This window comes from Mytilus californianus, unplaced genomic scaffold (assembly GCF_021869535.1).
Source record: "Mytilus californianus isolate M0D057914Y unplaced genomic scaffold, xbMytCali1.0.p SCAF_11, whole genome shotgun sequence".
NCBI lineage: Eukaryota > Metazoa > Mollusca > Bivalvia > Mytilida > Mytilidae > Mytilus > Mytilus californianus.
In genome coordinates this window covers 41,231,661-41,303,749 of record NW_026262593.1, presented here as the reverse complement: position 1 = coordinate 41,303,749, position 72,089 = coordinate 41,231,661, and the positions used below count along the sequence as shown (strand labels likewise).

The following is a 72,089-nucleotide window of genomic DNA, read 5'->3' as shown; positions in this document are numbered from 1 at the left end:
GTTTGGATAACTATAGTATGCGTTCATCTGCATCAGCCACGAGGAGGACTTAACTCACAAAAGTTTATTTCATAATGGACATGATGTTGCTTCTGGTGCATGGTCAACGAACACTGAACATAATGGCTTAGGGTTGTATTATTAATTCGTTATGTATTCCATATTTGAACTGTTTTCTTTTGTATTATATATATCATAAATGTGTAATGTGCTTATCATTGTAGTGATTTGCCTATTATGGGTCCTGTATTGGAAATAAAATTTATCTTATCTCTTTTATATAATGTGCGAAACTGGGAAATAAAATTTATCTTATTTTATCTCTTATATATTGTGCGTAACTGGTCAGTCTTTTGGTTTTTGTGAGACAGCTACCAAAGAGCACCTAAATATTTTATCTATAGAGTTCAGCAAAATGCCTTTTTCAATTTATTTTTACTGTATGTTATAATGTTTTGCTGTTACAAAATTGTGCAAGGTTATGGGGTTAGAACACTCACACACGTTAACCCCCCGTGATAATGTCACACTTTTTATGTGCCTGTCCTAAGCCAAGATCATGTTTTCCTGTGATAGTCGATGGTTGTCGTCTGTAACAATTGTTAAAAGTTTAATGTGATAAACCACATTTTCTCATCCTTGTGCCTTGTATTGCTTACTACATGTTATAAAGTTTGATCATTGCTGGCCTTTGCTTTTTATACATCCTTGCTATTTGGTCTTTGGTGGCTAATTGTTTCACGGACAATCACACCACTTATTTTTTTTTGGCCGGGTTGCATGAAGGGCAAAATTGGCTTACATAGTATAGTAATGTCGGTAAGGGTGGAAAAGTGGGGAACCTATTTTGTGTATTCAACTCTTCCTACAGTTTTCAGGCCAGATCTATGAAACGTCTGAGAGAGATAAAACATATATATGGAGGTTGTGCTCCTGCTGGAATTGAATTGTATGAGGATATCTTTCCTATGTTTCCAGACTTTTACATGTAAACTTGTCATTTTTCAGTACAAGAGACGGTACCTACCATTGTTGTGTTATGCTTAACATTAACCTTATTCGTTAAAATTTATAAAAGACAGTACCAATTTTGTGTAATCTACAACAGTAATCTATCAGATTCTTCAAACTTCTCAGAAAGATTGCACGCATATTAAAGTTGTGTACATAATATTAAAGAATTGTTTGAGAATTTTCCAGACTTGGGAGCTAAGTCATTCAGTATTTCTGGTCCATTTTAAAATTGAATAATAGACTAGTAAGTGTCTTTACGACATGCCAAGCCAATAAAATTGTAAAGGAATTTATCAAAAAACAACCAATGATTTATCACCTATTCAAAATTCATAATTTAAATGAACAACAACATTAAGATTTCGACAACAACTGGACTGACTAAGTTCCTAGCCTAGGATATCACCAGATGCGGATCTAGGATTTTGAAAAAAGGGGGCGGGGTCCCCAAACTAGACAACGTTTGGAGTGGAATAGGTAAAAAGTCTGCATTAATCATAAATGTAGCTCCATAAGGGGGTCCTGGCACACTGTCGCCCTAAATCCGCCTCTATGATCTCATTTATATGCGGGAGACCAAGTCAATTTTAACCTTCAATCAATAGATAAAATATGTGCACAATAAACGCAAGTGCAGAAAAAAGCAACATAACACAATACTAGCAGGTACTCTAGACGACCAAAGTACACAACAGTCTAAGTGATACGACACTAAGGAATTCTGTCAGTTACTGGAAATTGCCCCAAAGTACTGAACTACAAACCTATTTATTCTCTAATATTGACCACTGCTATTCCAGGAACATTTTATGCATTGAACCATGCATGTTACAAAGAGTGCAGAAAAATTCGACCTCACGAAATGCCAAAAGTTATCTAGTGTACATAAATTCAGCGTAGAAGAGAAAACCAGAAAAAAATATACATGCTAACTTGTTTTTATATTTATTTCCTTCTTCTTTAAGGAGGGGGAGGGGGTCCTACTTGTATTGCCAAATTGTGTAAATCTAGAGTCGTCTGATAAGGAAGCAATTGGTTTATGCTCACATGCACTTCTCTCTGAAATAAATTTACCTTTATACCTTAATATTAAGGTACATGTATACAGGTAAAAAATAATCCGAGACAAGTGTCTGTGTCTATGCTATAGTAAAACTCACAGATTGAAGGATCACTTTAACTCAAGAGACCTCTTTACCTTCAGTATGACATAAAAGGTCGTCACAGTTATAACATGTACAAGTATTGTCTCCTGAGCGTTTATGCACGGCTTGCACAATTTAAAAAAATTAATAATCAGCAAAATCGGGTATAACCGGCGTCTTTGTTCTCTACGAGATACGCATGAGGGTCTGGATTGGGGATCCTTCATTTCTGTTTTCTGTATTCTTTATTTTTCTCTATCATTTATTTTATTGGCCATTTATTCTGCGAATTTCATCCTTTATTCTCTAATCTATAAACCCCAACCACACCCTCACACTTTCAAGAGTTATATACCCCGTATGTAGATGTAAACTTTGCTAGGGAGATTCCCAACAAAAAGCATATATATATATATATATATATATATAGATCGGGGAAATAAAATACTGTACTAGGAAGTAAACGATGTCATTAAGTACGCTCTGCAAGTTTCGTTGAAATATTGTGTTATTAATGTATTATTTGTTTTTGTTTTCATACCTTCAACATGTTCAATGCGTTATTAATGTGTTTTCAACTAATTTCTAGCGTGTCCCCTGCTTCAGAGACCCGCGACCGCCTATCAAAATTTCATCCCGAGGTAGAAGGCAGAAAAAAAATCCCCTGCTTCAGAGATCCGCGACCGTCCGTTGAATTTACTTAAAATTACAGAAATACTGAAATGTAAGGACTGGCGACAAGACTTCCATTTGAACCCCCTTTACCTGTGTAGTTTGCTAATTTCGTCAACCAAAGGGGGTTAAAATGAATTCCGAAGTCTTTCCAGTACTAGTATGTACTTTTTAAAAAATCTACGTGTTCTAATTCCTCTTGCAAAGTACAAATATACGCGTGAGCAATAATACGATTACTAGTCTAGTATATAATATATAGAGATTATATATCAACACATTATCACTTGGTATTGAATTTGTTAAGAACAACCCGACCCTAACAAATAAAAGATTGCAACACAATTAGTTATTCTTTCTTAACGTCCAGTCACGGTCAAATATATCATACATATTCAAGTACTGTATGTCGATCAAGATCATTGTAATCACTAGAAAAGATGACATGTTGATTTAAGACAGTGATTCAATCTAATTTAAATAGGTCTCTGATTTCGCTATGTTCACAATAGGTTCGAATTTAGCCCAAATCAGATGAACTTAAAAAGTCTGTATGAACACATTTATAATTTAATCACTAAAATAAGCGTGAGAAGGGGTTCCAGGAACAATGAAACAATGGACATGTATACAGAGCTACTTCTGTGTCACTGGCTAAAGGGGGAATGCAATCATACAGGTGCATACAATGGTGAGATATGCTAGAAATCTTCAGACAAACGATATTAATATTTATACAGTACTTCGAGCGACTTTTTGTCTTAATTGTCATTGTATCTAATGTGTATGTATGTGGGTAGGGTGATATAATACGTGTGAACAATCTGGGACTATTATACTAGTCCCAGGAACAATAATGAAGCTCTAAATACAAAATTATAAAAAGATTTACTAATTTAATCTTAAAATATACATTGGTTAATATTTTCTAATTCCCAAAATCAATTTATAATAAGTGTCTAGATCCATACAGGGATTTCATGAGAACTATGAATGAGGTGACGACGTGACTGAAACTTGAATGACAATGATACCTTTTAAATAAAACAAAATGAAAGGTAAGTAACATTAGGAATCATAACATGAAATAATAAACCCTATATGGACCTAATGTGGTAAAATAAAAGTTTTTTCAAGTCGAAATAACATGGTTATACAATGTATCTTAGTGTTATGTCAATTATTTGTCAAACATAGGTTATTAGACGAACATGTTGTACCTTGTACATGTAAAAAGCTGGAGGCCACGACCCTTTGTTAAATTGTGATGGTTACGACACTTTTCTTATTGCTAATCATACACGTATAATTTGTCATCAAAAACTAACTTAGGTCATCCGAATGTTTTACAGATCATGCCCTTCCGCTTTCACATTAGACACATAATTGTTTTTTTTTCTTAATCACATTTTTTGTTCAATCTTGAGTTTGTTGTTCATCTTGACCTTCGTCGTCCATTTCAGATGACCATAGTGTAAGATTGTCTCTTAGCAATTGCATGATCAACATACTGTCTTTCATTGTATCGTCTCCTGAGCTCGTTTCGATTTCTCCTATAGCTTCATCAAACGCTGATTTAGCTAGTTCACAGGCTTTTTGGGGTTCATTCCTGATTTCATAATAAAATACAGAATAGTTTAATGCAAGTCCAAGTCTAATTGGATTTGTTGGACCCATGGATTCCTTGGCTTTTTGGAAGGCCTTTTCATATGCATCACGAGATTTGTCAGCTAAGTCGGACCTGTTTGCTTGTGCGGCAACTTCTACCTTATATCTATAGTAATCACCTTTCATTTTCTCATAAAATACCTTAGATTCATCAGATTCGGCTTTTTCTATGAGGTTAGTATCCAATAAACTGATCACTTCATCGCAAATATCATTCAATTCGGTCTCAATTTTCTCACGGTATTTTGTCGATAACTTCAGTTTTTTCTCCTCTTCTTTCTTGTCAATAGCTTTCTGCTCCAACGATGCGACCACTCTCCATGCTGAACGACGAGTTCCGACGACATTCTTGTAAGCAACCGACAGCAAGTTTCGTTCCTCGTCTGTTAGTGGTTTATCACCGGTTTCAACAATAGATTTCATTTCCTTAGACATGTCGTCGTAGCGCTCAATTTGTTCGGCAATTTTCGCCTGTAGCAACCTTTCCTCTCTAGAACTCATCGTCGCTCCTATTCAGTTTTGCGTAGAAACTCCAATAAAGCTTAAAAAGTTCAAGTTTGTTTGAAAACTATTCCAAAATGGCCGCAATCCTCAAGGAAATTTTTCTATAGTGAGTTCACACACACAAAAGGAACAATATTAGTCCTCTTTACACTATGTATGTAATCAAGCAGATCCAAGTCTATACAATCACTGGGACGAATTTCAACCGGTTTGTTAGGGTAGTTCAAAGCATAACAAGATTGGTCACCCTGGATGAACCGCTGAGAGTTGACAGGCGGAGTCTTGTCTATAGTTTTACTATGGTCCGCTGGGAGGTGTTGTAAATATTTGCGGAATGTTAAATACAGGTAAAAGAGGAACGTCACAGGTTTACCTGTCGTTTTTAAACGAACACCGATATCCTACATTTATATTGATTTCTCATATTTTATTACTAACAGTCTAAAATAACAATATCCTGAAATCATTTCTATCATTGTAACATGACACATATATACATTGACTTATTGACAGTTTGTCATAGGATAGGAATTATCATGTAGTATGATTAGTATTAGTCTCAGAATGTCAACGTATATGTGTTCCGCCTAACAGAAGTTCCACTGGAAACTTTGTTATAAACAATGCCATAATATCTGTTCCTGTTGGAACAAATATTCTATACGGCCTTCAACACGGAGCATTGGCTCACACCGAACAGCAAGCTATTAAGGGCCCCAAAAAAATACTAGTGTCTATACCATATATTCCGTTTGGAACATATACTGTAATATTTATTCCAGTGGAAATAATATTCCAGAATATTTTTTTCCATTTGGAACTAATATTATGAAGGAACTTCTATTTCGTGACAAGAAAACATGGAAAAGTCCGCTTACGCTCTGGTCAGTGAGTAGAGTTTTTGGGTTGTGGACGACAACGAAAACACTATGATGCTAAATCGATAAAAAAAAACCCAAATTGAAACGAGACATGCATATTGATCATAAGCATGTTATGACATCATGTTCTTTTTTGCACGTTTACCATGTTCAAATACTTTTGTATAGTATCATTTCTAGGCATAAAGCATCTAAAAAACCATTGTCTCGCTACGATCACCCGGTTACGCTCCGTTTCTTTAATTCTACTGTGTGAAGTGCTGCACTGAAATTTTTAAAAACAAATCAACGAAAACAGTCCGGAAGATAAAAGTGCGACTTGATGATCAAATTTGATCGTACATATTTTTATAAGAACTGAAGTATACTGATTCTTTTTCATATTTAGAACCAAACTTTTTATTGGTCATTGAGGTTTAACACCTGACTAATAAGGCCTATTTCTGTTCATACAATAAAAATTGATCCCGACAATGAACAGTGGTACCGTGTAACATGTTGGCAATAAAAAAAGTATTTACACTTTTATTTTTCCAGACAAAATACCTCTGAATCAATACGACTGTAATAATGATGTGTTATTTCTTTTTAGGAATATATCTTAGTCTATTTTAACGACGCGGTTTGTTTTAAGGAAGCGTGACGCAACCCAAATGACCAAAACGGTGAATAAATGGATTAGATATATTTTAACCCAGGTTGATTCCCTCAAATATTCATTATCTTTCGGGATGTTCAACTATACGGTACAATTTTGTCAAAAAGTGGTCTGGGACCAGCCTTTTGTCAACCACATTCAGAATGAGAACAAGGCTGACACGCCATGTCATCCTGCTTATCATAGTAATTTCTTCTACCACATTTTTTTCCAAATACCGAACTGGACCCAGACTTTTTTTCCCATGCATGTTCAGAACCACTTCATTGTCAAGCTAGCATTATACCATAAGAGTTGTCGTTTAAAGCTGCCTTCTAACTGTTTTCTTTTACTGCAAATGACAATCAAATTACAAACTACTGCAAGATAAAAATTTCCTAAATGGGTTAGTATTCCCCAACAATTGGTACTCATAGTATGTATAGTCCCAAAGAAATGCATTGAATTACCGCCTGGGTTGACAGACCTGATCATCGAACATCAAAACATTGCAATGACTGAAATACGAAGGTTTCAAAGCAGGATTTTTAGAGAGAAAAAAATGTTTAAAATTGATAATATATTGACATTATCAAACTAAACAAACCCTCGTTCTGAATATGCATGAAATATTTGCCACTTGACGTTAAACATCGGCCAAACAAAACCAATAAAACACAACCCTTTAGTAAAAGAGCCAGTATGTAAGCTAAAACATATATAGATTCAAATAAATATTTGTTAAATGATTGCGATATAGTGTTGTCATAGAATACCGAACCGGTGAAACAAGGAATCGGCTTGCCACTAAACGTGTTAAAAGCGACGTGTTTTCAAAACGATCACACTTGTATTCATTTCCCTTTGATTTTCTCTGACATATATTTGTGTGTGAAACAATACGGAAGAAGGAAGTCGTTTATAAGAGTCTTGATGGGGTCCTTCAATTCTGTATTCTTTAATTTTTTCAGCCATTTTTCTCCATTCTTTATAAAATTTGCCAATTATTCTCTAATCTTTATATCTTAGCACACAATTTTTTCTATTCTTTATTTTTTGGTCTATTTTTTTCTATTCTTTAATTTTTCGACCTTTATTTTTCACACGCTTTTATTATTCTCTATTCTGCAAACCTCATTCAGACTTTAGTTTATGTTTGACAGTTTAACTATTATTATCCTTTACGATTCCCCTTTATCGTTACTATACTTCAACGTTTCGCTTGAGTAAGAAACATGTTCAAACGAGGCTAATAATTATCTGGTTTCATTCATATACCCGAGGGTCTGGCGGGCTCTCAGGCGAAACATTATCTACGTTTTTGTTTACATGTTTACTGTTGTGAACTCATTTTGATATCCTTATAGAAATTCATATACTATCGACTCAACAGCAGTGTTAGTATATTACAAACGTGATTTCCTATAGAAATTCAAGGTGTGGGCTAGATACAAATTAAATGTCGCTTAACTTTAATCTTTACAATCACTTTGGACGAAATTTGAATCTGGATAAAGGTCTGATTAAAATGTGCATATTGAAACAGTCACGTTGATAAATATATGACTCTCGTTTTAGCTGGGACAATTTACTAGAACATTTTTTAAACAATACAAACAAAGCGTTTAAAGAAATGATCAGATGAAGATGAGGAAAAGCTATCATTAACTTGTTTTAAAAATCTACATGTAATATATATACAATTCCTTGGTAATAGTTATATAATCAAAAATTCACGATTGAAAAAAAAAACCATTATCAGTATCTATTTATATGGACTAATATGTGAATTAGAACCAGTCATTGGTTACCAGTCAATGGTTCATCAGGGTCATTGTTACTGATGTACAATTGTCACAAGCTTTTTATCTAACCCATGTATATATATATATATATATATAAGTACGTCTGAACCAGTGACAACTCTACAACAGATTTATCCATCGGCTCACCAGCAGTGATGGTGATGCATGACTGTATACATTCTGTATATACAACTCGTCTAAACATCAGCCCAACAATGTTAGATCTGTAAATTTGCTTTCGCAATTTTTTTGTTATATATGTATACGGCGCGGCACGGATTTTGCTCATTCTTTTAGTTTTACATCTTTATCTTTTGGTCTTTTGTGCCTGGTATTGTAGTTGTCTAATTAATTTGACAATCATGCTACATCTCCGTATTTTTTAATTTGAGTTTCACAGTTATATATACCGTTACATTTGTTCTTTGGGTTTGCGACAAAAAGAATATTATTTATTCTTATAAAAAGCCCCAAAGAGCAATATTGATAAATAGATCTTGACAATTTCAGATGGTAAGTATGAAGGACATCAAAAGCATTTGCGGATTCGATCCGCAAATGATCATCCAGGGGGAGTTCCGGGGGTTGAAACCCCCCTTTTCCCATGATTTTTTTTTATTATGTGAAAGTTTCATGGTGTTCCGGGGTTTTTCACCCCTTCCAAAATGGCTGGATCCGCGCCTGAAATGACTGCCAATGCATTGTTATAAAAAATTTCAAAATAATAAGAGCTAAATATTTAATTTTCAATATTTAATCACAACTGTCATCACTGGTAAAAGAGGACGGAAGATACCGCGGCAAAGGGATATTCACACTCGTATGTCGAAGACAAACTGACAACGCCCCATGGAAAAACTAAAAATTGAACGACCACTAGACAAACAACAGTATACAAAACACAACATAGAAAACCATAAAACGCGGGATGATCTCAGGTGCTCCGTACGAGTAAGTACCGGTCGTGTTGTTCATGCATCAGTTTGAGGGAGCTACCATTTGATTTTATTGGGGGGGGTGGGGGGTGGGGGGGGGGGGGGGGTATAAAAAAAAAAGGCAGGATGCGCAACTTGGCAAAAATATAAAAAGGCAGGACCGAATAGAGTGAAAAATAAGGAGGCAGAGATTACAACTAAAAAAAAAAATGCAAGGACAAAATTTTTCATCCTATAGCCCCCCCCCCCCCCCCCCCCCCATAAAAATCAAATGGAAGCTCCTTAAGTACAATTTCGGTGATAGGTGTCAAATTAGAGGAAAAGTGAACGGGATTGGGGAACATATCCATTGTAATTTGTGAAACCGATATTCCATAAAGGTCAGCCAACTCGTTATGGTGACGGTAACATTTTCGAAAGGATGACTTCAACCTCACCACTTGGAACCCTGCTTAAATAGCTGACTTGTAAGCAGCAATCCTCTATCATAATAGGAAACACAAGCTCTGGAATATCGTATATCGAGTGTCATAGGAGACATAAACTTCATATCCAGGCGCTGCTGGAAACTTGCTACATAGAAATGGAGCGTTAACAATTGGGAGCTGAAATCAGGTGCGGGACTGCGTAACATTTCGGTATCAAATACTTCAAAAAAAAGTAAAAAAAAGCCCCTCAAGTATATTATTTGAACTAATTAACATTCAAATTGTACCTTATTTTATCCACTTTTCGATTTTCCTCCTCGTGTGAAACAACTACAAATGAACCATGCCTCTACCTAATTACAACCATTTTACAGACAATTCAAGCGTGAAATGAAGGTCACGGTCATTTGAAAGTTGATCAGCAATTTTCTACTATGAAAACATTTTTTTTATCGAATAACCATGAAACAAACCTTATGGCAAATATGATAAAAAAAAAAGCTGTATTACTATGTAATATAAGATACGGAACTGGGGTCATGGATCAATATATACCACACATAAAGCGATTTCATGATTTCAGCACACAAATCAATTGATTAGTAAAAATAAACTCATCAATGATAGCTAAATTGTGAACAAAATCTATAACTTTCCAAGGATTATTAGACCCTGGATCAATTCCGTGATCAGCTAAAACATTTTTTTTATCAGAAACTACTTCGAAGATCTGAGTTCATTTTCCAAGACCTGATTGCACTAGTCACGGGTCTAAAGTATGTTTCAGTCATATATAATTCATTCAGTGATTAAAATTTTTATTCTCATACAAAATATTAATAAATTCATTCAGTGATTAAATTTTTTATTTCATACAAAATATTAATAAATTAATCCAGTATAATGAAATAATTCTACCAAAAAAAAAACGATTGGCTTTCCACGGAACGAATAGATATGAAGTTTTTTTTAGTTTAGGTCAAACCACCGGCTCATGGGGGCATGGACACCCCTTTTTGTTCTAGAATAGAGGGCAAGTTGATGTGACAACTAGGTACCTTGACCAAAAACTTTAACCTAATAATGTATTTATGTCACGCTATCACATTATTATGTTGTGATGGATGGATGGTAAACGTCTGGTGGCAAATAAAATGCATATTCAGGACAAGAACATGAGAATGTGATATAAATATAGTCTCTGCTTTGTATTAGACTGACAAGCTGAGCCAGAATTTTAATGTGCTAGTTAACAAGGTAAGTCCACAGGAAAAAATGTCACCCTCCTGGGCACATATTTCTGACTCCGAGCAAACCAGTTTTTGGTCTTACTCCTAATTGTGTGCTTAGCGGAGAATTCTGCGAATACAACTTTTTAAGTCTTTGGTTTGACCAGACTGCCAATTAGACCCACAACCTTGCACTTGAAGTGGGAACGCTACCAATAGACTACCGAGGCCGTTCATGTTCAGTGAATATGGGTAAAACGATGATAAGGTGTACAATTTAATAAACTGATGACACAGACATGTTTTGCCTTTTTTGTAATTTTGATAATATAATGCAAATCTAAATGGCAAAATTTAAGCATGTAAACTATGCAAAAGTCAATGAACCATGACTGAAGGTGAAGGGCTAAATTAAAGAACCTTTATGAACATGCTCACATACCATACTGCCCCACATTGTCACTGAGGAAACACAATCCCAAGAGATTTCGCAAGTTCAAAGACTTCAGGACTCCTACAAAAATCTTGTGGATATGCACATCTATATATTATGTCCTTATCTATAAAGTTGCATGAAATTATGTTGTGCTGTTTCAGAGAAGTGTTGCCATGACAAACTGTTGCAGTAGTACATTTTCGCCAAAATTCCAAGTTCAAAGGGGCTGAAATCTCTCTCAAAAAAAGGGATAATAATTTCCAGTCGATATTAACATCTACATAATTTGTCCCAACTATCTACTAAGTTTCGTAAAATTCTGTTGTGTATTTCAAGAGGAGTTGCAATGACAAACTGTTGCAGTAGTGTATTTAGGACAAAATTCTTAGTTATAAGAGGCATAACGCCTTGATAACAAATCGAATCATAATTTGCTGCCAATCATGCACATATACACAGAATGTCCTTATTAACTTACTATTTTCATGAAATTCTGCTGTGTGGTTTCACAGGAGTTGCGATGTCAAGAATAGTATGGACGGGTCAAAAACATTATATCCTTCAGATCCAATTCGTAAACAATGTAAGTTTCAAAGTCAATGAACCATGGATGAGGGGGAAAAAGGGGGTGGGGTGTCATATTATATCATCTCCATGTAAATGAAACTTGCAGATACTAATACAACTTCATACCAAATATCATTGACTTTACACCAGTGGTTTATCTGAAACTGATCTAAACCCAAACTTGAACATGTAAACTGTGCAAAAGATACAAAGTCAGTAGATCAAGACTGAGGTTGGAGTACCAAATAATCTCTGTGGAAATGAGATGTAATACAACTACATACAAAATATTGACCTACCACTTGTTGTTCCCTCATTGTTGAAGGCCATACAGTTGCCACTTCATTTGAACTGTGGTGGATAGTTATCCAATTGGCAGTCATACCACATCTCCTTATTTTTCTACTTATTGCAAACTACTACTTTTTGACACCACTGCAAATAGGCATGCATTAGTCCCGCTGTTTTTCTTCTTTGAGGGAGACAAAAAGTTCACTTCATAATGAACAAGTATTTTAAGTTTCGAGTTGTTGTGTAGGTGACCACAACTTCATTGTAAACTATTCTCCCAAAAAACATAAACCTTGAACCAAGTATAAAGCCAAAAACGACACTTACCCCAAACTAATGCAGACAGGCATAAAAGTAAATAATCAGCTGTTTTTTTTAAATAGAAATGAGACCATAGTTTTCATGATAAAGTCAAAAGTATGTTTCTGGATCATAAGTGACTCACTCGTTCTTGAGTGGAAGATTTTATAATAGACATACATTACGCACTTATTGTAACCCTAAAGCCAAGAAAGCCTCCAGATGTCTGTGGTAGCTCCTACTCCACTATCACCTTAATTTTTTGTAAGCATGTATATGCAGTGGAGGGAGGGCATGCAATCTCCTGAAGGTGACCAGCAAAACATAAACTGTTGACACAGAGATATGTCTTTTGTTTTGTAATTTTGATAGCATTATGCAAATGTTGAAATAAAAATGGCAACATTTTAACTATGCAAATCATTCAAAGAAACACGACTGAAGGTGCAAAGCCAAATAACTTCCATGAGAATTTGTAGGTGGTAAATTAAAAAATGTCTGCTGTCTACTGTATACTGTTGTTTAAAGGAAAGCATCCAAAAAGGAGGGCTAGTCTTTGTCTGCTTAGGAGATGTGTAAATGTCGATCCTAGTTTTCAAACCGATTAAGGCATTTCTGAACCGGCACTATTCAAGTCAGTATATATACATGTGTGTGCACTTGAATTCAGAGAATGCTAGAATTTTATGACACAATTTTTGCAGTAAATAAGGCAAGTTTTTTTTTATTTGTTGGTTTACAGATCAGCTGACCTAAATTTTTGGATTAAAGAAAAAATTCACATTTTTTTTAATTCCCGCCTACTAAACCAAATTCCTTCAAAATTTTACATTTTGTACATTATGGTATCATATTTAAGCATACATGTAAACAGTAAGGCAATGTCCGTTGTGTTAAAAAAAAGATGTGTTTGTGTTTTTAATATTAAACACAAAAAAAAAAGACATTCACTCAGATCTGGAAATGTTTACACAAATAATTTTACAGAATGAAAACCTACGTTTATAGCCCTTTACAAAAAGGTTTGTTTTCCATTTTTTCCGGAAGATTTTATTTTGAACCCATTTTGGGTTCATCCTCATATATGAAATTGACCCCTCCATTTGGGAAAGATGTAAAATTAAATTTTTAATAAACAGCTGCACACTAAGCGCATGATACGCTGTCGCATTTTCAATGAATAAAGTTCAATCACTTCTCAATGTCAATATGAAAATCGAAAGGGAGCTTTTGTCAATAGATTTTAACAATTCACCAAAGTTTCATGAGAACTGCTGAAAGCATTTTTGAGGTATTGTCCTAAAACTGGAAAATCCCCCCTTTTTTAATAAAACACTGCAACTCGGAAACGTAAAATTAAAAATTTTTAAAATTCAAAAGGGAGCTTACATCAATAGATATAAACAATTCACCAAAGTTTCATGAGAACTGCTAAAGGCATTTTGGAGTTATTGTCCGGAAACTGTAAACTGCCCCTTTTTTTAATCAATAAAACCCCATTACTCAGAAACATAAAAAAATCTAAAATTTATGAAAATGGAAAGGGAGCTTGTGTCAACAGATATAAACAATTCATCATATTTCTTGCAAATTGTTGAAAGCATTTTGGAGTTATTGTCCGAAAACTTGAAAGTCCCCTTTTTTTTAATGAATAAAACCTCATAACTTGAAAATCCCCCTTTTTTAATGAATAAAACCTCATAACTCAGAAACGTACAATCTGAAATTTATAAAAAACGAAAGGGAGCTCACGTCAATAGATATAAACAATTCACCAAAGTTTTATGCAAATTGGTTAAAGCGTTTTTGAGTTATTGTCCGACATGTTGATAACGGACGGACAGACAACAGTATACCACAATACGTCCCGTAAACAGGCGTATAAAAAGTAACCACAAACAACTTGGAATCTTCCTGTCTCATAAGTCGAAATTTTTTGTCTATTTGGATATAAAAAGCAGGGTTACACGGCATATAAAGGATGAAACAAACATCCTTGTCTTTCACAAGGGATGGGTCTTCTTTGTAGGTAGTAAACTGACCATTGATAGAGAGCAACAGTTTTTTTTTTACTTTTCTTTCATTATGAAATGAGCATTCATGTCCTGTTTGAAAATGCACATGCCCCTCCCCTTTTTTAAGAATTTATACAACTATATGATGATGATATGCAGCTGAGCATAAATGTTTTGACCATAAGTTAAGGAATGATTATAAAAAGGAGAATACAAATATTGTAATTATTAAATAAAGCTGAAGTACACAGTTACTGTAAACATATTTATGTCCTGTAAAAAAAATCCCCCCCCCCCTCCAGACCAACACGAATCTTTCATATAAAAAATCTGTAAGCCAACAAATTAAAATAACCCTCGCCTTACTAAATGTAAATTTCTGAAGCATATAAGAAATGAAAGTACTTTTTTTGGCAGGGTTTGTTACTCATAAAGTGCTTCTGACACACCAAATAAAGGCAAAAAAAAAATGTGTTTCCTGTCTCCAACCATTTTAAAATAGTGTCAGTCAGTTGGTCAGGATTTTATTCTATTTTATGCATTTAAACAAAATCAAGAAAAGTTTCATGTTTTCTCGAAGTTCAGTCCCGCTTTACACTTATGAATCCGGTAATTTTCGCATGGGTGACAATATGTTAATGATTTTCTATGCCTCGACAAGTTCTACACTGGATATGCATCGATCTTGTTACAAATTTGACTGAATAATCTAACGCAAATTGGATTTGTAGTCAAATAAGGCTATTAACCTAAATTCTTGAAATATTTTTTGGCTATCAACTTAGGGTCGGTCGGGAGGCAGGAAACAAGCATATACTTTTGGGGCCTAATAAAGTGATATTTTCTTTTCGCTGACTGGCATCATAAAAAAAGATGACCTATATTTTGTATTATCATCATAATAATAATTAAATTAAACTAATCTGACGAAATTAACTGTTCATATTCAATGGCAGGTACAAATTTATTACAGTATAACAAGAAAATATGTTTCTGACTGATCAAAGCTAATAATAACTATAAGTTACATAAAAGGCGTAAATAAGAATCATCACCTAACAATACAAAATAAAACGCCATAAAATATTAAACATACAAATTCTTTAACTTTCCAGAAGACACGTGAACAGTTTTTGTGGATATGTGTTTACGAATAAAAGAAAGAGTAATGATGACTATGAAATAACTGGATTTGAACAGAAAGGCATAACTGCTGCATGTCAATGTCTCTGATCACACTAAGTGGCAGTATCTCTACAGAGCACTTCATTACAATTAGCTAGTATATAAATTATGTTTTTAGGATATGCAACTTAACAGATACACTATTCTAGGTAAAAGAACCGTCTTCATATTGCTTTCACTCACGAACTAAGTCCAAATTTTAATCAGTTGAGCAGCATTGTAAACTTAAATGTAGCCTTAGTTTTTTTAAACGTTAGTTGTCTCCTTCTGTTTCTTGCTGGGCATCGGATGTCCATAGTGTAAGGTTGTCACGTAAAAGCTGCATTATAAGTGTACTGTCTTTGTAAGACTCCTGATCCAAATTGTCTAATTCAGCAATAGCAGCATCAAATGCCTCTTTCGCTAGATGGCAAGCTCTTTCTGGGGTATTCAAAATTTCGTAATAGAATACAGAGAAATTTAAGGCGAGACCTAATCTGCTAGGATGTGTTGGTGGCATTTTCTCTTTAGCACAATCCATCGCATCCATATAAGCCTTCTGAGAATTTTCTACAATTCCTGGCCGTGCCTCTTCTGATGAATATTCAGCCATATATCTATAATAATCGCCCTTCATTTTCAAATAAAACACTCTGCTTTCATCTGAAGTAACATTTGCAAGAAGTTGCTTATCTAAAAGATCAAGAACCTCCTGACAGATTTTATTAAGTTCATCTTCAAGTTTAACCCGAAATTGTTGTGCTAATTTATGTCTTGGTTGAGTGCTCTCTGCTTTATTTTCTATCAGTGATACCATTCGCCAAGATGATCTTCGGGCACCTACTACATTCTTATATGCAACTGATAATAGATTCCTTTCTTCCACTGACAATTCCTTCTTTTCATCGTTCTCTAAATTCTCTGTTACCTTTTTCATGGCTTCTGCCATATCATCGAATCTCTCAGCCTGTTCGGCAATTTTGGCCCAATGCACTTGTTCTTCCCGAATATTTCCTGCCATACTCAACTTTTGGGATTCTTCACTTTTCAACAAAATTGCCACGGCAGCAAGCCGTTGTAGGTAAAATCTAGAGTAAAAATGGCGGCTATAAATTCAAGATGGCGAAAGGTTAAGGTAAGTCACGTGACTTCATATGTTACCTTTCCATAAACGGACGAAAACGGTTACTTTCCGATATCATGCGTGCATGCCTATCTGAGTGGGTTTGACCTGTCAACCGCATGGTTACATTAGTTTTATATCACACTTTCAAAATATAACAAGGTAATCGACAACTTTCTGGATGTCCATTGGCTAGCGACTTAAAATATATCATTTTCTATCTTCTTCGATGATCGATCTATTGAAATACAAAATCCTTGGCTATAGCTCAGGACTATAGCAAAATTTTAAAACTATATACGAACCCCCCCCCCCCCCCCCCCCCCCCCCCACCCCACTTTCAATCATTTATTATTGGCCTAGAAATTTAGGTGAAACACATATTTTTCACTATTCTATTTTCTAGCAATAAATGACTGAAAATAGGTGGACAAATATAGTATATAATATATATTATAGGTGCTATGTGATACGTTTTTCAATAATTTATTGCAAGAAATTGCAGGGGTGCACTGCCAAATATTTCTGTGCTCAGAGGCTGAGTTTTTTTTTGGGGGGGGGGGGGGGGGGGGGGTAGTGTGCCGGGGCCCCCCATTTGTGGGAAAAATTTGGTTGATTATTAAGGGGCCACTGAAGCACAACTGGAGCGGGGTTCCTCTTATGGCAGTCAGTGGGCCCCCTTATGAACATTTCTGGATCCGCCACCGGTACTTTCATGTATACAGATACATATGTACCAGTCACCATGTTAAAATTTCAACATCTGCTCTACTTTATTATTTCATACAAATTTTCAAATAATTATAAATACTAATCTTTATTGCAAAATTACACCCATAAGGGTCAAGCAATACGAACAAACAATTACACATTTTAAATACAATGCAATACAATGTAATACAATACAATATATTATAAGTAACTTTGTCATCTATCCTACCGTAACCATAAATTGACTACATAACGCATTTTCACCAAATAGTGTGTTTATAAGGAAGCCTATAATTAGCGAATCCGATCATTTTTAGTTAGACATCAAAGACAAACAAACTACTAGTCTAGTTTCTTCTTTTTTCAATTTCTTTTACTCACTCTACATTTATTATGTCGTGTAGTTTTTAACAGACAGGATACATTTTAATAGAAACTGCAGTTAGTCATGAAAGCTTCACACTTTTAATGAGATCTATAGTTAAGATTCCAGCTAATGGCGAGGTGTGTTCGACTGATTATCCTATACCCGGCGAAGGTCTTTGATTTTCGTACTGTAGCTTTACACAACAACAAAAAACTGCCTGGTTGTATAGCAAAAAGCGGCGTGTGGCGTTAAACACCAACAAATAAACCACACAATATTTCGTATATTTTCCCGCCAAAAATAAAATATTTATATAAGGAATGTACTGCTTTCAAAACATGAAAAATATCTTTACCAAGGCCAACTATATTCGGCGAAAACCTCACGATGACACACAAATGAGAACACACAAGCAATCTATGAAAAGCTAAACAATCTCCAGTGTCGGTTTGCCATGAAACATTTCGCTGTGAAGAAGTAAGTTAAAAAGGTTCTGACAAAAGGTGCCATTTTACACGACACAAATTTACAATAGAATATGATAGAATAGAATATTTTTATTTCCCAAATTACAGGACACATAAAGGGCATAAAATCAGTTACAGTTGACTGACATAATTGATAATTACAACAATAAGCATCACAGTGTACATGTAAGAGGGGGTAAACAGCTTTTGAGGGAGGTGGGAGGTGTGTGTGTGTGTGTGTGTGGGGGGGGGGGGGGGGGGGGGAGGTGGAAGGAAGGAGCGGGAGGTGGGAGACAAAAAACAGGTGGGAGAGAAAAAAAGATTCTAAAATTGGGAGGTGGGAGATAGGGGGCGGGAGGTGGGAGAAGGGTACCCCCTGTCCACCCCTTCATGTAAATGTATATTTAGTATATTAATTAGCATTGGTCAGAATCAGAGCCAACAACAATATATGTATCATGTGTATTGTGAATAAAAGAATAAAATTACATTATATGCATTCATTCTCAAATTATCTACTAGACTTAGTGTCAATAACTATACCACTTATCTACCAGAATCTCATTTCAAATAATCGTATAGCAAATTGAAAGTAGAGGTTCTATATTCATGTATACAGAAATTACTCAGAAATGAGTCATCAACAAATACTTTGAACTCATGTCTGATTCATTTCAAACCGGTTTTCTTATAAATTTTATATATCAATCTTGGCCCTAACTTAGTTTGATAATGTAAACACGTACGTGTTGCTTTGGAGTTCTAATTTACTGCCTTATATTATAATAAAAGACACCAACAAATAGTAGGAGTTATCAAAGGGGCAAACACAAAAAACTGTTGAAGAAAAATAGAAAACACCAAAGACAAATGGCATGGGAGTAGACTGAAAATGTGTCATGTGTGCGGTTCGGGGGGTGGAGGCAAATTTTTGAAAGTTACAGACAAAAAAAACACCTTCTATAGACTTATAGTCTAGTTGCTAGTTATTGCCCTCTCATCTTCGTTAGCCAAGTGTTACGATCCGGTCGATCCCCTCCCCTTTTTTATGGCAAAATAGGGGGTCCATGAACAGTCGCAGTTTTCTTAATTTTAGAGTACAAATAATCCCTTTTTCTGAAAATGACCCATGCAATGTTGAGAATAACATTAAATTATTTTCAAATACCGTAATAAGAGTGCGGTAAAATTTATTTTCGTACAACTAGTTCACATTTTTTATGCTTTTTCCATTTTTGTTTTACGTGTTGTCATAATGTACGATGTTTTGAACATGTTTTGAATACGTTGAATACTCTGGGACTAGCCGAGTTTGATTTACACATTGTTTTGTTCGCAAATAACCACCCTTTTCAATTTTATATTTTCGAAACGATGAAAGAGCGATAACTCTAATTTAAATTGAAACTAATATTTGGACAAAAATGTGCCAAATAAGTATTAATCTTCAATGTTTTCTCAGTTTAGCACTCGGTTATCATTCGCTCCATTATTTTTTGTCAATGTCATTTCTTTAATGAACCTTTTTCCTTATAGTTAAGCACTACATCAACACATTAGTCATAATGTGTAGGACACTAAATGTCACCATGCCTCGTGTGATTTAATTTTTATATACAAGCAGAGACATACTAGTAAAACAATATATGTCTCTAATACAACAAAATATATAGATTAATCATAGGAACTTGGGGACAGGAATTTTTTTTAGCCTTCCCCCTTTTTTCGTCTTCTTTTAATTTCAACTATTTTCGCGTTTTTCTGTGTTATAGCAATAATATAGTTTACTATCCGCAGCGGTCACTGACTGATAATAATATCACTGACCGCTGCGGATAGTTATACTAGGAATTGATAGTAAATACATGCTATTTCTAGTTTATTCATGTTAATATGACACAGCAACACGCGAAAATAGTTGAAATTAAAAGAAAAAATATCAATAACGGATTTGGGAAAAAAGGGGAGGGTTAAAACAATTAATTCTGTCCTGTCCCAAAGTACCTATGCTCTTGGAAACTACCACTAGTACAATTAGCACGAAGATTTATGTTTTTAAATCCATTTTTTTTCAATACACGGACGAGAACAGTAACGTGACTGTCCGTTTAAAATAAATACATAAATCCTACCTAAAAAAACTCGGAAATTGTATTCAGTATTTAATGAAAATAATGAAATAATCGGAACAGTTCCTTAATAGTTCTGACCTTTTATCGCAGTCAAAATTAAGTATCATTGCGCACAGTTTAAATGTATTCTTACTTTAATGCACTCCAATAATGCATGACTCGAAAAAATTATATATCTTAACTCTGGAAAGTTCTTCTTACATATTTCAACATGTGCAGCAGGACAACATGCCGCGTGATACATTGACTTATTCAATTAGAATGGTTTTTTCTCCGACAGTCTGACGATTTTAATAATAACTAGCCACACATCATTTCTGCCGATTTCAATTAAATGGGAGTGTTGTATATGATTTTACGTTTTCTTGAGTGGCATTTATAAAGAAGATGTGGATTGCCAATGAGACAACTCTCCACCAGAAACCAAATGCCGTACAAGTTAGCAACTATATAGGTCACATTAAGGCCTTCCGGCAACAGTGAGGAAAACCCATACCACAGAAAAAGCTATAAAAGGCCCCGAAATGACAAATGTTAAACCATTCAAAACAGAAAACTATATATCGGCCTGATTTATGTACAAAACAATAAACGAAAAACAAATATGATATACAGCAAGTGCATACAAACGACAACCACTGTTTCTACTTAAGCTATAACTTCCAAGCTGCTGACGCAAGCACAATCATGTTGACTCTAGCCATATTTCTGAGATATTGGTATGTTAAATTGATCAACCATCACCCCCCAAACAAAAACAAACTTAACAAAAACAAAAACAAAACCCAAACAACAAAAACCTTAGCGAATTTCTTAAAAACTGTATTTTTCCAACATTCAAATCAACTTACTAGGCAGATTTACTTCCTTGATACTGTTCTTATATTTTAAAAGAGTATACAAAAATATCGAACTCCAAGGCAAATTCAAAAAGGGGAAGTTCATAAAAACTGACAAAATCAAACGCTATTAATCAACGGAAAAAGTGAAAAACAACTGTCATATTCCTGACTTGGTACAGGCATTTCCCGAAGAAAATGTGGGTTAAACCTGGTTTTATAGCTAGCTAAACCTCCCACTTGTATGACAGTTGTTTATAGTTCCGTTATATTGACAAAATTGGGTGAGCAACATGACAGAAATAACGGATCTTCACATTAAAAAACCGAACAATATCTTTTTCCAAAAATGTGGATTTTATAAACATTGATTGATCCATAGATATCTTAGCTTTCAGCCAAGCATTCAAAATCAATAAAGTATTGTCGACAGATAATTCACAAAATTAACAAAACTGTGACAAATACGTATTTACTTCCAACTGTTAGAGTGTACAAGAAGACCAGCATATACAGCATTTAAATAAACGGAAATGATACGAGCGCGGAGAACTTCCGCGATACATAGACAAGTTACGCATATGAGCCAAGAGACCACCTATATTGTACTTGCCTATCGCCCCTGATTTCAATAAAGTGTCTTCCATGCATTTTCCAAGGGAAGGATCCTAATTTTGAAAAAAAAAAATATTTTCTTCATCCCAAATCATAACATTTAAAAACCAAATCTTTCCCTATATACCATATCAGACTGGTATATTTGAAACTTCGTATGCTGCATTTACGGATACCACGACTATTATCAGGAGAGATAAGTTACATTTGGATCCACTAACTAAATACGTACTTCTAGATATAAATAAAGAATGAGAAAGTTAGAGAAAATATAATCATGTGGCATTAAAGAGCATGTAATTTTGACAAATAAACGTTGCAAAATTAGCTGTACAATTCAAAAGTAGGAGTTTAACTTCTGAAAGTGACAAGAAAAAAACCCACATATGCAGTATAATAGTCTCCGACTCGTTTTTTATATTGATTAGACCGTTGGTTTTCCTGTTTGAATTGTTTTACACTAGTCTATTTTAGGGCCCTTTATATAGCTTGATGTTCGGTGTGAGTCAAGGCTCCGTGTTGAAGACCGTACTTTGACTTATAATTGTTTACTTTTTACACATTGTGACTTGGATGAATAGTTGTCTCATTGGCACTCATACCACATCTTCTTATTATATATAGAAGTAAATCAATGTCTTTTTTCATTTTCATTTTTTATTTTTCAATAATTTAACCAAAGAGCTGGAGTGCAAAAAACATAGTTTAGATTTCCCCCCCACTAAAAAGGGAGGAGGATTTATCCCTTTGTCCCCTCCCACGGCTCATAGGCCCTTGTTTTGCTTTCATTGGTCTTAGATAGGCATTTGAAACAGTTTGTAGAAATAGAATTCATTGTTCATTCTATTGGAACAAAAATTTCTATGTGAATTTTGTTCAAAATAATTCACTCCATGTCTGAAGGCACTAGACGTAAAATAAAATTCCCATCACGTGGCGTAAAGCAATCAATTTTATCCTATATTATTTAATCTATACATTAATGACCTAGTTATGAGCCACCAGGATGCTTATCCTGAGATCTTATTGTAATTGGTGACCGACAATAATTCCCTCTTATTTGCACATGATTTTGTTCACTAAGAGAAGAAGCCGGGGACAAAACTATGTTTTAGTCCCCCACCACACACACTTTTTGGCCAAAAAATGATAAATCATAAAATGATAGAGGACACTCACTAACTACTATAGTACATTTTTTGTTTTTGTTTTTTTGCTTTTTGATGCTTATCACTTTCAGAAGCCCCCCCTTTTCAGTCCACCCCTAAATAACGCAACTGTTGTTCTTTTATCAAACTCAGAGAAGGTCTACAAAATCTATAAATGTTTTTAATAGGTGACGTTTGTTCCTCTTGGAAACTAAAAGTAATTTTTAATAAAGTCTCAACATTATAATTTTAACTCATGCAAATGGTAAAACCTGTAAGAAATTTTTCAAATATTATGATGAGAATCTTGATTTTATTAAATCATACAGTTATTTTGGTTCGACAGTGCACTGATACTTGAAATGATCAATCGTAACACTGATGTGCAGCTTGTCACTTACTCGATGAAAAGGGCAGAAATCTTGTGACAGCAACGCATTTACATTCAACTGCTAGATGTTACAAGAACAACAACATATATAGCTTTGTAAAAGTGAAAGGGTTAGAACGTGACTGAGAACCGTGTTCCAGCAAAAGCTCTTGAGGGAATGGACCCCCCTTTTTTTATAATTATGCAAGTTTTTTTTTCTTTTTTTAGTAGATATTACCTTACGTTTAAACTTATTCAATTATCTAATGTTTTCTTGCTCTTTTGGATCTTATCTGAGACTATTATACACTGTTAGTATATTAGTCCCAGATCTTATAGGAATGGAGGGGGTCATATATATCAGACATATATACACATATATATGTCTGCAGTGGCGGATCCGGGGGGGGGTTCCGGGGGTTGGAGCCCCCCCCTTTTTTTTGACGATCAATGCATTTGAATGGGGATATATAGTTGGAACCCCCCCCCTTTTATCCTGGGTTAGGAACACCCCCTTTTATAAATGACTGGATCCGCCCCCGTGTCTCTGTATAAATACTGTTATTGGAAAAATCGTATGGATACAGCAAATACACATTAAATGAGGAAAAATAAGTTTGAATATTGAGGAATGCCGATCCCTATTTGTATTCCACTTGAAACTATATCACGCCACACGATGATAATCATTCAGATGTGTGGACATCTACTTTGAAAATTTCCCGCTTAAAAATTGTAAGTTCGGTTGTTCTCTGGACGATATTAGTACTACTTTCAAAGAAGCGTTTTTGTTTGTTAGTTTTATGTCCATGGAAAAAATTATGCATGAGTCTTCAAAGGTAAAGTATTTTCGAAATTGAAATCAGATTCGATTTTTATCAGAAAATGTTATAAAGCAAGCCGATAAAATCCGAGGAAATCCGAAGCTATTTAAAAATGGAGTCATTTAAAACACAATATTGTCATGCATGATCGCACCTTAAATCTGATTGGTTGACAATCATTATAAATACCTAAGACTACAATTTGCATTCTCTTCTAGTCTAAACGTTCGTGGTGGATGCATGAAGGAATAATTGACAAAATTTGATGACAGAAGGGTTTATTGTCGAGGTAATTTTATAAATCGAACAACAGAAAGACCTGTAACAGTTTCCAAAAATTAACTTGAGTTTTAATTTAACAATAGCATCAGTTAAATATTATTTTATTGTTGTTTTTCCATCAGCCACAGTATCCGTTTTGGTTTGTTTTCAAACGGAAAATTGTAATTTTGCAATTAGAGGCGGCGTTGTTTATAATTCGTCACCGTGTAACTAATAACACTTGCGGTCTTCTGTAAAATGCATGTTTTATTTAGTTTCTAAACTATATAAAAATTAAATGTTAAACATAAATATACGTTGGATTCAAGTCGCCGGCATCAAATCAATACAGGGAATTCGAGAAACAGGATGTTATTGAAATGAATTATATAATGTAAAAAAAAAATGTTTATATTTATGCTTATTTGTAGAAAATATTTTGATAATGTTTTTTTTTTGGTTACCAAGGATTTTTTTTGAAATTGTATATTCAGTTTGAGAAAATTAAACAATTGGCATTAACACTATAATACAATTTAATTAATGAGAAAATTATTTCTCCTTGCTTTTTGATTTTCATCTGATCAGTGCAGAAAATTGGATTTGCAACCTTGAAAGTCTTAAAATTGTCAGTTCCCCCCCCCCCCCCCCCCCCCTTTTCCCCTTAATATATATAGGTTTATGCATTACAAATCGATTCCCAGAGTCAAAGTTGTGGTAATCACAATTATTGTCAAAAAAGTAGTTTAGTTTTAGCTAAAATTGAGAAACATCTGATTTTGGTAGAATTTCAATTAAAATCGATATGTAGATACAATTGTACATGATGTACATGTATTAATTTCTATTTCAAATTGATTCCCTGTTTTAAAAATTATTGGTTACCCACATATTGCATGGAATTTAATAAAAAAAATTAAATATAGAGAACACATCCTGAGTGAAATACTTTGCTTGCATCAGTATAAATCATTTATTATTCACAAAGAAATATGCAAGCGAACCACTTGCTGACATGTCAATTTTTTATGGTTTACGTTTTAATCTATAAATCCATATAATTCGCCATTTCAGAATCTAATGCATTCTGGGTAAAATTTTCATAAACCATAGTCCTTTAGATTCTGAAAAGACGAATTAAAAGAGGGTGAAGTTTGTGATCTAAAAGAAGTAGTTAAAACTCGTCCTTTTATCATATCTCAACGATATCCCAAGTCGGGAACCCCATCAATTATGTTTGTAGATGTTCTATTTCATATCTCATTTTCATTTGTCCTCAAAACTTTTGCGGCTGTATAATAGTTTGATGTTGCCGCCTTTGTCGTCAGAAGACATTTGGTTTCCAGACAATTACTTGAGTATCAGTTTATGGATCTCTATGAAATTGTACCAAAAGGTTCCTTACCACATACATGTAAGGAAGGTTTGAATTGTTTTTGGGGGTTATTGTCCTAACTGTTTACGAATTTGGGGCCACAAATGCATTTTTCTTGTTTCAGGACAATAATTTGTGTATAAGTGTATGGATCTTTATGAAATTCTACCACACGGGTCAATATCTCATAAGGAAGATTGCATAGGCGGATCCGGGGGGGGGGGGGGGGGGCCCCCCTTTTTGTGGGAAAAATTTGGTTGATTATATAGGGAATCACTGAAGCGTGACTGGAGCGGGCCCCCCTTACAAAAAGTTCTGGATCCGCCACTGGGTTGGGATTGATTTTGGGGGTTATGGCCCAAACCAATAAGGAGTTAGGGGCCACATAACTAAGATTTTCTGGTTTCCGGACAATAACTTGAGTAAAAGTCTATGGATCGCTATGAAACTGTACCACAATATACCGTAAACATTAATTTTCTAATACTTAAGTCTTAAATTCTTGGGGTTCTTTAATATGCATATTGAGGTCCAAAGGGTCCAAAATTAAATTCTTTGATTTCAACAAAAATTGAATTCTTTGAGTTCTTAATGTGTTGAATCTAACTGTAATTTGAATTTTGATTTTGGGCCCAGTTTTCAATTTGGTCCATATTAAGGTCCAAAGGGTCCAAAGTAAACTTAGTTTGATTTAAAAAAGAATTGAATACAATATTCTTGGGGTTCTTTGATATGCTGAATCTTAATACGTATTAAGATATTTGATTTTTGGCCCAGTTTTCAAGTTTTTCCAAATGAGGGTCCAAAATTAAACTTTGTGTGATTCCAACAAAAATTGAATATATGGGGTTCTTAGATATGCTGAATCTAACCGTGTATTTAGATTTTGGGCCCCATTATGAAATTGGTCCACATTGAGGTCCAAAGGGTCTAAAATTTAACTTTGTTTAATTTCATTAAAAATTGAATTCTTGTGTATTTAGATATTGGATATTGGACCGTAATTAAGGTAAAGGTCCAATTTCCAATTTTTAAGTTCCTAAAACCACATTCATTCTTTGTCAGAAACCTATGCTGTGTCAAATATTTAATCACAATCCAAATTCAGAGCTGTATTAAGCTTGAGTGTGGTGTCCATACTTGGCCCAACTGTTCAGAGATTGACCTCTGTGGTCATATCTATGTGTGCCCTGCTGGAAGCATTTTCTTTGAGCATTGTGTTCCAACAGTTTTTGTTGTCTGTCCGTCCGTCCCTCCCTCTTCATGTCCAGTTCATAACTTTCGAATCACAAAACTTAGGTTAATCAAGTTTGGTATGTCAGAGGTGTCATAGGTGTATACAAAAGTCAGGTCACACTCAATATGATAAAAATTCGTAAGGGTTCCGCGGAACCCAGTGTCTTGCCTACTTTTACTGTTAATCGCAGGCTCAGCAAAAATGAGATGAGGAAAAAATTTTAATAAAAATATTCCTCTCGATACAATTTTTGTCGAGCCTTCGACTTTAGTCGAAAAAGCGAGACATAGCGATCCTACATTCCGTCGGCGGCGTCCACAAATATTCACTCTGTGGTTAAAGTTTTTGAAATTTTAATAACTTTCTTAAACTATCCTGGATTTCTACCAAACTTGGACAGAAGCTTGTTTATGATCATAAGAAAGTATCCAGAAGTAAATTTTGTAAAAATAAAATTCCTGTTTTTCCGTATATTACTTATAAATGGACTTAGTTTTTCTGCCAGGAAACAATACATTCACTCTTTGGTTAAAGTTTTTAAAATTTTAATAACTTTCTTAAACTATCCTGGATTTGTACCTAACTTGGACAGAAGCTTGTTTATGATCATAAGATAGTATCCAGAAGTAAATTTGTTAAAAAAAAAATTTCATTTTTTTTCCGTATTTTACTTATAAATGGACTTAGTTTTTCTGCCAGGAAACAATACATTCACTCTGTGGTTAAAGTTTTTAAAATTTTAAAAACTTTCTTAAACTATCCTGGATTTGTACCAAATTTTGAACAGAAGCTTGTTTATGATCAAAAGCTAGTATCTAGAAGGAAATTTTGTTAAAATTTGTACCTGTTTATCCGTATAAATGGAGTTCAAATTTGGGTAGCGTCACTTTTACTGTTCTTCAGTTATGTCCCTTTATAACTATATGATATGCAAGCGGGGGCATCATCTGTGTCCACATGTGGACACTATCCACATTTATTTATTAAATATCTTGGTCGATTTATTTTGGGTAACTACGTACATTTGTAAACAAATGTCTTATGACCCCCCTTTTTTCTCAAAAGACTTATAAAAGCAGCGTTGTATATGATGCTATTTCAAAAGCATTGTCATATAACTGATATCTACTCTGATTTTCTTTTTTTTGTAAACTGTTCAGTAAGTAGGAAACTAAAATCATTTTGAACTAATGTTATGTATGTGTGGTCGACAATATTCTACTTTCCTTTTTGACCTTATTCTCTGGACATCATGTGGGCTTTAAAAAAGAAACTACGGAAGGTACTGTTTTCACGATTCTTAAAAACATTATATATTATACTTTCTTTTATTTGACTGATAGTATTTCATAACATGCTATTGTCATCTTCTCTGACTTTCTTCGCTTTCTTGAAGCCAAAACCGAACTGGGTATTTGATCGCTTCATATTGTTAATGACCATCGGCACATCTCTCTTGTTATCCTTGCAAACATACGATACTGTCTGACTTTAAACAGACGACCAATCAGTGACCTGAATTATATTTAGTCAAAGGTAAACACTGATTTTACATCCTTGTTAATCATGACTGTGACTTTACGACAATACGACTCGAAACACTTGCCTGTATACATTTTAAAAAGAATTTGTTTTGTTTTTGAATTTATATTTTTGTCAGTGAAGTAGCAGGCACTAGGAGTCACGATAAACGGCGGATTTCCGTCAGTTGAGTACTTTTTTTTCAAGTCGCCACCTGGGCTACCACAAATGAATAAAAAGATTGCCCAGGTCAATTTCTGGTCGCCATGTGTCTTATTGTGGTATACCCCACAGAAATGTATCTAGGTAGATTTACATATGGTTGTTTAGAATGCTATATTTTGGCTTTCCTTCTTGAATCTTAATTAGATTAATATAAATTGGAAAATTTTCTTCTTTAGAGATTAAGTACAAGCTATTATTTCATATATTTTTATTTTTAGGAAAAAAAAGTTTAAAACATGCCAGAACTTCTTCAGAACGGGAATCATGAAAATGGCTCCTGTTCTAAGCAGCAATGTCGTGCACATTCACCTACTTTGACAGACTATGTACCTTTGAATGAAAGGGTGCTCAAACGCATCGAGTCGAGAGATCCATGGTATTCCCTGGAATTTTTCCCACCAAGAACAGAAAATGGCGCTATTAATTTGATTGGAAGGTAAGAAAAATAAATATGTGTTTGATATGAATTATAAGCACATTGTATCTCTGTTTGTAGGATATTGCTGTGAACTTGAAACAATAGTTTATCACTCAACAACAAAATTAACTAAAGATGCCCTGAATAGCACAACAACTGCATTCTTGTAATGCACTTTTTTCCTGGAACACTGAACCATCCACTGTAAGTCAGCAGCTAGATACATGTATCCATATTTGAAGGTTTTCATTTGAAAAATAAAACTCTGTAAGCAGAAAATTCTACAAAGCTTTTTATTTGCCCAAAAAGGTTTCTTGTATTTGTACTAAAACTGCTGCTAATAATCTGTTGTTGATGTGTTTATCATTAAATTTATCTTCGTACAGGATTGAAAGAATGAATCGTGGAGGACCACTTTTTTGTGACATTACTTGGCATCCAGCAGGTGACCCAGGAAACACAGAAAAGCCAACAAGTTCTACATGTATGGCTGGTACAATGTTAAATTACTGTGGTGTAGATACCATGCTTCATATTACATGTGGGAATCAAGATATAGAAGATATTAAAGAGAACCTGCAGAAAGCTAAGGATCTAGGAATAAGAAATTTATTGGTTCTTAGAGGAGGTATTGTTTGATATAGTAGTAAATGTCTTTTCTGTCTCCCAACAAACTATTTGTTTGATCGTTGACCCTAAAAGATCTACTTATGATTTGATATTGAAATATATACTGATTCAGCAAAGCATCCTAAAGGAGTAGGTCCGGTAAAGGCCGATTTTGGCCTCAAAATTCAGGTTCATCTGATGAAAGATTTTGGACACTTTTTAAACACTTAAGTGTCTACTTCAGTCAATTCAGTTAGTTTATGTGAAAGATTTTAACTGATTTAAAGACGCTCAAATTCAAGCTTAAATATGAAAAATCTATCAAATATGCCATAATATGCCACTTTTCAGATGGTTTTCGTCAAAAATGAAAGTGGCAGCATCCGAGTTCATTCTCAACCTTTAAATATGTTATGTATTATCATCAAATACAACTTACATTTAAATATTAAGAATGAACACATATGCGGCCACTTCCATTGCAGACGGAAACCGTCTAAAAATTAACCAAATGCTAAAATTTCGAAGATTTCAGTAATTTAGCATGACTTAATGATGCTAGTACGCGATACATGTGCATTGTATTGTCAAAAACAGTCCATATTTATGTAACAGAAGTATTTTTCTTTCCAGTAAATAGCTAAAAATTTACATTTTAACAATTTTGTAAAACTGCTATATTTAAGGGCCAAAAAGGGGTCTTACTGGGCCTACTCCTTTCTACCTTAGGATTATTAATCTGTACAAATACACAAATATCAAAACATAACACTTTTACTTGACCTTCATTTATTATTCACTGAGAAAAATATGAAGCATCATATGCAGGCATGGAGCGAATTACATTGCAATGTAATGCATTATATTACAATTACTTTGAAAAAACATGCATTAAATTACAATTACAATTACATGCATTTATCAAAGTAATGCATTATATTACAATTACTTTTGCAAAGTAATGCATTGAATTACACATTACATTTTGTAAAAAAAATTATCAAGTGAAAAGAAAAATCAAACTTTTTGAAAAACAACATGAAGTCACAAAAGATTCTAGCATATGTATTAAATTAAAGTAAACATGTGAAAGCTCTATTCAATACAAATATAACATTTTTACATTATAAGGATTTCCCCCAAGGGTGACTGGGGAATAGAAGTATGGTCACCATTGGTCTTCCTCCGACCAGCGGTAAAACCCTCGCTAAAGTGGGGCGTCCGTTTGGCTGTGCGGGATGTACAAGTACGCAGCCACGTCCGGTCAGAATGGGGACGTTAAATCCGATGCCTCGTGTAGAGAGAATGCCACGCTCTCTGCACGTTAAGAACCCTTGCAACAACTCTTTGAGGGGTCCGTAGGTGACCTGTTGCAAGGCGAAATTGCTGTCCCTATCCAATTTACCCTCATTTTCCAGTGGCAGTCTAAATTTCCACGACCTTCTTCCCGGATGGCCTACATTACAGAACCTACCTATTGTATTTATTGTTAATTTGTTCTCGTCCTGAATATGCATGAAATATTTGCCACTGGACGTTAAGCAACCAATAATCAATCATTATAAGGATTTCAAAAGGTTTCATCCTTCATGCACATTCTATCAGGCCTGAACACTTTCAAATAATATTTCTGGGTACCCTACTGTTTCACAAAACCTATCAAAGTTGATTGCTCTTCTATCTTTGGTTTTAATGTTTTAAGGTATTCATCTCTGTTTTCTCTAAAAAGAAATTTCAGAGATGAAGTTTAATGCTTGTTTTAACGTAATGTTAACTTAACTATTATAAATATACATTTTTTTTTATTTCAATCAAAATATTTACTGAGAATTTCTTTACTAATTAAGTTAAAAAAATATATATAATAAAAACATTAGAGCTTAATCGGTGCAAACCAAGTGTCAAAGTGGTGAAAAGATTAATTGTAAAACAAACTAATTAGTGTTTTATGTCAATGTTCAATTATCTTTTATTTAATCAGGACAAGGTATTCATTGATCTTTTAACAATAATGGAACACTTTTACAGCGATGATTTTCAATTATAATCTTTTTTATGCTGGAAAATGTATGAATTAAAATGAAATACAAAAATACTTAATCTGATATACAGTATTGTGTTATTCCAGCTAGTGATTTATGTAAAGTGTGAAAAATAAATAGAAAATCAATATTCAAATGATTATGTTCTTCAATAGTTAATCAAGAAATCTTAAATACAGTTTGAGTTAGATATCCAACAATCTGTTAAAGAGTATGTGAAAAAGAAATGCCATGTAATGCTATGTAATGCATGAAATTACATAACTTTTTGTTTAAGTAATGCATTAAATTACAATTACATGTAATGCAAAAATTGCTGCATTACACATTACATGCAATTACTTAGAAAATTGTAATGCATTACCCTGCATTACAATTACAAATTTGCATTACCCCATGCCTGATCATATGATGAGTTCCAAAAAAAATCTAAATATCAAATACCTTTTTGGATGAATAATTACTTTTTTCCAAGATTATTGAAGTTTTGTTAAAGGGAAATAACTCAACTTTTTCAGATCCACCAGATGGTGGTGAATCATGGACATTTCAGAAAGGACGATTGAATTATGCCACTGACTTGGTGAAACTTGTACGAAAAGAGCATGGAGATTACTTTGTCATTTGCATAGCAGGTATTGTAGAAAAATTAGTAATCTTTAAGAAAATAACTTTTATAACATAGTAGAAGGGAGATAAGTTTGTTTTTAAAATTGATGAAGTTGAATGTCAGATTTGAATAAATGGGGATGAGTTATCTATGAATATGTGCATTTCTATCTTTTTCTTGAAATTAGTTTATGTACAATTCACGAAAAGAAATTTCAACTCGTACCTTTAACTTTGTGAAATGTAAGATTTGAAATTAATCTAAAAGTAATACTATTTATCTACTATCATACTATTTAGTGTAAGCTGCATTGTTGTCAAAAATATGTTTGAATCTGTTCCTTTTCACCAGTGCAAGAACAGTAAGAATACATCTGGTCAATATTCAGCATTCTGCCATTCTCTATAATCAGTACTAAATATATATTTTATGCATATAGGCAATGATTCTGAAAAAATAAAAAAATGTTTGTGTTCTGTTTTATTTGAAAACCACATAACATATCTTTTATAAATCACATTCAATAGGTCATTTTTATACGCTCGTTTACAGAACTTATTATGGTATACCTTTGTCTGTCCGTCGTCAACATGTCGGACAATAAATCAAAAACGCTTTCACCAATTTGCATGAAACTTGGGTGTATTGTTTATTTCTATTGACGTGAGCTCCCTTTCCATTTTTATAAATTTTAGATTCTACGTTTCCGAGGTCTGGGGTTTATTCATTAAAAAAGGGGGATATTCCAGTTTTCAGACAATAACTCAGAAACGCTTTAACTAATTTGCATGAAACTTTGGTGGATTGTTTATATCTATTGACGTAAGCTCCCTATTGATTTTTATAAATTTCAGATTTCACGTTTCCGAGTAATGGGATTTTATTCATAAAAAGGGGGGATTTTCCAGTTTTCGTACAAAAACTCAAAAGCACTTTGAGCATTTTATGAAACTTTGGTAACTGGTTTATATCTATTGAAATAACCTCCCTTTAGTTTTTTATAAATTTCTGATATGACATTTAGAAGTTATGGAACTTTATTCTTTGAAATGGGACGGGTGTATCATGCGCTCATGGCGCAGCTCTTTATTTTAATGCTTTGCTTTTAAAATTTTTGAACCTTTGATTAGATTGAGTATTATGGTGTCATCATAAATAAAACTCGTAACAGCAGGACATTGAATGTTTATTATTTTGTTGACAGTTGTCTCCCCTTAAACTGTGTTTGTCCACATAAAGCCATATTAATTACAGTGTATGGTGTACAGTTTGTCCACATGAAGCCATATTATTTATGTATATGAGTGAAATTTTTTTATGTCAAATTATAATCCATCATTTTGCTTCTGATGAAGGTCCATGAAAAACCGAAACTGGCCAAGTTATGAATCCCTACCAGGGGCTGTTACATTTAATTGTGTGTTTTGGTATTAAGCAGAAACATGTAATTTATACACCAGTTTAGGCTTTTACAGTTTAGGCTTTTAAATTTCTTAGGTAAAGATTGATAACATAAAAATGTTGATTTTACCTCTATTTCATGGAGATTATTGATTAGGACCACAAAAATAAAACTACGAAAAAAACATGCAATACCTATGTAATGAATTTTCATATTAAAGAGATTATGGAAATATCTTTTGTATTTTTATTTCAGGATATCCAACAGGGCACCCAGAATGTTCCAGCTATGAGGTCGATTTGAAATTTTTAAAGGAAAAAGTTGATGCCGGTGCTGATTTCATTATTACTCAGTTGTTTTTCAAATCAGACACTTTTCTGAAATACGTTGAAGATTGTAGAAATATTGGGATAAGTTGTCCTATCATTCCTGGCATTTTGCCAATACAGGTAGGTTGTATTCATAAAATAGTTCAGTTATCTGTTTCAAGAGAAATATGACAATACATAGTACTGTGAAAGTACTTTTATTCGTGAGTATCAATTTTTGTGTTTTGAGCAAAAGTTACATGGTCGTGGGTTCTTAAATTCGTGGAAGAAGAATTTGAAACCATCAGAAAAGAAGATGCTTTATTATAATATATATAATTGCTTTCAGAAGCAGGTTCATCTTTGCTTACAAATTGTCTCGATTGAAGGAAATTGCGAAGTAAACATTTGAATTGTTGCACACATGTAATCACTAATTAATCCGAGATTGAATTATCAACAGATTAAAGATCACCAAGGTGTTAATAAGCTGGTTCATCTTTGCTTACAAATTGTCTCGATTGAAGAAAATTGCAAAGTAAACATTTGAATTGTTGCACACATGTAATCACTAATTAATCTGAGATCGAATTATCAACAGATTAAAGATCACCAAGGTGTTAATTGGTCCATTAACATGTCACTTAAAGAAAACGGTAACATAAACAAATGCTATAAATGTACTTTGAATTGTAGAATTAATTCTTTTGAAAAGCAAGCCCAATATGAAATTATTTTTTTCCGTATGAGAATTATGAGGATATAAAATAAACACTTCATCATAGCATATCATCAACGGACATCTGACTTTCATTGACCAAAAATTATTTTTTTATGAGAATTAAAAGGTTAAAAGTCGTACAGTTTAGGATTTTAAAAGATTAAATGGGTTAAATCTTGTCTGCAGTTATTTATATAGTTCATAGTGCGTTTGCTGATATTCGAAGTATTTTTCTAGATAATGTGCCCGTATCCATGTAGTCAAACCTACATGGGGATCTTTCCATGTCTTGATTTGGACACTAGTTGTTATATTTCGTTGGACACTTAAAATCCGTGGATAAAGCCATCCACAAAAATTGGTACCCCACGAATAAAAGTACTTTCACAGTAGTTGAAATTAAAAAAAAAATAATGTGTGATGAACATTTAGAGGAGTTGTGACAAAAAGGATGTTATTTCACTATATATCTTTACCACAGTGTATTTTTTTTTTAGTTCTGAGATATTTTATAATTGTTTGGAGTCACAAAATTTTGTCAGTACGGAAAAAATTTTTTTTTTGCTAGATTGGGTATAACATAATAATTTAGTAGAATGAAAGATTTACAGGTCAACTGTATCATCCTGAACATGCATGAAATATTTGCCACTGGACGATGAGCAAACATCAATCAATCAGATAAGCTGTAATGAACAATGTATTTTACATAACACTGCAAACTGAACAATGAATTTGAACTCCCAACACCAATAGATATTAAATTTTGACTTTCAATTGAAAGGATTCTCATCCATTGATTTACAAGATTTCCCCCTCAATTTTATTTTCAATTACTTTTAATTGTGGAAAATGAACTGTCGTGATTGTAAGATTACTTTTATTCATGAGTAATTTTTTTTATAATTCACATCAGAATGGCCTCCATGGACAACAACAAATACTTAAGTAACTATGAATTTATAATTAGATCAGTTTGGTATCAAGGAAATGATATGAAAATTAGGAAAATAAATAGAGTGCCTAAAATGGGAAGTAAACACAATATAATTGTCTAAATGGCTGTTCTGCATCTCAATGGTTGATGGGCTTAGAAGTCAATTATATCTTGCCATGTATTCAAGTATTATTTTATGTTGTTGCTTTACTTAATCAAAGTCAGCCTGTGTCTATTTAAGTACTGTGGATTCAATATTATTTGTGGCTTACTAATTTGCAGGTATTTTTGGGGGTAAAGTTTAACAAATTTAAGTGTTTGACAGCAAACAATTTTCCTAAAAGGCCTTGTATGACGAATTTGTTAAAACTACAAAATCAAGTATCCAAGAAAATATAATTTTTCTTCAATCCACCAAAATTGAAACTGATAAAAATTAATGAATCCGCAGTATACAGGGTTGCCTTAACATTTTGCCTTGAGTGTGGTAGGTAACGAGTTCAATCTATGACTTGTTCAAATAATAGACATTTCGTTTAAAATTTTTCTGCTACCCAACTTAGCATGCAATGTATTTTAGTAAGACTATAGACTGATCACCTTGGAGTTGGTAAAATGTTTCCAGGTGGGGTGAATGATTCTTGCTGTCTGTTTCTTCATGAAGTAACGTATTAAAAATCTGGCCTTTGTTAGTCTTGTATCATTTTTTAATTTTAGTTTTCTGTGTATAATTTGGAGTTTAGTATGACGTCCATTATAACTGAACTAGTATACATATTTGTTTAGGGGCCAGCTGAAGGACGCCCTCGGGTGCGGGAGTTTCTCACTGCATTGAAGACCCATTGGTGGCCTTCGGCTGTTGTCTGCTCTATTGTCGGGTTGTTGTCTCTTTGACACATTCCCCATTTCCATTCTCAATTTTAGCTTGTAAGTCAAGTACATAGCAGGGTTCCTATTCATATCCTATAAATGTGTTTTCATCCCGAACATGTGTGTAATTTTTTGTCTGTGGATGTTTCAAAATCATTTGTCTATCCACAATAGTCATTCATATTTCAATGGAGCCTTCTTTATGAATTTAAAAGCTTTCCACTTAAGGTCTGATGCAGGGTTATTGGCATAGGTTGTTGTAGTTTATAGTGTTCCTCGAAAAACTGGTGGTCCTGTCATTCATAACCACCAAAAGTTAAGACAGGTCTGCCAATCTTGAGTGTTGTGGTGCTCCTGAATTGCCAAGAAATCGTTAACATGTGTATAAGTTTTATAAAACATTAAATTTTTATTTTTATTTTTAGGCATATCAGTCATTGCGACACATTGTGAAACTCTCTCGATTAGAGGTACCACAAGAGATTATAGACGCCATCAATCCAATTAAAGACAATGATGAAGCAATAAGAAATTATGGGATAGATCAGGCCACAACAATTTGTAAAGAATTATTGAACAGTGATAAAATTCATGGCCTTCATTTCTATACTCTAAATCGAGAAGTAGCTACAATAGAAATTCTCAAAAGACTTGGTATGTGGCTTGAAGAACCTGCAAAACCTCTGCCATTTAAACTCTCTGCCCATTATAACAGAACCAAGGAAGATGTTCGACCAATATTTTGGCGAATGCGACCAAATAGTTATGTTCATAGGACATCTAACTGGGATGAATTTCCAAACGGACGGTGGGGCAATTCCTCGGCAGCATCATTTGGGGATATATCTGACTATTATTTGTTTTATTTGAAACATAAATCGCCAAAAGAGGACATGCTGAAAATGTGGGGATCAGAGCTTAAAAGTGAAAAGGATGTGTGGCGAGTATTTTACTCGTATATTACAGGAGAGCCCAACGCAGAAGGAGTAAAGGTAAGTGTAGCCTTTAAATGCACAGTGGTAGATAAATTAACATTCTTTTATGGTTGTAGTCTGTTATTTATTTCTCATAGGAAGAGATATTTAGCCATAGGCTCTTTTATTATCATACTGAAATTTCATAACTCTCTATGAATCCTATAATTCTTTTAGTAAGCTAAAAAGATATCATTTTCTTTTTAAGAAGGGAAATAAGGAGGGTTGGAATTTTAAAATATGTACATACATTGACATAGGGAAAGTAAAAAGGAAATGTATTAACACATTGAACTAAGAAAAATTTTATCCCTCGCACTAGGCAAAATATATATCTGTTACAAATATATACCTACCTTTGCATATAAGAGAGTCAAAACAGTAAATGTTTATGGTACAATATAAAATTGAATTGTTTTTTGCAAATTGAACATAGAATTTATATTATCCCTTGCTTGTAGCAACATTTATGTGTTGCCAATTAACACCTTTCCTTGCATATACATTTTGTATGAGGTTCAGAAAGGGGGGTAATTCACATAGAAGAATGTAAGATAGAATTGGCTTCACATCATGAACAAAGAATAATATCCCTTGCAGGATGATATAATGGTATATTTACTTTGATTTCATGAACTGTTGTGTGACAATAAGTTTAGTATATTTACCTGCAATACTATAGGTAAGACCTGGTCTAGTAACAATTCTACTGTTTGTCCGTTCAAAACACATAGAGGTTACCTTATTAATGCAAAGAGCTCTCCAACATATATCCTACAACATAATTCAAACTTAAAACAGTTATCATACACATATGTGCAACTCCCGATTTTGGACCGATTTGAATTATATTTTCTCAGGTTTCCCATGTGTGAAACTGAGCCATTTTTGTCATTGAATGCTAGAGGATACTTATGTGCCATGTGGAACTCAGGACAGTTTGTATCAACTGTGTATTGTAGATCACCAAAATGTAATTTATTTTGTTAAAAAAAAAAAAAAAACATCAAACAAATATTGCTATTGATTTGTTATATCAAGCTTCAATGTTATAAACACGATAAAGATAAAACCATTCTTTATTCTGAATTTTTTTTTAACTACCACAGGAACTTTCATGTTCATACATTTGACAATTTACAATTTACAAAATTAATTCCTACTTGAGAATTTTCCATTTTTTATTGAACTGGAAGCTGTATATTTACATGTTGTTCTTCATACTGGCACTGTGCAACACAAGTCCAGGCACAGTATTGGTCTTGTTATTTAAAACTGTTTCATAGTTGATTCTGTTTTATTGTGTATATTTCCTTCATAATAGGTGAAAAACATACCATGGGTGGATGAAGAGCTTAATGCAGAAACATCTTTAATCCAAGAAAAGCTAGCAGCTGTAAATAAAAGGGGTGTGATGACTATAAACTCTCAACCTAATATTAATGCAGCGCCCTCTACAGACCTGAATGTTGGATGGGGTAGTCCAGGAGGATATATTTTTCAGAAGGTATGCATATAGTAGTGATTTGTTTAACCTGTAATAAACAGGTTCCACATTACCTCTTTACAACTTGTCCATTTAGCAAGTGTCAATGTGTCAATGATATTTTATGTGTCTGAAAGAGAACACTACTAGACCAAATTTTGTACTTGCTCCAGTTGAGAAATTCCAAACTGCCATAACGAACACAAAATAGTTTTGTCATGTTTAACCTATCATTTCTCCCAAATTCCACTAAAAATTTTACCAGGGTAAGCTGCTGTGGTACTTAAGTCTTGGATCATAATTGTGTAAGAATTCAGAATATTGATATATTCCTAATAAACAAGTGACTGAAAACGAGAGAACTCGTAAATAAATATCGGGATTGAATTTGTATATAAATTTTTTTTCAAAATTTTCCTTAATTTCACATTTGTTTGAGATTGTAAAATCAATGATATTAAGGTATTTCGATTTTATATAAGTATCTCATAAAGAGTAACTGTAGAATACATATACAAGTCCTAATTGGCAAACTGATGATTTTTGTCTCACCTTGACGGAGTCGAAAAGCAAGGTATAGGTATGCTGTTACCGGCGGCGGCGGCAACAATGTATTAGTTTGTGATTAGGTCTAGTTTATGGTGAACCACTAGTGGTAGGTCAATGATATTTTGTATGCAGTTGTATTAGCATTTTCACATCTCATTTCCATGGAGATTGTTTAGCCATGTACCTTCAGTCATGGTTCATTGGTTTGAATATTTGCATAACTTACGTGTTAAAGTATTGCTATTTTAATTTCAACATTTGGATTATCAAAATTACAAAAAGGCGAGACATATATCTCTGTGTTAACAGTTTTATTTTCACCAGGTGAGCAGTACAGGCACAGGTGTGCCTCTTGTTCAGTTATGTTAACATGTTTTACAACTATCTGGACTTAAGAAAAGAATATGAACCAAGATACCAGAGTTGCATAAACATTTTTGGTCTGTCCAAAGGATACATCAGTGCTTATTTAATGAAACAAACACTATTTTTATAGTGGCCATTGAAAATTATTTTGGACTGATTATGTACTCATTTCATTTGAAAGTATATATACTATTGATATTGAGAGAATGAAATTTTTTTTGCATTGTATTACTGGAATATTTTTCTAGTTGTTTTTATAATTAATGCCTATTCCTATATATATTAGTTGAGTTGACTGTATTTTTCATATCATATTATTTTTATACAAACACTTTAATTGCAGGCCTATTTAGAATTCTTCACATCAGCTGAGAATGTAGCAGAGCTGAAGAAGATCCTAGAGGAATATCCTTATGTCAACTACCACATTATAAACCACAATGTAAGTTTTCTGTTTGTCAAGATGGGGAATAACAGTTGTTTAGCTGGGGCTTAATGTAGCATTTCTTACTTTTCATAAGAAATAACTAGGTCACATTCAAATACTCTTGCTAATTATAATAGGGAATTGGAGAATTTATGGTACATTGTTTTACAAAACTAATTTTGATAAATCTCATTTATCTACCTTTAAAGATATATTTTAAAAATTTGTTGATTTGAAGGAGATGCCCCACAAATTAATTGCATTTCTGCATCATAATTTGCAAAGTTCAATAAAAAAATCTGTTCCCATCATTTGCTCATGTGATCCTAGATGGTGGAATACGCCTATAAAACCTTCATTGAGGGATGTCAATTTCAACTTGCAAATCAGTTATTTATTAAATTACCAATTAAAATAGTTTGTCAATATGTCCAGCTTTTCTGTCGTGTTGAATTAATGTAATAATTCTAAATACAAATTATTCTTTTATAGGGCCAGGATGTTGACACTAATTGTGACCGATCTTGTCCAATAGCTGTTACTTGGGGTGTATTTCCTGGAAAGGAGATTGTTCAGCCAACAGTGGTAGATCCAATTGCATTTCAGACTTGGAAGGTAAGACTATGGAATTAAATATTGTAATTTCAGAATTAAATACAACCTTTAAATAATTAAAAGTTTCAAACCATTTGAAATTTCAAGTGGAAAGTCCTTTAGAAAGTCAAAGGTCCTGTATGAAGCCTCAGTGTTAAAAATGGGAGGTCCTTGACTTTTGTAATTAAAAAATGAAAAGTCCCCTCCCAGAAAAGACAACTTCTGGCCCTCCAACAACACCACAAACACATATTGGAACCCTTGGTTACATGGTATACAGAGACGGGAAACATTTCACTACAGCATAGCAATCTTGTTTAATTTTATATTGAAATGAAAAACCTCAAATATCTTTGTGTTTTGGATATAAATTTAAGAAAGGAGAAGAAAACTCACAAGAAATTGATATTTTTCATATACTAACTTTGATTAGACAGCACAAAAATGTTTGGATGCCCTCCCTTCAATACAATCATTTTTATTATACCTCTGCTTTAAAAAAAGTTAGGGTATACTGTTTTACCTCTGTCTGTCTGTCAGTCCATCCATCTGTCCTTTCGTCGCATCTTTCTCAGGAACTACAATACAAGGATTTCTGAAATTTGGTTTCAGGGTTTATATAAGTCAGCTATACCGTGTAATGCATTTTCAGATTCATTTAATCAACAACTTCCTGTTTACCGAACACTTGTATCATTTTACACATGATACCCAAGTTGAAATTTTCGTCACATTTTTCTCAGGAACTACAATACAAGGATTTCTGAAATTTGGTTTCAGGGTTTATATAAGTCATCTATACTGTGTGATGGGTTTTCAGATCCATCACTCACCAAATTCCTGTTTACCGAAATACTTGGGTGGGGGTATCATCAGTGAGCAGTAGCTGGTAGTTTCACTTGTTGGAACAGCTCTGATGAATTTACACTATTTTTGCAGGATGAAGCCTTTGGACTGTGGAAAGAAACATGGGGTAGATTATATCCAGAGGATTCTGACTCCAGGAAGATGATTAATCATATACATGATAGCCATTACCTTGTAAATCTAGTAGACAATGACTTCCCGAAGGAATCCTGTCTTTGGGAGATTGTTGAGAGAATGTTAGAACAAGCAGGAAGTAAAATGGACACAACAGAAATAGCAATTAACTAAAGGTTGGTATAGATAAATTACTGTACATTTTCATACCCCAGCCATAGGCAACAGGGCCACTAAGTGTTACTCTTGACCGTTCATCTGTTCGTCCCATTTTTGTTTCAGCACTATAACTATAGTTTGCCTCATGCAAATTTTATACTCATACAAAATGCTTAGAACCACAACACACAGAGTTCCAATTTGGGTTGGGAGTCATTTACCGTTTTTGAGTTATACCCCTTTTGAAATATTGCATAGCTTGAGCAGGGGCATTCCTGTCCTCCGATACATTCTTCTTTTATTTTACTTTTCTAGATTTATGTTTAAAAAATTAAGACTGTTTTAAATATGTCAAAAAAATATGTTCAAGTCCATTTTATGAATCTGAAAACAGATAAGTCTCAGAAGCTTTGTGATCTCCAATCTAACACTTGATGCAAGGATGCATCTTGGGAAGTTTAGCAGCCTATTACAAGAAGTATGTCAATCTGACCTATATTTAATGCTTCATTTACTTAAAAAAATAAATTATATCAGAGTTCATATCTTATATACTAAGTGACCCAGTCATATAACAATTGAAATAATGCACCTTTTGGGGAGTAGAGCTTCATCCCAAAAAGGTTTTGTATTATATATAATTAAATTTTATAAGGTTTATCGAACCAATTTGGGAATTATGCTAACTTTTTCAATTGTAAATAATCTAATTTTGATTAATATTTTTTCCATTGTAGATGTAGACAAAGGATGAATTGGAGAGAGAAAAATAATTGAAAGAAAAGACCAGACATTTTCTGATATTGTGGGATTTTAATTATTGTGATAAACTTTTTATTCCTTTCTGTACAGTTTTAATTGACTTGTATACAGATTGCTGACAGTTGTATCATCTATATTAACTTAAACATCTGAACAAAAACATCAGCACGCATTTATATTTTAACATATTATTGTGAAAGAGGTATAATGTTGAAAAGAATAATTATGAATTTGCTTTCTCCAGTTCTTCACACAAATTTTTTGGGGGATAACTTGCATGTGCATCTAAAATAGAGTTTTGAGACTTAATTTTCTGGACTAAAATTCTCCGTTTTGGGGGCAATGGTTAAACAATTTCACTGGGTTATTAATGATTCCCGTAAAATTTGTATCTATATGTCAAGGTTACAAAACAATAATTTACCAAAATAAGACTTTTTTAAGACTTCAAAATTAATTAATAATGACAAAATACAAGTTTTGGGGTTAAAGGTAATATACTGAAAACACTAGTTCTAGATTATGTTATCAGTGATCATGATAGACTTGTTTTGACATTTGTAGCTAATTGTGTGTTAAGAATCAATATATTAAATGTAAATGTGGGGATCAGACTTTTTCAGTGTTTCCATACTGTGTGGTTTGTTGCATGAATGTTATTGTAGTACTTTTATTTTACGTGTTGAAAAATTAATCATAAATGTAGATGTTGATGAATTCATGTTTTGTTGGGTGCTGTCATATTAATCATACAATGCATTGGGTTCCATTCTAGTGCCATAGGTTCCATGAAGTCAGGTTTTATGAAGACAAACACATTAAATTCCTCTTTTTTTTAATCAAAATTTTATTTACCAAATGGTATCAGTGAATTACTTAAAACAATTTTTTTATTATCAAAACGAGAATGATAAAGTATAAGAAACAAGTTTTTAACATATAAGGTCTTCTCAAATTAGCGAATTCATTAGGTACTTTATTTTGAATTTTGAATGTTTACAAGTAAAGATGTTCTTCACTGGTTACAGTGGTACTTAATTCAAAATTTCTAAAAATATATAGTTGTCCTGTTTTAATCAACTTGTAATCAGAGGTAATATTTGTATATTGCTCTTTAAAGAAAATATTTGAAAAAGGTCCCAATTTTATGTAAAAGTAAAATTTTATCTATCAAAAAGGGGAGGGGCCTACAACCTCCATGCCCCTGAATCTGCCAATGGCAATTCACAAGTAGTCAATAATATTTGGTAATACATTTGTATGATGATAATAATTAAATGATTCAAAATTAGTATAAATGACACTCAATTACAATGTGGTTGAATAATACCGTACTAGCTGAAATAGTTGCAGTAATGTATATTTGTGCAGTACTTTGTATCGTAAAGATCTTTCAAGTTTTATATTATAATTATTCTTTAAGAAGATGACTAATTTGTTTACATTTCATTAAAAGATCTTTTTACTGTAGAGTGTATACATATGTTTATTATTGTATTATGTTTGTGTATATTTTTTGTGGGTTTTTGTAACTTATAAATGTTAAAAATACACATTCGAGATTCTACCTATATTGGGTAATGATTATGAACTACATACTCACTGAAATCAAGTTTATTTTAGGGCAAGAATACAAGTTGCATTATATGCTTGCGTCTTTCTCATGTTCATATTCACAATGCTAGCCAGTAATTTCATTCTTCCAGTTCATTTGATGTTATGTTAACAAAAATGAAACAGACTTGATAGACTTTATGATATATAGATTTTCATTTATTGGAAATATCATTATGAAATTTGCAAAAGAATAGGTCAAAATGTAAAATTAATCTGTATTTTGACAAAAGTGATATTAACGGTAAATAATGAAGTATAGCTGTATACTTTTAAATGTTAATTTTATACTGTACTTTCAGGATGAGTTATAAACAAGAGTATTTTATCAAGCATACAATTTGTTCTTCTTTCCTTATTATTTAGATGTTTGCAGCAAATTGGTTTTATGTAAAGACTGTGTATGTATTCCATAGAAATTGATGAAAATTCCGGCGTTTTACGTTTCCGGAAATTGGCATTACTTTTCCGTGAAAAAATATGACGTTTCCGGGAAAAAAACTCTTACGTTTCCGCTAATAAATACCTTACTTTTCCGGGAAAATAGTTACAATTCCGGGAAAATAATTAAGGAATACTTGTTGAACGAAAGCAAAGTAAAAATAAAACTGAATTAAATATCTATTAAGTTAATATTGAATCTGAATCTAGGTTATATAACATGCAAGTAAAATTCATCATTAAAATGGATTAAAACATATGTTTAAAAGTCAACACTAAATCAGATATATCTTGACATGAGTTCATAAATCAGTTCTGGCAGAATATTTGTGGCCAACGCGTCGTACAAAGTTTACACCGTTTACAAGTTTTGTGTTTTGTTCAACAAGGAAGTCCATCTTCTCCTTTTCCTCCAGTAAGCCAAACCAAAGAAATGTGTCAGCCATTTTCCAAAATCCAAATTTCTGTCCTTGTAATCGGCACTAAGATCTTTTTTCTAAATTTTAGGCCACCAACTTTGTCCAAAATGAAATTAAACCTACCAGCAACTGATTGTAGCAGCATGACATGTTTATGATAAAGCAGTATGCATTGCACATTCAAAGTCAATATGAACTGCCTCGGGATGGAGAGTTAGTCTTCGGGTAGTGCACAAATCAATAAGCAGATCCCACATTTAGATATAAAATAAATAATTTATCTAACATATACTCAAATATTTATAATTTACTACCTGGTAAATTTCCGGAAAAGTAATGAATACAATTTCTGGAAACATAGTATTGGAACTTTGAAAAATTAGCGGAAACGCAATACGCCCGAAAATTCTCTACATGCTTAAAAATTGATGACATTCCTATGGGCTTTAGAAAATGGCAAAAAATATTGTCCAAACTTTCTGGCCCCCTACCCATTATTTTTTTTAGATTTTTGTCGAGCCTTCGACTTTAGTCGAAAAAGCGAGACATAGCGATCCTACATTCCGTCGTCGGCGGCGTCCACAAATATTCACTCTGTGGTTAAAGTTTTTGAAATTTTAATAACTTTCTTAAACTATCCTGGATTTCTACCAAACTTGGACAGAAGCTTGTTTATGATCATAAGATAGTATCCAGAAGTAAATTTTGTAAAAATAAAATTCCATTTTTTCCATATTTTACTTATAAATGGACTTAGTTTTTCTGCCGGGAAATATTACATTCACTCTGTGGTTAAAGTTTTTAAAATTTTAATAACTTTCTTAAACTATCCTGGGTTTGTACCAAACTTGGACAGAAGCTTGTTTATGATCATAAGATAGTATCCAGAAGTAAATTTTGTAAAAAAATAAATCCATTTTTTCCTTATTTTACTTTTGAATGGACTTAAGATTTTCTGCCAGGAAACAACACATTCACTCTGTGGTTAAAGTTTTTAAAATTTTAATAACGTTCTTAAACTATCCTGGATTTGTACCAAACTTGGACAGAAGCTTGTTTATGATCAAAAGCTAGTATCTAGAAGGAAATTTTGTAAAAAAATAAATCCATTTTTTCCGTATTTTACTTTTAAATGGACTTAGATTTTCTGCCAGGAAACAACACATTCACTCTGTGGTTAAAGTTTTTAAAATTTTAATAACTTTCTTATACTATTTTGGATTTGTACTATTTTTATTGATTTACTTCCTCATTTTTGTTGAGCCTGCGATTAACAGAAAAAGTAGGCGAGACACTGGGTTCCGCGGAACCCTTACGAATTTTTAAGATGAGAAATAATTCAAAATTATCATTTTCAATTGAAAAAAAAAATCCTGGTTTATTTTAAAAAATAACAGTTGAACAACAAAACTTGTGTTTTGAATGGCTTTTGAATATTTATGACAAAAGCATGTTGTACTCAAGAGGTCTTCAAAAAAATTGTTTTATACATCAAAGCCACTATATAAGAAATTTAATATTTTTACCCTTAGCTATACCATAATTTAATATTTCATCTGTTTATACAAAAGACAAAATACTTCAAGATTTCACTCTGATAATGTAACCCCCTACCAATTATTTGTTTTAACTGCTTCTTGCTTAGGATACAATCAAATTGTGAAACAGTCTAGGGCAGGTTAAAGTGACAAATGCTGGTATAGAATATGGGATTATGCTTTATTTTTTTTATTTTTTAAGAATTGATTTATGATGATGATTTAAAAAAAAAAAAAATTGACTTGATCAGCATTAGTTAAGATAAAAAAAAGATTTTATTGCTTTCATTGTTTGTTAAAAATGGCTTTAAAAATGTTAATGATATATTTATATAGATTTCTTTTACCACTTTTTATGTGTATTATTTGTTGATGAAATAAATGTTATAATTACAGTATATCTCTTTATTTTATCCTTGCTCTATGAGTGGGCTATATTGCAATCCCCCGTGGCACTCTTATCCGTCAAGCCGTTGGTGCAACAGATATTTTTGTCACGCTATTCTCAGAAACTGCTCTACAGAATGATTTCACATTTGGTCAGTAGCTTGACAAGTGTTGAGTTGTTAAGTGCAAGCACTTTTAAATCTCTGTGGTACCTTCTTCCTGTTTGCTGCTATTTATAATTTTTTAATATACTGAATGAACTTATTTTCATTAACACATTTCTCCAATACTCCTAAAAAAAATTGACTAAATATTTTGTCGGACACTCAACAGTGATGAGTTGTAACATATGTGTGCGTGGACTTTTTGGATCTGCCAGACACCTACTTCCTGTTTTACAATACTTTTTAAAACAAGTGGGACTATGCTGATTTAGCACGACAACTTGTGCTTTCTTGTTTGAGATGACAGTGTTATTTCTAACTAGTATTTGTTATGTTCAAAATCCTCATCAAATAATTAAAAGATGAAGTGATAAACAGATTGACAAATTATTGTTGAGGTACTCATTTCTTCAAAACCTAAAGAACAAGGTACATTTAGAGGCTTATTTGGCCCTGTTGAATCACAAAAAATAATGCACTACATCAGCATAGAATTGCTGAGGGGCAAGTGTTTGTTTATTGTTGTTTGCTTAACGTCCAGTGGCAAATATTACATTTATGTTCAGGATGAGAACAAATTAAATGTACATGAATATACAATAGGTAGGTCCTGAAACAGGCCACCTATGGACTCTTTTGAGTTGTTTCAAGGGTTCTGGACATGCAGTGTGTATGGCACTCTCTACACAAGGCATCAAATTTAACGTCCCCATTCTGCACAACCAAACGGACCCCTCACTTTGGCAATGGTTTTACTGCCAGTCAGAAGACAAAGAGTGACCATATTTCTATTCCCCAGTTACTCTTGAAATGGCAAGTGTTGAATGAAACATAAAACAATGAAAAAATATGCTTCAGTATTAATTCATGCCTGTTAATGATACAAAACTTCTTTTATCTTTTTCTAAATTTTATTTTTCAACATAACAAATAATTAAAATATCACATGGTTTAAATCACAGACTGACACAGTAAAAAGGATGCAAGCTCCCTCGACTGTAATATCTAATACTTATATATAAACTTTTATGACAGTATTTGAAATGAAGCTGATTTACAATAACAACATTATAAAGTTTTAATCCAAACCATGCATGAAGGATGGTTCAGTTATTAAATATTCCATGAAACATGGCAATACCCCTTTTCTGAAAAAAGAAATAAAAAACTAAATACTAAGCTATATGTCTACTTTGAAATGAGTTACTGTTAATTCAGAAAATATTGCAAAGTTTTCATTATTGCAAAAGTACGGTAGCAAAGGGATTATGTTATACCAAAATAAAAACTTGCATTTTAAATTTTTGACACATTTTTTGTATGTAGCTTTTCCTGAAATGGCCATAATCATTCTCACATTTGTGTCCATTTTTCAACAATCACAATAATAAATGCACTCAAAAATTTCTTAATTTACAGTAGTTCATATTAAGGTATTTCAGAAAACCAGGAAGTAAATACAAAATTGAAAACATATAAATTTCTAATTTCTTTGCAACCTTTGTAAAATGCATAAAAAATAGCATATTTTTTTTTATTACAATGTCTAATAGACATTGTCTATATATTTATATGCATCTGATTTGTTTTACTGTGGATTCAATTATTTTTGTGAGGATCAATTTTTCGTGGCTTGAGGAAAAATTGCATTTTCGTGGATATTTGATTTGGTAGATTTGCCAAAGTCTGAATACAAGCCTATAGAAAATGTATATTTCGTTGAATATTTAGATTCGTGGTTTACCTATACCCACAAAAATTAGTATCCCATAATATATATTGAATCCACAGTAGCAAAGATGTCAATTTTTAAATCTCCATAGATGAAAATCATATCCTTTGAAGAAAATAAATTATTGGTGGAAGATTTTCCATTACATTTTTGTCTGACAGCAAGACGAGATTTATATCTAAAAGCATTTGTTTAAATACAATAACCAAATAAAAGATTCTGAAAGCTAATACTAGCAATAGACCGTTATTTGATCAAAACAAATAAGGGCTATTCCATTAAAATGTATGTGGGAGGGTATGAAGGGAAGATTAATTACTGAATGTGGGTCATGGGTCTTTTTTTCAGTATGCGTCTATTACCATTATGCAAAATTATCTAAAAAAGGGTTCTTGGTTGTAGGGATATTTTGAAAGTCCCTTCCTACCCTCCCACATACATTTTAATGGAATAGCCCTTATGTAAAAAGAATCACCTCTAAACTTCAGTTTTACCATGTAAGAATGGCTGGATGGAGCTTACAAGAGTACAGAATAATTGGCAAAAGGTGCAGAACGAAGGGAAATAAAATAAATAATAGAGAAAAATGGGGTGCTTAACTATAAAGAATAGATGAATTAATTGGCAGAAATATAAGGAATATAGAAAAATGACCCAAAGATTTAATAAACACAGAAATGAAGAACCCCCCATCTAGATCCTCAAGTAATAACAAAAAAAAAAAACATATTGTTTCAATAAGATGAATGTATAAACATATAATAAAACCAATTTTTACAATTCTAATGCAAAATAAACAATGTTGTGAACTAACTTTGGTTCATTCAATATATCTAAAAATAATCATATTTAAAACAAAATAGTTCAACTACAGATAATTCTTGGATGTCCAGCAATCTAAACTCTTTCATTATCAGCTTAAGTTTAGATTAGGGCTGTTCCAAAATTTATCTGGTGGGGGAGATGGGAGGCAATCAAATTAATTAAATAATGCATAGTTGCAATTTAGTAAAATGAAAATTTCGATTTTATGGGTGATCAGGGGTCTTAAAAAGTGCCTCCCCATCCCACATGCTTTTAAAGGGGCACTAGCTACGAGATATAGAAACTAGAGGCTCTAAAGAGCCTGTGTCGCTCACCTTGGTCTATGTGCATATTAAACAAAGGACACAAATGGATTCATGACAAAATTGTGTTTTGGTGATGGTGATGTGTTTGTAGATCTTACTTTACTGAACATTCTTGCTGCTTACAATTATCTCTATCAATAATGAACTTGGCCCAGTAGTTACAGTGGAAAATATTTTGTAAAAATTTACAAAAATTGACTATAAAGGGCAATAACTCCTTAAGGGGTCAATTGACAATTTTGGGCATATTTACCCTATGTACTATTTTTTAGCCATGTCAGCCATCTTGGTTGGTTGGCGTTGTCATCAGACACATTTTTTAAACTAAATACCCTAATGATGATTGTGGACAAGTTTGGTTAAATTTGTCTTTGTAGTTTCAGAGGAGAAGATTTTTGTAAAAGATTACAAAAATTTACGAAAAATGGTTAAAAATTGACTATAAAGGGCAATAACTCCTTAAGGGGTCAACTGACCATTTTGGTCAAGTTGACTTATTTGTAGATCTTACTTTGCTGAAGTTGCTGAACATTATTGCTGTTTTTAGTTTATCTCTATCTATAATAATATTCAAGATAATTACCAAAAACGGCAAAATTTCCTTAAAATTACCAATTCAGGGGCAGCAACCCAACAACAGGTTGTCAGATTCATCTGAAAATTCCAGGGCAGATAGATCTTGACCTGATAAACAATTTTACCCTATATCAGAATGCTCTAAATGTTTTGGTTTCAGAGATATAAGCCAAAATCTACATTTTACCCCTATGTTCTATTTTTAGCCATGGCGGCCATCTTGGTTGGTTGGCTGGGTCACCGGACACATTATTTTAACTAGATACCCCAATGATGATTGTGGCCAAGTTTGGTCAAATTTTGCCCAGTAGTTTCAGAGGAGAAGATTTTTGTAAAAGTTTACGGACAACGGACGCCAAGTGATGAGAAAAGCTCACTTGGCCCTTTGGGCCAGGCGAGCAAAAATTCTAAAGTACGAATTTTTTTTGTTCAATCATGAATGAAAGTGAAATAGCTAAATAATAAATCGCTTTTAGCAGCCAATATGGTTCAATTTTGTCAAATTAAGCTAAGAAACATTGATGATGAATTATTCACTTGCAAGTGAATAATTCGACCTCAATGAATCTGTATTCATGTGAACTTCAATTTAACCCCTTAGCCAGAGATGGATAACGCATGCATTGTGCGTGTTCAGTTAATTAAAGGAAAAGAATGTCAACATTGAAAATGAAACAAAGGTAAATCATTTGATTGACTGGTTCGATCACAAAAAAAAATTTCTTATACAGGTAAAAACGATGATTAACATATATTTTTAATCTATAATATGAAATTAAACAGATCTAGAAAAATCCAAATGCATGAGTTTCCCTTTTGTATTTATATCTATATTTATATTTATATTGCTTATATTATAATGACCATCTGAGGTCTTCGGAATTATACCTCCTCTGAGTGGCCCACAATATAATTTTGTCAAAATTATGTTACCTCTTCTCTGCTTATAATGTGTCCACTGAAATCTAAGGATATTGTGAATAATGATAATTTTCAAATATGGACATTTAAGGATAATTTTTACCTTAAATTCACTGCATATTAAAAACCTATGATGCCTCTATTAAATCAATATGATTATGCATATAGCATAATATGAACAATTAAATTATATATATAAATTAAATTTATAAACAAACTATGGATTAATTTAATTTTTTTTTACACCAAATCAATTAAATTCTCCCCAGAAATGACTACAAAATGGCAGTTTGAAATTTTGTTCTGTTTATCTGCAGTTTGAACTAATTTAGCTCAATCTGGCTATAACAATGATCTCCCCTGGCAATTTTTCAAGGCAATTCATGAATCTCACTTGTTATTTAGAAGTGAAATTTTAAAATAAGAAGGTACTGCTCAATATAATATGGACATATTTAACTGTTATAAATAATCCCCTCCCCCAAAAAAAAATTAATAAAGAAAAGGTTAAAAATTTTAATTTTGTACACAGAAATGGTAGGATAGTCATAAATATGAATTAATTCCTGTGGATATAGGTGAATCACAATTTTTTAGTACTGTGGATTCATTAATTTTTGGGGGTAATAATTTTTGTGAATTGAAGGAAAATAGTATTTTCCTGGTTATTTGATAGTGGGTTTGACAAATTTGGCTTACAAGCCTATAGAAAATTTATACTTCGTTGAACCTTTAAATTTGTGGTTAACTTATATATCCACGAAAATATGTACCCCATGAATAATAATGAATACTTAGTAATCAACAGATTCAAATTCATATAGACTTATATACAGAATTTGTTATACAGTAAGTACAAAATCTAGTATTCACGAAAATACACTTTTTCCAAAAAACATAAAAAATATAAACCCACTGTTTCTGATAAAATTATGTATGAAAGGACTTGATATACTGTCCTACATTTTTCATTAAGTTCTCATGAGTAAAGTTCAATCTGGTAAAAATTCGAAGTGAATTCAAGAAAATTGTAGCAAAATCCACAATCGTCGATTAAGATGATTTTCCTGGCTCTCTCTGTTTTTTTTAAGAGGAATACCTTGCCTATACACTGTATTTGTGTTGTTACATCTCTGGTAGAGGTTCATTTGGAATGATAATTTGTATAATGATTGTAGCAAAGTCAACAATATCCTCTAAAGGTATCTTGGTTATCAGATGTAAACATTCAATTATCTACAACGAAATAAGAGAACATATATTTAGTTCATAAAATATTTACTTGACTACAAAATAGGAAAGTAGCACATGAGTGGCAAATGCTGTCTTCACTTCAAGAAGTATTTATAGGTTTATATAGGTTTATAGTTTATATTGAGGTACTGTGAATTCATTTTTTTTCCGTCTGTACCAATTTTTTGTGGATTGATCTAGTGATGTCCATCATTCAATATATTATTTATTAATTATTCATGGTTCTGAAAACAAGAGAGGGTAACTCTTTGCTATAAACTCATCAAAGGGCTATAGCCGAAAAAAAATTCTTGAGTTTGAAAGACCATAGATAATCTGTTTATCACAATTTACATGATAACGTTAATGAATTAAATAAATTGATGTCGTTGTGACCAAGCAAAAAGATGCTTCTCTCATTATTTTGGACTTTTATTGAAAATTCACAATTTTGACAATTTGGAATTAAATTCTTTTTGTTTAATTATTTATTTTATGTTTTGGTTTCTATTTACATTTCTTAATCAACAAGTTTTGATGTGTTGATTTGAAATCCTCAGTTTGGACATTGAGTGACATGTTTTAATCTGTTACCTAATTAATGACCATTTACCTAATTCATAAATGTATGTTCTTAATTGTCATAATCAGATTATCATTTCACATTTATTCCTCCAAGTTCTAAAAATAGTATATTCTTTGACAGTGAACAATATTACTCAGATAATTGTTATTTGTTTATTCATGTCAATTTAATTTTGTATAAATACTTGTTTATAATTTTGATGAAGAAGATTGGACTCAGGACTTTACACTGAACACTGTCCATCCGAAATAAAAGTATTCCATGCTGAATTATTGAATTATTCATTGTGTGTTCCAGATTCTCAAGAGTTAGGTTGCACCAGAGTTTCAGACCCAAAGTTGTCATTGTCATTCAGAGTATTTGTTCGTTGTGTGATCAGGAGCATCACAGTTTCAGTAACAAGAGGCCATTTAGTCAGGCTCTTGTTACACAACCCTACAATTCACCAATTTTCCCCAGTGACATCATCTCATTCTCACTACTCAACTGAGAAAAATCCAACTCAATTGAGTAGCTTGAGATGGAAAATTACCACACAGAAAGAGCAAAGGATAATTTGATAACATGATAACTAAATAATTATATAATAACAAAGTATTAATTTTTTTATGAATGCCATCAGAATTTAGGTTTCTTTTTTTGTTAGGCTTTGACAGGTCAATAAGCAAGACTAAAACGTGCTGTTTCTGGTGGCGGTGGCATCAACAATTTCTTTCAGTTGGGTGATTAGGTCAGTTTAAGGGGAACCACTAATGATAAGTCAATGATTTTTGGTATGCAGTTGTAGAAGCATTGACACATATCATTTACATGGAGATTAGTCCATCCTGTCTTTTCAGTCATAGTCTATTGACTTTGAAACTTTAACACAGTTTACATGTTTAAGTTTGTGATTGGGACAGTTTAACAGGAACCACTTATGATAAGTAATTGGTATTTGGTATGCAGTTGTATAAGCATTGTCACATGTCATTTCCACAAAAATTATTTGGCCCTGTACCTTCAGTCACGGTTCATTGACTTTGAATATTTTGCATATTTTACATGTTTTAGTATTGCTGTTTTAATTTCAACATTTGCAATTGATTACTGTCAAAATTACCTAAAGGGGAGACCTATCTCTGTGTCAACAATTTACTTGTATGTTTTGTTGGTGTATTAGAATTTTGTCAATGTCAATGAGGTCTTATGGGTTTTCCAGATGTCTGCTTTCTGCAGTTGCTTCAGTTCTGTTCTACATTGTAAATCAAATTTTGCTGCCACAGAATTCTCTATTGGTACTATAAATCACTCCAAATATCAGCTTGTTCTAAACACCATTTCAACATAAAGCTAAAGGCTTATAAAGACCCTGTATATCTCACTTGTGTTACATTTTATGGCATACTGTACTACGTATATCCTGAAATATTTTGCACCAAAAATTCATAATTTTTATACTACCTTATCAGACTTGAACCCAGTAACATAAACAGCTGCAGCTATAACAGAAACTGCCAGCAGTAGTTTATCTGACTTGACTTGACATAATGACCTCCTAAAATAGAAATATCTATATTAGGCCAAAAATAAGATTTAAATTGTTTGATGTTGCCTACCTTCCCACCTAAAAAGCAGCCAATCGAAAAATTTAATGACACAAATTGTTTTTTTTTAAAAGGTTTTTTCCTACTCTCATGTTGTTTTCTTGTATAGAACATGCAACTTATGTTTTAAAAAAAAAAAACAAAAAAAAATCCCTACCTACCTACCCAACCATACAAGGCATTGTTAACTAGTCAACATCAAACAAAGAATTTGTGAAGGGTGGCCTTAAGTAGCCTTCAGTAATATGAAATACCAATGAACAACAATAAACAAGCATTCTGAGAGTATTGCCCATGCAATACATAGTCCCCTATCGGTTAAAAATTCATTGAACTTGAATAAAATGCTAACTTGATCTATGACTTGTCATGATGTAAACTGTATAACAAATATCAAATCAATATCTTCAAGCATGACAAAAAAAAGTGTGGAAAACTGATTATTAGCATGAATTTTCTAAGTCTGAGGACCATAACGCTGCAGAAAAATCATCCGAACCAAACAAAATTCAACCTTGATCTCTAACTAGTCATGGTAAAACTATATACCAAATATCAAATCCGTATCTTCAAGCATGACGAAAAAAAGTGTGGAATCTGATTTCTTGTGTAAATTTTCAAAGTCCAAGGACCATAACTCTGCACGAAATCACCAGACCGGAACAAAATTCAAACTTGAACTGTGACTGGTCATGATAAAACTATATACCAAATATCAAATCAATATCTTCATGCACGAAGAAAACAAGTCTGGAAAAACTGATTAGCCAAACTGAAGGATGGACAGACAGACAGAGTGCAAACCTAAAGTCGCCTTCGACCTGGTCGTTAAGGGACTATAAAACAAGTACTGTAAATTCAGAAATTATTGCAAGGTTTTTATTAATGCAAATAATGCAACTGGGTGAGTATCGAAAAAATAAGAACTCAAATTCTGATATCTGTATGAAGATTTTTCCTGAAATCGCAATAATTAATCTTACATTTTTGTTCATTCTTAAAAAAATGCAATAATAAATGCAAACAATAATTGTTCTGAATTTACAGTATTAAAGGAATACCATATAGAAGATATGATACTGAGGAGTCATTATTATTTGTCAGATACCAATTACCAACCATGCAATCCCCTCTTGGGTAGTCAAGGTCAATAACCCCCCTCCACCTGGTAGTAGTAGATATAGTCTTCTATGCAGACTTTGTCAGTTTGGCAAATCCACGAAAAAATCAAATATACATAAAAATACAATTCTTTTTTTAATCCATGAAAATTGGTACCCAAGAAAGTAAATGAATCCAAAGCATATTCATTTTTCTTTGAAATATTGACACAAAAGTAAATTTTAATATGCTCAACAAAACATGCAAAGAAAAATATAGCTTCACAAAAGCATAAAATTTCATATTTCAATACTTTAAAAAAATAACACAGCTTTCAAATGAAAAGAGATATTTCCACCCAATGGAAACATTCAGTGATATAAAGTAGATGGACCATCGTAACATATATGACATATTAGAATTTACAGTATTCCTGCCAAGTTTAACTCCATATTCTTAAGGGGAGACAATGAAAGTGTGAAAAGATAAACGAAAGAGGACAAATTGAGACTAAAGCTCACACAATCTTGTACATATATGAGGGTATGGATTGGGTTTACAGAATACAGAATAGTAGCCCAAAAATAATGATTAGGGAAAAATGAGGAAAAAATATAAAGAATAGATAATAACGGCTTGCAAAAGAATAAATAATAACTGCAAAAAAAAAAATAATTATGTTATATAATAATGATTACAGAAATGAACGATGTACAGAATATTAAAAGAAATCATCTAATAACAGATAGATTAATAGTAAAATCATTTTCATGGCAATTTTACAGAATAAGCATTTTTTTTAAAGATAAAGAAAAATGCCCTAAAAATTTAAAGAATACAGAAATCAAGGACCCCTCATCCTGCTCATCCAGACCCTCATATATTGGACATCTAAACTCACACTTCATCCTGCGAAGGTGTCTGGTGCTGTACTATTATTTGGAACAAGCTGTTATAAATATCAGAGAACTTTAAGTAGACAATTTCCAATACTTTGAGGGAAATTTCATAGTAGACTTTAATTTCTGTGTCTGGTTCATTGTAACCTGTAAAACAGTAACTATGAATCAAAATTAACATTTTAACTTAAATATAAAATTAATATTGATAAATAAATTAAATATTATAGGGTTCTTACAATAATATTGTCCCAAGGTGATAATTACAATATCACATGTGATTGGAAGTTTTATACTGAAAGAAAAATAAATATGACTTTACATTTAAATATTATCATTTTGTCTTAGCACAGTATTTCAATTTTATAATCTGTTAAAATAATATTAAGCTATGTGGTTATATAGTGTACTGTAAATTCGAAAACTTTTGCGTGCATTTATCATTGCATTAAATGAAATTAGATTGCATTATTGCGATTCTAGGAAATGCTGAATACAAATAATGCTATCAAAATTCGTTTTTCTTAATAATAAAAACAGTACAAAAATTTCAGAATTAACAGTATATAAGTAAAGCATATGCAATTTCTACAAGAAAATATATGAATTGTTCTAATGTGGTCTATAATCATACGTCTATTTATACTTTTTCAAGTCCATTTCTAAATGAATGTATTTTTCAGGGTTTAGTTAAAGGACCATTCGAAATAAGATTTATTTTTAAGTCATGCAGAATTCCCAAACTTATCAACTGCAGTGGAATTCCCTGTGTCCACTCGGCCAGTGATATCGTGCATTACCGAATTTCGTCATATCCGCAATGTAACACAAATAGATCGTTCTTGTAATTGTTTTAGTCTTCCAAAAGGACAGAAAAGATTAAAATTGATAAGTTCAAGCATAAATTTAGAATTGCAATCCCATGTTTAACCATATTTAAATTTTTTCCTCATCTTTGGCAGTCTGTTTGGTTCAAATTGAACTATATTTTGTAGTATAAAATCTTTTCTTTATTCAAAATAAGCTATTTTTAGAATTAATGCACGAAATCCCCGGACATTTAAAGAACTGTCAAAACAGGGATTTCCCTTATTTTGAACAGGCGTTACACATAATTATACATAAAATAGATTTCATGAAATAAAGTATGTCATGAATTTGTTCACACAATATTATCTGATTGTTGGCTTTACGAGTTTACCAAAATGAAGCCAAAAATCTCAAGTGCGCAGATAGACCGGACTGCACCATGATGGTTTTTGGTGGGTTTTTTTTGTGCTTTGTATCAAATCTGATAAGTTAAGCCCTTTTCAACTGATTTTTATAGTTTGTTCTTATGTTGTACTGTTACACCACTGTCCTAGGTTAGGGAAAGAGTTTGGCTCCAGCAAACAGATTTAACCCTGCCACATTCTATATGTGCCTGTCCCAAGTCAGGAGCCTGTAATTCAGTTCTTGTCCTTTTTGCTGTATATCATATTGTTTTTTGGTTTATTGTTTTGTACAGTAATCAGGCCGTTAGTTTTCTCATTTTATTTGTTTTAATTTGTCATTTTGGTTCCTTTTATAGCTTACTATGTGGTACAGATTTTGCTCATCGATGAAGGTCGTATGGTGACCTTTAATAGTTAAATTCTAGGTCATTTGGTCTCTGATGGAGAGTTGTTTCATTGGCAATTATATCACATCTTGCTATTATTATAATCATTTTGTTTTAAAAAAAATAACCATTATTTTTCTAATAAAAACTTCCAAAAATACCAAAGTTACCAAACTAACTGGGTAGTGTTTAACAACCTTGACTGGCTGGTAAGCCCTCACACAGTCGGTTGAAATATAAACCATCCAGATGGCAGATCTTTGATAAATTCATTTACAACTTTTTTTTAAACACTGACCAATTTAGGGTTTGACATCTTTTATAGACACCTGTCTAGTGTTTAAAGACTATGTTAATCTCTAGATCATGCTTTTTAAGTGCTGTAAAAAAATATTATTTTGGAAGACAATATTGTTTTAAAGTGAAGTTAAATATAACATTTAGGCAGAATTACTACAGAAAAGATGCTGCCCTATAGTTATTTCCCATTTTTTATTTTCATAAATTATTATTTTTGTTTGTTTGTTCATTTATTTTATTATAAATGACATAACTAAGACAGGACCATTTAGATTTGACATATTGTATAGACATCAGTGATGATCAGTCTGTCTATTGTTAAAGTCTGTACATTTGTGTATATTGGCCCCTGATGTCTTTTGTTTACTTTTGTTGTTGGGTTGCGTTCTATTTTTACATATACCCTACGTCCTTTTATTAATTTGCTTAATTTTGGATTTTGGGCGAGTAACTTAAAACAAAAATTATTTGAATGAAACTGTTTAACAGTTTTTTATTTGCTCTGACAGATAATCACTACTACTAGGGCTTGTTTAATGACCTTCACTACTCATGAGTGTCTCCCATGGTCGTTTTTATTTTTTCATTTTAGATAATCACTTTGATCACTCTCAATGATTTAGTGAATACTTTAACAAAAATAAATTTTCATCTGAAAAATTTCTAAGTTCAATTTCTTGGACTAAAATATTCATTTTTTGAATTTGAACTTATAATCATAAGAAATTTTATTTGATATTGAAGCAAGTAAAGTCGCCCCAAAGTTTATTTCCTTTCACTTTTTAAAGCTACACACACTCAATATTTTCTTTGACATTTTAAAGCTATTTAATATTTTCTTTCACATTTTAAAACTATTCAATACATTTTATGTAGTTGATTTTTTTGCATTGTTTTTATTTTCTCTCACATTTTAAAGCTATTCAATATCTTCTTTCACATTTTAAAGCTTTTCAATATTTCTTATACATTTTAAATCTCAATGTTTTACAGATACCATCTTTTAATATAGAATAATAGCAAACAGATGGGAGCATTCATATTCATCATTTTTATCATTTTAACTATGTGTTAAACACAAGTGATCAGAGAATGTAACCCCAAAAAATGGCCCTGTAAAGCCTATATAGATAAAAGGTGTATTCTTTAACTTCAATTTTTTCAGTAAAGCTACTGTGTACGTGTTGCTAAATATATTATTTTTCAAAGTTTAATAAGAAAAATTGTATATCATAAATATATCAGCCTGAACTAGAAATTGATTTCATTTTGTCCATTTTTCTCGAAATTTGTCATCTTTTTAGACCTTATTTCATGATTTTATGAGGCAGCAACCCTCTCCCATTAAAATATTTGATTGAAAAGTAAAGAATATGGTATATTTAAAATAATTCAGCAAAAATAATTGTGGGCGAGGGGTGTCATAAAATTTGCCAAATTATGCAAAATGTCAAAACTTTTAACAAACTCACCAACGTTTATGACATCACAAATATATCACTAATGACGCAATTGGTGATTTTTTTTTTAACTTAAACAATTGGGCATTTCAAGATATGTTTTCATAAAATTTTTCAAACATCATTGGAGTTAAAAAAAATCAGATTTTTCATGCAAAAATTGAGAGTTAGTGAGACAACTCCTTTGACTGATTTCTGTACATACTTTGTAACAAAATTATCCAAAAATAGTTCTTACCAAGTATCTCTAAAATTGTTTCCATGTATACAAGCGTTGAAGGAGTTGTTACTTGAAAGTTCAAAGTTTTTAATATTCTTAATTCTGACTGCAAAATACTCTCTTGTGTGTATCTGTGCCCTCCTTCATTTAGAAATCTTCTTGCTTTTGAAGCCGTGACAACCTGACAAAGCATAAGTATTTATAAAATGTGAATGAGTAAAATGCAAGCATAACTGTCAGATATAGCAATAAAAATGTCTTCATTTAAACAAAAGACCTGGTCTGGGGACAGTTATCTGTCCCAAGTCAGAAGCCCTGGCCTTTGTTAGTCTTGTATGATTTTTAATTTTAGTTTCTTTTATATATTTCGGTGTTTAGTATCACGTCCATTATCACTGAACTAGTACATATTTTTGTTTAGGGGCCAGCTGAAGCAAGCCTCAGCGTGCGGGATTTTCTCGCTGTAATGAAGACCAATTGGTGGCCTTCGGCTGTTTTCTGCTCTTTGGTCGGGTTGTCATCTCTTTGACACATTCCCCATTTCCATTCTTAATTTTATCTACCTTCCATTAAACGTAGTTCCCTTTAATTTCAGTATAATTTTTCTTATTTTTTTTTCTTTGCCTTTTTTTTTCAAAATTTTTCATTATATGTTTATATTTACGTGAAAGATAAGACTTCAAAAATACTGTCTGAAAAAAATATTTTTGAAATTTTCAGTAGAAATGAGTGATTTGGACACTTAATACCCATGATTTAATTCAGGTACATAAAGGTGAAATTGCCTCTTCCCAGGAGCTATCCAGCTTCATCCATAACAGTGTCCTAATGTTTAGGCTACCAGGAGAGAATGAGTTGATAGACTTCTCTGAATTTTTATATGTTTTGGGTAAAAGTTAAACTTTATGCACACCAAATCTTATAAGAATAGATCAGGTGGAATTTTTTTAATTGCCATTATGTTATAATAGACAAATTTGGGAAATTAACTGTTTTCTCGGGCCACCTGCAAATAATTTATATCTAACTGTAAGTTCAATAATTTTAATCCAAATCTAAACCAAATAAATTCAACTATATAAAGTTGCATTATAAATAATATTTTTTTTAAATAAAATTTCTTTCTGAGATAAGTGAAGCACACAGTAAAACAATGTGTAAATAGAATAGTTTTAAACAATGCATTTTTACTGTAGTGAAGAGATTGACTCTAGATGTTATGAAAGTCATCAGTTAAAGACATCATTGAACTATTAAAATTCCTGTAATTCTAATCAAAATTAGATAGGTATATGACTAGGATGTTTAATAGACACCAAACATTCACTATGTGTGTGTTTGTTGGGGAGGATTATGTTTAAAAAAAACAATGATTTAAAAAGAATTGTTACTGTATGTTATTAAAATAGAAACTCATAAGAGCTTGAATTGCTCACCTGTCAGTCAAAAATTTAAAGTGTACCTGTGGGTCTTGTATTGCTGATCATTTTTGTTCTTACACTTTCTTTATATCTTTTATAGTTTTCGAGATGATAGACGAATACTAAAAATTAGTAAAAAGTCACCAATTAAGGGCAATAAACCCCTGATGGTTTTTGCCAAATAAACTTTTTTTAAAGATCTACTACAGATCATTTTTGCTAGAAAACTCAAAAATTTAATAGTGCAAAATAATATTTCAATGGTTTTGGACATGTTGGCATTGCTGATATTTTTTGCTGTGTGCAATTTCTACCTATCATTTAAAGTTTTTGAGATAATAGGCAAAAACTAAAAAATTAAACAAAAATCGTCATTTAAGGGCAATAGCTCCTATAGGGAGTCATCAAATGGTTTTGTTCCTATAAAAATTTTTGTAGATTTGCTTTGTTGATCATTTTTGCTGTTGAATGTTTCTACCTATCTATCATAGGCCAAAACACAAAAATTAGTAAAACATTTTTAAAAGGGAAAAAACTTCAATCAGGCGGCCTATGATAATTTTTGTTGGAATGGGAAGTAGGTAAATTTCAACATTCTGAGTATTTTTTGCCCTGTTAAATTTTTTCAATCATCATTTCAAGTTTTTTCCAATAAATGCATTTTTACCGGTGTTCTATTTTTAGCCAAAGCAGCCATATTGGTAGGGAAAAAAACCAGAATCTTCATAATTATGGGATCAGACATTTTTGTTAACTGGACATTTGGACTGGGCAATGGCCAATATTTGTCGGACCTACAGCATAAATGTGGAATTTGTTTGATAGTCTGGGATGTTTCAGCAAGACTATGTATATGTATTAAAATATGCTTGATGAAGTAAATACCTTATAATGTGAGGTGAGTTTACTGGCAATCTGACAACAGGATACCAGTCTTAATGTTACTTGATTCTTGATTCTATCTAGAATAAGATTCCAATCTTTTTTCTGTTTCTTACTGTTTGTTTTGAGAACATGAGAATATAAATCATTCACATGCTTTAACATAAACCTGCAAATTAAAGAACACAAGAAATGTGATAAATATTTGTTATTTTTTTTGGGTGTTCCAACTTCTAAGTGTGTTGTGTAGTTACTATATCAATTACTGCATATTCATTGTTATTCATTGGGATACAATAAATTTAAATGTCCAACGAATTTTAAATTTTCTACAGGCATGTATACAGACTTTTGCAAAACCATGAAAACAAATCTCCACAAAAATACAATTTTTCCTCAATCCACAAAGATTAGTAACCATGCATAGACATAAATGGATCCACAGAACATTACAGTCTGCAAATCCTTTCTTTAGAGTTAGCTTAAATTGTGATTTAAATATTGAATACTATGACTTAGTTATACAAATTTCTATTTTAGGAAAACTAACTAAAATTTGTCCAAATTTTGAGAACCCATAGTTTAATATTTGTAAATTAAATTCCCCTTTTGAATCAAACAGAACTTTGAAATGGATATATGCTGCTTCATTGCTGAGCATTCACATCATATAGGATTAAGAGCAAATACAGAATAGCTTGAAGACAAAATAATGTGTCTAAATTGGATGGTATGTCTTCTTGCTGAGTGGTATCTTGTGAGCTAGCATATAAAATATCTTACTTATATAAAAATATGGAAATGTGGTATGATTGCCAATGAGACAACTATCCACCAAAGTTCAAATGAAGTGGATGTAAGCAATTATAGGCAACTGTACGGCCTTCAACAATGAGAAAAACCCCTACCATATAGTCTGCTATAAAAGGCCCCGACATGAAAAATATGAAATAGAAAAACAAAAGGATTTGGGGTATCCATCCATGACACAAAATCTGTACATGCACAGCAAAAAAACACACAAAAAGCAAAGGAACAGCACGGCAATTCAATAGAGAAATCTAACGCTCCTGTTGTTTTAGCAGAAGTAGGGTATATTCAAATGACATCATATTCTTACGGCAGCATTGGCACTTTTCATGGACGTACATAATCGTCAATCAAAGGGAACCAATTAGTTTTCCAAAACTGTTTTATTATATTTTTTCTGCTGATTATTGACAAAAAGTAATAAATAATATTTAACAGTATTTTTCCGTATGAAGTCTAGTTTTGAGGATAACATTCTGGTCATTACATTTGTGAAGTCTTTGTGATTGCAGGGTGATATTAGAGTTTTACCCTCTAGACACCATATTTATAGGGAACATTAGGGTTGTTATCCTAAATCATATTCTTTGTTGCTAATAATATTTGAATTGTTTTGTATTCACATAGCATCACATTAGGTTTATAAAAGAATAAACTAATTTTAACAAGTTATAATTCTGAATTTTAATGTTTGCTCCTGACCATAAAACACCCATCAATCAATCTTTGAATTGTTTAAACTTTAAATTTTTTTTTTAAAAACTTTAAATTCAGAAATTAGTTGCTATGTTTTTATTAATCCCCATAATGGGACTAAGTTAGTATTGCCATGATAAGAACTCTCATTCTGACATCAATACATATATCTGTATGCAGAATTTCCTGATATCACAATTATTAATATTTCATTTTTATTCTTTGTTCAAAAATCACAGTAATTAATGCTAATAACAGTTCCATTTCTTTTCATTCTGAAACAAACCTGTCAAACAGTTCAACAGCACAATACTTAGCATCAGCTGACAGCTTGAGTCTTTCGCATGTTAGGAAAACAAATTCAGCTGATTTTCCTGCTTTAAGCAGACCCTGAAAGAGCAGTAGACATATTCTGAAGAGAAAACAGTAATATTGATACATTAGTATTAGTTGGACACCAATTTTCGTGGATTTCGTGGGTCGAAAGTGAACCACGAAATTAAATGTTCAAAGAATGACATATTTTATATAGACTTGTAGGCAGACTTCGACAAAACCACGAAATTAATATCCACGAACATGCAAGTTTTCCTTAATCCACGAAAATTGGTACCCACGAAAATAAATGAATCCACAGTACTAGGATTATTTGGTTTATTTAAAATGCAAAATATATCAAATTTCAATTTCACAATAAGGTGTATGTTTAAATGTTTCTATAAAAACCTAATGTTTCACCATCACTGAGGCAGAGAACTACTTCTGGTTTTTCTCTATACCATTGTATTCACAAAGCTTAAGGTAATCAGAATAAATAGATAGAAATACGATAGTCTAAACTAATCTTGTACCATACATGCAATTAAACATTGTCTCACATTTTATTGACATTAACCTGAATAATTCTAGTTCTAGTTCAGTGGTTGTTGTTGGTTCACCTAAACCCACGAAAACCATGAAAAAATTGGTATTCAACGAATAAAATTGACTCCACAGTATTTGTTTTTTGTAAATTGTTTTTTTATTAATTCGGCTGTTAGTTTTCTTAATTGTTTTTCAGGGCCTTTTATTGCCAACTATAAGGTATGGGTTTTTCTCATTGTTGAAGGCTGTACGGTTGCCTATAATTGCTTACATCCACTTCATTTGAACTTTGGTGAACAGTTGTCTCATTAGCAATCATACATCTCCTTATTTTGCTTATGTACCGTATTAGATTTTAAGAAGATTTGTTACCAAGATTGTTTCAAAGGACTAATAATGGTAGGATCTGTTTGTATCCTCATATTTCAAATATGCTGAAAGAGGCTCCCTATGTAAGTTTTATTGTTCAAAATTTTTTTTTTGTGTAGATTTAGTTTCATGAATTCATATTAGAACAAACCAAAAATAAATTTAATATTATGTAAAAATAGCTGAAAAACAGCATCATCTATGTAGCTAAGCTTTTAATATAATTGTAAATGTGCAACTATGTGGAGCACCAAAAGTTTTTACAATATTTTAAATAGTCATAGGTTCAACAAATACGTCAACAATTGTAAAAGGTATGCTACTGCTCATAATTAATTCTGATTAAAACCATATGAAAGTTAATCTTTGCAAATTTTTTTTAATTTCTATTTTGAAGATCAAAGTTGTTCAGATGAAGTTGAAAAGATGTTGTCTTTCAATTTAAATATACTAACCCAGATTATCAAAAATTTCTAAAGTTGGCATATCTCATATAAAATACATTCTGATAATATAGCTATAATTTTGAACCACCTGAATTTTTTTCTACACCTGGGGATCAAATTATAAAGCTCTTTTTTTCCCTAGTGTTATGTAATTCAGCAAAGAATCTTTTTTTCAAGACAATTTCTAAGAAAGCACATTTATGAGTGCTTTATTTTCATATTCCATTTTCCCACTGTTTCTAACATATCAAATCAGACAGTCATTAAAATCCATCTTCTCTTTTTTTTATAAACAAATGTGTACACTTTCATAAATAATAAAGTGATTTCAGTACATATGACTGAGGAAGAGAAACAAAACAGTTGTATTCCACATTGATAAAATCTTACCTCATGTTTTAACGATACATCCACATGCTTTGAATTCAAAACAGCAAGAGTAGTTAGCCATTCTTGTAAAATATCAGGTGAAATACCATTACTCTTTTCATTAAAAAGTGGTTCTGTTGGAGTACCAAATATTTTGTCCATACAATTTTGCTTTGTTATATAGAAGATCTACCGATTATCTAAAATAAGATAAACACTGTAACTTGCAGGGAAAGTTATGTTGATGAGATAATGTTTAATGTCACAATAAAACTGTGTTTTATCAATGAACAAAAGCATAACTAAGGGAGCTACCATTTGATTTTTATGGGGGGATGGGAGGGGGGGGAGGGGCTAGGATGAAATTTGAAAAAAAAGGCAGAACAGGAGTTTTGAGTAAAAAAAGGCAGGATGAGCAACTTGGCAAAAAAAAAAGGAAGGATGACAATTTATGTAAAAAAAGGAAGGATAAACTAATAAAAAACAAAAGGCTCTCATCAAGAGCCTGAATCGCTCACCTGTATTTCAGAGGAGAAGATTTTTAAAGTAGCAAACTTGATGAACAAATTGTGTAAAATTGTCTTTAAAGGGCAATAACTCCTTAAGGGGTCAATTGACAATTATGGTCATATTAACTTTTTTGTAGATCTTACTTTGCTGAACATTATTGCTGCTTACAGTTTATATATATTGTGTTTATTTTTTCTCTATTCTATATTTTGTCATTATATATCATTAAGAATTAATAATAATCATTGTAATAAATTATTTGTAATTATACTGCTCTCTTGAGGCGTCCTTGATTGACAATAAAAATATTGTATTGTATTCTATATACCTATAATAATATTCAAAATAATAACAAAAAACTGCAAAATTTTGTTAAAACTACCAATTCGGTGGCAGCAACCCAACAATGGGTTGTTTGATTCGTCTGAAAATTTCAGGGCCGATAGATCTTGACCAATTAAATAATTTTACCCCATGTCACATTTGCTCTAAAAGATTTAGTTTTTGAGATATAAGCCAAAAACTGCATTTGACCCTTATGTTTTATTTTTAGCCATGGCGGCCATGTTTGTCGATGGATACAAACTTCGGATACAATTTATAAACAAGATACCCTAAGGAACATTTAGTTAAAGTTTGAAGGTAATTGGCCCAGTAGTTTCAGAGGAGAAGATTTTTAAATGTTAGCAAACTTGATGAACAAATTGTGTAAAATTATCTTTAAAGGGCAATTACTCCTTAAGGGGTCAATTGACAATTATGGTCATATTAACTTTTTTGTAGATCTTACTTTGCTGAACATTATTGCAGCTTACAGTTTATATATATTGTGTTTATTTTTTCTCTATTCTATATTTTGTCATTATACATCATTAAGAATTAATAATAATCATTGTAATAAATTATTTGTAATTATACTGCTCTCTTAGGGCGTCCTTGATTGACAATAAAAATATTGTATTGTATTCTATATACCTATAATAATATTCAAAATAATAACAAAAAACTGCAAAATTTTGTTAAAACTACCAATTCGGTGGCAGCAACCCAACAATGGGTTGTTTGATTCGTCTGAAAATTTCAGAGCTGATAGATCTTGACCAATTGAACAATTTTACCCCTTGTCAGATTTGCTCTAAAAGCTTTAGTTTTTGAGATATAAGCCAAAAACTGCATTTGACCCCTATGTTCTATTTTTAGCCATGGTGGCCATTTTTGTCGATGGATCAAAACTTCGGATACAATTTATAAACTAGATACCCTAAGGAACATTTAATTAAAGTTTGAAGGTATTTGGCCCAGTAGTTTCAGAGGAGAAGATTTTTGAAATAGTTTACGACGACAGACAACAACAGACGACGACAACGACGACGGACGCCAAGTGATGGCATAAGCTCACATGGGGCCCTTTGGGCCCCGGTGAGCTAAAAAAGGCAAGACCGAATAGAGTGAAAATAAAAAGGCAGGACAGAGATTACAAATAAAAAAAAAATGCAGGACAAAATTTTTCATCCTAGCCCCCCATAAAATTGATTGTGAGTCTTGAACATTTTTGTTGTAAGATTTTTTGTATTAGGCAGAGCAGAACCTTTCCCTAATATATTCCCGTATGAAATTATAAGGCGTATTACGCCTGGAAATAAGGCGTCAACCAGGCGTAAGTGGTAGTTACGTTTCTAGATCCAGGCGTAAGGGAGCAGGAAACGTAAATTTGTAGTCCTTACGGGCGTAGAAAAAAGTGGTAAACCTGGCGTAAATTGAAATAAGCAAGGCGTTAAATTTCTTACGGGCGTAAAACTGTTGGTATGGCGTAAATCATAATACCCATAATGCTTTGTTTAAAGGATCATGGGAATTTTTTTCAAAATTTGGCTCTTTGGTTTTAGTTTGCAAGAGTTGGACTTATGGCAGCTTCATATGTTCAGGGATAATTAGCTTGTTTTGTGCTTTTTGGAAGAATTTGAAATTGGAAATATGGAATCAAATTGATTAATAAAAATTGTGAAAAAAATGGAAAGTAAAACATGGTAAATAATAATTATGTGAGTATAACCTAAGTTATTAAGTTTTAAGTTCTAACAGTAATTTTGAAATCCCAAAACCTTTATCCTTGGATAATAACATTAAAATCTTTTACATGAAGTTAAATTGCAGTATTATCATTTATATTTTAAAGGACATTAATTTATAAAAAACTTAGTTAATTAAAATACTTAAGTTTTATTTCAAGAAAAATTAATAGTCATAATTCTTATTTAAACTTTAAACTTATTAATTTTGAGCCAGTGTCTGTCTAAAATGTATTTATTTATATATTAGCTTCTTCAATGGTTAATATTTCCAGTTTTATGTCAAACAATGAGAAATTAAAGCAACAGTACAGAAGTTTGTATTAAATACACAAAAGTACACAGCTAGGGTAATACACTGATTTGAAATAAGTGTAGTATTATGTAAGGATATTACGCCTGGTTTATTTATTGACCAGGCGAACTCATTTGCATATTACACCTGGTTTTCTCTGGACCAGGCGTACTCATTTAAATATTACGTCTAATTTTACGCCTGGTTTCCGCCTCAGTTACGCTTGGTTGACGCCTGGTTGACGCCAGGACATGCATTCCTTACACACTGCAATGACGCCCGGATAAAGTATGATTTTTACGCCTGGTTTCCGTGTCATATACGGGCGTCACAGTTCGTACAGGATTCAATCTTGTTTGCTGTATCTAATATTTTGTTTTATGATTTGATCATTTAGCTCAGATATTGGAACCTTAATATTGGTACTGTGTTGTTTGGGTTGCTGTCTCATTGACATTTACTCCACATCTCCTTTAATTCAAATGAATCTTGTCTTGTAATGTCCAAATTTGTTTATACTGTAGATGAGTTTTTGCTGTGTATCAGTTAATTACTGACATCATCGATGTTATCAGAAAGATTGACTTGATCTTATCACGTTTTATCTAAACAAGAGTGCACATACTGAAATGTCTCGCCTGGTTTACTGATCATTGATTTTATGTTGATAGTCCTAAATACAAAGCTTTACTATAAGAATCACATAAACTCAACATGATCCAAGAAAATGAGGCCAAGGTCAGATAAACCAAACCGGAAATACTTGTACACCTTACAATCATTCCATACACAAAATACAGTTGACATATTGCTTATAGTTTCTAAGAAACAAATCTAACCAGGAAAATTTAACATTGACCAATGAACCATGAAAATGAGATCAAGGTCAGATGAACCATGCCAGAAAGACATGTACACCTTACAATCAATCTATGCACTAAAAGTAGTTGACCTATTGCTTATAGTATCTAAGATACAAACTTAGCCATGAAAATTTAACATTGACCATAAGAAAACAGACCAAAACACAAAAACTTAACCCTGAGCAATGAACCGTGAAAATGAGGTCAAAGTCAAATAAAACCCACCAGACTGACATGTACATCGTTAAATATTTCCATACACCAAATATAATTGACTTATTGCATATAGTATTAGAAAAAAAAGACCAAAACACAAAAACTTAACTTTAACCACTGAACCATGAAAATGAGGTCAAGGTCAGATGACACCTGCCAGTTGGACATGTACACCTTACAATCATTCCATACACCAAATATAGACCTACTGCTTATAGTATCTGATATATGGACTTGACAACGAAAACTTAACCTGGTTCACTGATCCATGAAATGAGGTCGAGGTCAAGTGAAAACTGTCTGACAGGCATGAGGACCTTGCAAGGTACGCACATACTAAATATAGTTATCCTATTACTCATAATAAAAGAGAAATTAACATTGCAAAAAATCATAACTTTTTTTGCAAGTAGTCACTGAACCTTGAAAATGAGGTCAAGGACAATGGACATATGACAGACAGAAACTTCATAACATAAGGCATCTATATACAAAGTATGAAGCATCCAGGTCTTCCAGCTTCTAAAATATAAAGCTTTTAAGTAGTAAGTTAACGCTGCCACCGGATCACTATCCCTATGTCGAGCTTTCCGCGACAGAAGTCCCAGGCTCGACAAAAAAAACTATTAAAATTGAGAATGAAAATGGGGAATGAGTCAAAAAGACAACAACCTGACCATAGAGCAGACAACAGCCGAAGGCCACCAATGGGTCTTCAATGCAGCGAGAAACTCCCGCACCCGGAGGCGTCCTTCAGTTGGCCCCTAAACAAATATGTATACTAGTTCAGTGATAATGGACGTCATACTAAACTCCAAATTATACACAAGAAACTAAAATTAAAAATGATACAAGACTAACAAAGGCCAGAGGCTCCTGACTTAGGACAGGCGCAAGAATGCGGCGGGGTTAAACATGTTTTTTGAGATCTCAACCCTCCCCCTATACCTCTAGCCAATGTAGAAAAAACAAACGTACAACAGTACGCACAGTAAAACTCAGTTTAAGAGAAGTCCGAGTCCGATGTCAGAATAGAAAACAAAAGAAAATAAACAAAATGACAATAATACATAAATAACAACAGACTACATGCAGTTACTGACATGCCAGCTCCAGACCTCAATTAAACTGATTGAAAGATTATGTCTTCATCATATGAATATCAGGCACAATCCTTCCTGTTAGGGGTTTAGTATTATACCGTCATAAAATATATGAGAAGAACATAACCCGTGTCATGCCAACAACTGG

At 32.5% G+C, this 72,089-nt stretch overlaps 4 protein-coding genes across 4 annotated transcripts; 1 reads left to right on the top strand and 3 right to left on the bottom strand.

Moving 5' to 3' along the window:
- Window positions 1–3,700: 3,700 nt before the first annotated feature.
- On the bottom strand, window positions 3,701–5,329 carry LOC127720085 (14-3-3 protein zeta/delta-like). Its single transcript, XM_052226494.1, has one exon. It carries the CDS (start codon window positions 4,998–5,000, stop codon window positions 4,248–4,250), a length of 753 nt encoding a protein of 250 aa, XP_052082454.1. The 5' UTR covers window positions 5,001–5,329; the 3' UTR covers window positions 3,701–4,247.
- Window positions 5,330–15,472: 10,143 nt separating this feature from the next.
- Window positions 15,473–16,833, bottom strand: LOC127720086 (14-3-3-like protein 1). The gene has a single exon (XM_052226495.1). The coding sequence runs from the start codon at window positions 16,710–16,712 to the stop codon at window positions 15,966–15,968; it is 747 nt and encodes a 248-aa protein (XP_052082455.1). The 5' UTR covers window positions 16,713–16,833; the 3' UTR covers window positions 15,473–15,965.
- Window positions 16,834–24,496: 7,663 nt separating this feature from the next.
- On the top strand, window positions 24,497–44,670 carry LOC127720074 (methylenetetrahydrofolate reductase-like). Its single transcript, XM_052226471.1, has 11 exons — window positions 24,497–24,576; window positions 29,125–29,342; window positions 29,711–29,952; window positions 32,494–32,610; window positions 34,243–34,436; window positions 37,249–37,815; window positions 39,122–39,304; window positions 40,542–40,640; window positions 41,118–41,240; window positions 42,159–42,376; window positions 43,097–44,670. The coding sequence occupies exons 2-10, from the start codon at window positions 29,143–29,145 to the stop codon at window positions 42,372–42,374; spliced, it is 1,941 nt and encodes a 646-aa protein (XP_052082431.1). The 5' UTR covers window positions 24,497–24,576; window positions 29,125–29,142; the 3' UTR covers window positions 42,375–42,376; window positions 43,097–44,670.
- Window positions 44,671–51,073: 6,403 nt separating this feature from the next.
- On the bottom strand, window positions 51,074–63,497 carry LOC127720087 (cyclin N-terminal domain-containing protein 1-like). The gene is made up of 5 exons (XM_052226496.1): window positions 63,335–63,497; window positions 61,047–61,209; window positions 57,451–57,595; window positions 55,306–55,399; window positions 51,074–53,279 (listed from the first exon to the last, which is right to left on the bottom strand). Exons 1-5 carry the CDS (start codon window positions 63,494–63,496, stop codon window positions 53,169–53,171), a joined length of 675 nt encoding a protein of 224 aa, XP_052082456.1. The 5' UTR covers window position 63,497; the 3' UTR covers window positions 51,074–53,168.
- Window positions 63,498–72,089: the final 8,592 nt, after the last annotated feature.

Coding starts and splice junctions, on each gene's coding strand:
- LOC127720085 (XM_052226494.1), bottom strand. CDS start 5,000: ATGAGTTCTAGAGAGGAAAGGTTGCTACAGGCGAAAATTGCCGAACAA.
- LOC127720086 (XM_052226495.1), bottom strand. CDS start 16,712: ATGGCAGGAAATATTCGGGAAGAACAAGTGCATTGGGCCAAAATTGCC.
- LOC127720074 (XM_052226471.1), top strand. CDS start 29,143: ATGCCAGAACTTCTTCAGAACGGGAATCATGAAAATGGCTCCTGTTCT. Junction 34,437..37,248: donor CTGGCATTTTGCCAATACAG/GTAGGTTGTATT, acceptor TTTTATTTTTAG/GCATATCAGTCATTGCGACA. Junction 37,816..39,121: donor CCAACGCAGAAGGAGTAAAG/GTAAGTGTAGCC, acceptor CCTTCATAATAG/GTGAAAAACATACCATGGGT.
- LOC127720087 (XM_052226496.1), bottom strand. CDS start 63,496: ATGTTAAAGCATGTGAATGATTTATATTCTCATGTTCTCAAAACAAAC. Junction 57,596..61,046: donor AACAATTTTAGAGATACTTG/GTAAGAACTATT, acceptor ACTGTTTTACAG/GTTACAATGAACCAGACACA. Junction 53,280..55,305: donor CTGGGTTCAAGTCTGATAAG/GTAGTATAAAAA, acceptor ATTTCGTTGTAG/ATAATTGAATGTTTACATCT.